The 72089-nt window shown below is 43.2% G+C and overlaps 1 long non-coding RNA gene across 1 annotated transcript; it reads left to right on the top strand.

Moving 5' to 3' along the window:
- The first annotated feature begins 12453 nt into the window (after window positions 1-12453).
- Window positions 12454-52873, top strand: LOC142664481 (uncharacterized). Its single transcript, XR_012851288.1, has 2 exons — window positions 12454-12815; window positions 52372-52873. It is a non-coding gene; the product is annotated as an uncharacterized LOC142664481 (long non-coding RNA).
- The last annotated feature ends 19216 nt before the right edge of the window (window positions 52874-72089 follow it).

Below are 72089 nucleotides of genomic sequence, written 5' to 3'. Positions count from 1 at the left end.
TTGAGTTGCATTTCTCTGGTAAAACCTTCTGTGGTACAAAAAAATGGATTAAAAATGAATTTCTGGAAAAAAATAATGAACTTTGTAAATTTCCCCTCTAGTTTGCCTTAATTCCTGCGCAATGTCTAAAGGGTTAAGAAACTTTTTAAATGCTGTTTTGAATACTTTGAGGGGTGCAGTTTTTAAAATCGGGTGACTTATTGGGGGTTCTAATATCTAAGGACCTCAAAGCCACTTCACAACTGAACTGGCCCCTGTAAAAATAGCATTTTGACATTTTCTTGAAAATGTGAGAAATTGCTGCTAAAGTTCTAAGCCATGTAACGTCCTAGAAAAATAAAAAGGATGTTCAAAAAACGATGCCAAACTAAAGTAGACATATGGGGGATGTTAATTAGCAACATTTTTGTGTGGTATAACTGGCTGTCTTACAAGCAGATACATTTAAATTGAGAAAAATGCTAATGTTTGCAATTTTTCGCAAAATTTTGGTGTTTTTCACAATTAAATACTGAATGTATTGGGCAAATTTTGCCAGTAACATAAAGTCCAATGTGTCACGAGAAAACAATCTCAGAATCGCTTGTATAGGTAAAAGCATTCTGGAGTTATTACCACATAAAGTGAAACATGTCAGATTTGAAAAATGAGGCTCTGTCAGGAAGGTCAAAAGTGGCCACAGCGGGAAGGGGTTAAAGAAAAATAAATAAATAAAAGTTTTAACTAATAAAAACAACAATCACCCTGTTTCCCTGATCAACTCCTTTATTATTAGAAAAAAAATGAAAACATAAAAAAAAACTATACATAATAGGTATCGCCGCGTTCGGAACGGCCTGATATATAAAAATGTCACATTATTTTTACCGCACAGTGAACACCGTACATTTTTTTAATAAAAAACAATGACAGCATTTTATTTTTTGGTCATCTTGTCTCAAAAAAAATGTAATAAGTGATCAAAAAGTTGCAAGTAAAGCAAAATGGTAACAATAGAAACTACAGTTCGTCACGCATAAAACAAGCCCTCCCGCAGCGATATAAACTAAAAAATAAAAAAGTTATGGCTGTCAGAATATGGCAACACTAAAACATGCTTATTTTTTTTAGAAAAGAGTATTTTTATTGTGGGAACGTAGTGAAACGTAAAAAAACAATATAAATTTGGTGTCGCTGTAATCGTATCGACCCACAGAATGAAGTTAACATGTTGTTTATACTGCACGGTGAACACTGTAAAAAATAAAACTGTGCTAGAATTGCTGTTTTTTGGTTTCCTGTAAAAAAAAAAAAAAATCGCATGTACCCCAAAATGGAACCAATAAAAATTACAGCTCGTTCCACAAAAAACAAGCCCTCACACAGCTCCGTCAATGGAAAAATAACACTTTATGACTCTCAAAACGCAATGATGCAAAATGAAGGACCAGACAAATTTTTTAGGTCCAGTAGAATTTCACTAAATACCCTACATCGTCATTTGCTGGACCCCACAGGTGGACCCCGTAGACGCAGCGAAGATGAGGAAACTTTAGGGCCTTGTGCGGCTTATAGGGCTAGTGAAGAAGTCAAAGATTAGGCAATACTGGAGCGCAGATATTTTGTATCATACCCAATAAACCCGGCCTGTGCATAAAGGAAAGGTTCCCAGCGTACCACACCAAACCATGGATTATTCATTCACCCCATTATTACATCATCCTATTATGACCTGTTGCACTCCGCCCAGCTTACATATACCCTGATGCACTCCACCCAGTTTACATATGCCCTGATGTACTCTGCCCAGCTTACATATGTCCCACATTGTAAGCTGAAATACAAGTAAAACACCAAGCAAAATCTGCGCTTCAAAAGCCAAATGGTGATACAACTGAGCCTGGCAGTGTGCCCAAACGGCAATTTATGATCACATATGGGGTATTACTGTATTCTGGAGAACCCGCTTAACAACTTATGGGATGTGTGTCTACGGTGGTACAAGCTGGGCACAACACATTGGGCACTGAAATGGCATATCTATGTAAAACAGCAATTTTCAATTTGCAACATCTATAGTTTATTCATTTTTGCAAAACACTTGTGCGGTCAAAATGCTCACTACACCCCTAGATAAATTCTTTGAGGGATCTAGTTTCCAAAATGGGGTTTGTTTTTGGGGTACCACTTTACTGGTACTATAGCTCAATGCAACATGGTGTCAAAAAACGAAACTTGTAAAATCTCCACTCCAAATACTAAATGGCACTCCTTCCCTTTAGAGCCTTGCTGTGTGTCCAAACAGCAGTTTATGACCACATGTGGGGTATTTCCTTACTCTGGAGAGAATGTTTTACAAATGTTACGGTGCTTTTTCTCTTTTATTTGTTGAGAAAATGAAAAATTTTGAACTAATGCTACATCTTATTGGAAAATAATGTAATTTTTCATTTTCATTGCCGATTTCTAATAAAATCTATGAGACACCTGTGGGTTTCCACTGTACTGGTACCTAAGGGGCTTTGCAAAAGCGACATGGTGCAGAAAAACCAATCCAGCAAAATCTGCTCTCCAAAAGCCAAATGGCGCTCCTTCCCTTCTGAGCCCTGATGTGTGTTCATACAGTGATTTATTAACACATATTGGGTATTTTCGTACTCTGGAGAAGTTGCTTTACAAATGTTATGGTGCTTTTTCTCCTTTATTTGATGAGAAAATTAAACATTTTGACCTAAAGCTACATCTTAGTGGAAAAGAAAATAAATTTTTCATTTTTACTGCCCAATTCTAATGAAATCTATGAAACACCTGGGGGGTAAAAATGGTCACTACACCCCTAGTTGAATTCCTCTAGGGGTGTAGTTTCCCAAATGGAGTCACTTTTGGGGGGTTTCCACTGTACTGGTACCTTAGGAGCTTTACAAATGCGGCATGGTGCCCAGAAATCAAACCAGCAAAATCTGTACTCCAAAAGCTAAATGGCGTGCCTTCCCTTCTGAGCCCTGATATGTATTCATACAGTGGTTTATTACCACATATGGGGTATTTCCGTACTCTGGAGATGTTGCTTTACAAATGTTGGGGTGCTTTTCCTCATTTATTTGTTGAAAAAATTAAAAATTCTGAGGTAAATGTACATCTTATTGGAAAATAATGGTGCCTGAAATATAATTTAAGAAAAGGAAGGCCGAAAAATCCACTAGGTGCTCCTTTTGATTCTGAGGCCTTTGTTTCAGGCCCGTAGCACACTAGGGCCACATGTGGGATATTTCTAAAAACTTCAGAATCAGGCCAATAAATATTCAGTTGTGTTTCTCTGGTAAAAAAAAAACAAACCTTCAGTATTACAGGAAAAATTTATTAAAATGGAATTTCTGCAAAAAAAATGAAATTTGCAAATTTCCCTTCCACTTTGCTTTAATTCCTGTGAAACGCATAAAGGGTTAAGAAACTTTCTAAATGCTGTTTTTAATACCTTAAAGGGATCCTGTCATCAATATCTTACCTGTTAAACTCGCCTGACCCCTCAATGGCCGCAGCTGTCCAGAGTTTGTTCCTGTTCTCTTCTTTCCTGAAGTCCTCCTCTGTCGGTAAATATAGTCGTTTAAACTCTTCCCGCCTTTTATGGTAATTATTTTTCCCTTGGACGCAGCTTCTTCACTGAGCCCACCGCCGCCACCTGTCCGGCCCTGACTGGCTAAGGAGCTGTCAATTGAAAAGAAGGAGGTGGAGTCCACTCTGAGACGCTGGAGGAATGAAAATCGGACTCTTTTCGGATGAAGATTTGACTCTTTTCTGCTCATTTACATACGGCTTGGGACCACTGAAAAACGGAATACTAAAGGTACAGAGCTTACTTAGAACATGTTTATAGCTTAGATGACAATGATTTTTCACCCACTTTCACCAGGTATTGCTGGCTTTATAGCTAAAATGCTGGTGACAGGTTCCCTTTAAGGGGTGAAGTTTTTAAAATGAGGTGATTTGTGGGGTTTCTAATATATAAGGCCCTCAAAGCTACTTCAGATCTGAACTGTTCCCTAAAAAAATAGCCTTTTGAAATTTTCTTGAAAATGTGAGAAATTGCTGCTAAACTTATAAGCCATGTAACGTCCTAGAAAAATAAAAGGATGTTCAAAAAATGATGCAAACATAAAGTAGACATATGGGAAATGTTAACTAGTCACTATTTCGTGTGGTATAACGATCTGTCTTACAAGCAGATACATTTGAATTGAGAAAAATGCTTAATTTTGCAAATTTTCTCTACATTTTGGTGTTTTTCACAAAAAATATTGAATTTATCGACCAAATTTTTTTCACTAACATAAAGTACAATATGTCACGAGAAAACAGTCTCAGAATCGCTTGGATAGGTAAAAGCATTCCGGAGTTATTACCACATAAAGTGACACGTCAGATTTAAAGGGAACCTGTCACCAGCATTTCACCTATTAAACCAGCAATACCTGGTGGTAGTGGGTGAAAAATCATTTTTATATAACCTATAATTGTCTTCTTAGTCGGCTCTGTAGCTTTAGTATTCAGTTTTTTAGTGTTCCCACACCGTATGCTAATGAGCATAAAAGAGTCAGATCTTCGTTTGAATAGAGTCAAATCTTAATTCTTCACGTCTTTCCGAGTTTACCCCGCCTCCTTACTTTTGATGGACAGCTCCTCGCCTTCCCCCAGCACACAAAATCCTGCGTTTGTACATTGATGTCCTCTTCTGGGGTGTGCACACAAAGGGACACCGGATTATTACGATAAAAAGCGTGAAATGTTTGCAGACCGTTATTTACAGTCGGAGGAGGAGTTTAGGAGAGGGGATAACGGTAATGAACTTTTGATAGCAGGGGCCAGTGAGGGATAAGTAAAGTTCAATAGGTGAAATGCTGGTGACAGGTTCCCTTTAAAAAATGAGGCTGTGTCATTTGGTCCAAAAGTGGCTGCGTCCTTAAGGGGTTAAAAACCACCAGTTGTATGCATTGTCAGACTGGCATAAGGTAGGAATCCGTACAGACTGATTTGTAGCATGCATTTGATAATTCGGCATATAGAATGTCGTAGTAGTATAACTACCTACATAAATTACAGTGAAGGACATTGGTATTGGTGCACACCCAGGGCCCCAAAAAATAAATCATCATCATCATCAACATATGTAGCAAACCCCTAGACTACAACTCACAGAGTGAATGTTTGAGTGGGGGGGGGGGGGGGATGAGATATATGTGATCAAATAAATTGATTGTTCAAAAATGTAGGCTGTGTGTATGTTAATAAATGACTATTTGTGAATAGACAGAGACAGAAAATGAATCCGGAATTCTACGTGTAAGGAATTGATGATGATGATGATGACAAATGTCGATTGTGAGGGGGGCTGTGTGATGTAACATGTGTGAAGTCTGATGTGGCCACAATACATCATTGCTTCTTAGATCTATATTGCATGCTGTTGCTTTTAATAGCAGTACTGTGTTACATTTTTAGTGTCTTGTGTATTGGTGTAATTAAGATAATTTTCCTCTTCACGCCCTGCTCTGCAACTGTACGCCCTACAGAGGGCTTGGTTCTTGCATCAGGACGTACAGTTGCGGAGTAGTTCCCGGCGCACACTGCCCTAACGGACAGTGTCCGGGAACCGGGAGGTCAGCTGTCCCCGACAGCTGACACTCCAGTCTTGCCGGTCAGTGGACCATCGCCGCTGATTTCAGCAATTAACCCCATAAATGCGGCGACACATTGCGTTCGCCACATTTAAGGCGTTTGAAGCACATCGGCAGCCCCCACAAAGTGATTGTGGGGGCTGCCGATGCTTGTTGTGGCAATCGGAGGCCAGACAATGACCTCCGGGTTGCCATGTACGGACGCCTCAGAGGAGCAGCCTCCGGCCGGTCCTCCGAGGCTTCCTGTCAGTGTGACTGTCACGTCACAATGAAAGAATACATTACACTACATAGGTAGTATAATGTACTCTAGCAGCGATCAAAGCTGCAAGTCTAAATGTCCCCTAGTGGGACAAGTGAAAAAAGTTATAAAAATGTTTTAAAAAAAGTGTCAAAATAAAAGTTATAAGTTACATAAACAAACACCGCTTTTTTTCCTATAATAAGTCTTTCATTATAGGGAAAAAATGAACACGTTAAAAAAAGTACACATATCTGGTATCACCGCGTTCATAACGACCCCAACTTTAAAATTATAATGTTATTTTTCCCGCACGATGAACACCCCAAAAAAAAAATCGATAAAAAACTACACCAGAATCGCTATTTTTTGGTCACCACCCCTCCCAAAATAGAGAATAAAAAGTGATCAAAAAGTCCCATGTACCCAAAAATAGTACCAATAAAAACTAGAACCCGTCCCGCAAAAAACACGCCCTTACACAGCTTTTTTGACTGAAAAAGAAAAAAGTTATGGCTCTCAGAATATGGTGACACAGAAAATGAATTATTTTATAAAAAAGTGATTTTATTGCGCAAACGCTGCAAAACATAAAAAAACCTATATACATTTGGTATCGCCGTAATCGTACCAACCAACAGAATAAAGCAAAATTGTCATTTATAGCACACGGTGAACGCTGCAAAAAATAAACTAAAAAAACATCGCCAGAATTGCTTTTTTATGGTCACCGGGTTTGCAAAAAAATTATGAAAAGTACAGATTGCCCTGCAACAAATAAGCCCTCACACAGCTCCGTTGGTGAAAAAATAAAAAAGTTCTGGCTTTCAGAATATGGCGATGCAAAAAGTGTTTAAAAATCGGATAAGATCGGGCGCCATTTATCAGTGCGACACCGGCCACACATCTATGAATTATTATTTATTTACCGCATTATTATACCCTCTTATTATGCCCTGATGTACCCCACACAGCTTACATATACCCTGATGTACTCCGCACAGCTTACATACGCCCCCACATTATAAACTGAAATACCAGCATAACCCCAAACAGAACAACTGCCAAGCAAAATCTGCACTCCAAAAGCAAAATGGCGCTCCTTCCCTTCTGAGCCCTGCAGCGTGCCCAAACAGCAGTTTGCGGCCACATATATGGCATCGCAATACCCGAGAGAACCCGCTTAACGCTTTATGAGGTATTTGTCTTCAGTGGCACAAACTGTGCACAACATATTATGCACTAAAATGGCATATCAGTGGAAAATTGCAATATTCACACCATCCGCTGTGCATTAACCCCTTTGCGCACTATGACTTAATAGCACGTCATGGTGCGGGGGTTGATGTATGGAGCGGGCTCACATGCTGAGCCCGCTCCATACGCTGCGGGTGTCGGCTGTGTATTACAGCTAACACCCAGGACTAACAAACCGTAACAACGATTGTGCGGTTATAGAAGCCTGTAAAAATAACAATATACTGCAATACATTAGTATTGCAGTATATTGTACCAGAATTGGTTGTTTTTTTTCTCCTTTATCCCTTGTGAAAATGAGAAAATTCAACATTTTAGTGGGAAAAAATTGTGATATTCATTTTCACGGCCTAATTCTAATAAATTCTGCAAAAGATCCGGGGGGGGGGGGGTCTAAATGCTCACTATACCCCTAGAAAATTCCTTGACGGGTGCTTCCAAAATGGCGCTCCTTCCCTTTTGAGCGCTGCCATGGGTCCAATCAGCAGTTTATTACCACATAAGGGGTATTGCCGTAATCAGGAGAAAATGCTTTACAAATGTTGTGGTTAATTTTTTCCTTTATTCCTTGGAAAAATGTAACATTTCTATGCATTTTCAGAAAAAAAATCTATTCTCATTTTCACTGCCTTATTCCACTAAATTCTGCAAAAAAACCTGTGTGGTCGAAATGCTAACTATACCCCTAGATAAATTCCTTGAGAGGTGTAGTTTCCAAAATGGGGTCACTTTTGAGGAGTTTCCCGTTTTGGTTCCTCCAGGGTGTTGCAAACGAGACATGGCACCGAAAACCAATCCATCAAAATCCGTGCTCCAAAATCCAAATAGCGCTCCTTCCCTTCTGAGCCCTGCTGTGGGTCCAATCAGCAGTTTATTACCACATATGGGATATTGCCGTAATCGTGAGACATTGCTTTACAAATGTTGGGGTACATTTTTTTTTACTATTCCTTGTAAATATGAAAAATGTCTATGTTTTTTCAGAAAAAAAAGTAGATTTTCATTTTTTCAAACTAAATTCTAATAAATTTTGCGAAAAACCTGTGTGATCAAAATGCTAACTATACCACTAGATAAATTCCTTGAGGGGTGTAGTTTCCAAAATGGAGTAACCTTTTGGGTGTTTCCACTGTTTTGAATGTAACTTCTGCATTTGTTAGATGATTCATATACAATAGTGTGAGATGTTTTGAATGGGGGGGGGGGGAATGCAAAGTAGTTGGCCCAGCATGTTGCCATTATATAGACCTTTCTGGTATTATGCAGGTCAAGTATGACATAGAGCAAGAGTGGCCAGAGTGGTTGTCATGCCTAGACCCTCTAACTGGTTTGAGGCTATTGGGGATGGATAATGGTTTGCTCCAGAGTGTCCTGCAGGTTGTTTTATTATGTATTGCATTATATTTGTTTCTGAGCCCCATATTTTGAGGCCTGCCAAAACTCTTGCAATGCTACGCAGCAAACACCCAAATAATTACTCACCAGCCTGGGTACTTTGATCAAGAATATTTTATGAGTGAAATAAGTATGGGTTAAGTAAGTCCACAAGGGGGGATAGGCCCTCCTTTAAGTACCTGGATACAAAATCTCCTCAAATAAACAAAAGGTGGGAAATGTGAAAGTGATTAAAATAATGTTTAAATTAATCCATTTTGTGCAGCCCCCATCTTGTTTCTTTTCTAGTAAATAAGAAAGTCATTGCTCTTTTAAGACAAGTTTGTAAGTTTATCTTTGACCTTGGTTCCCATACAAGGCCTGGAAAGAAGGAACAGGGAGGGAGTAAGACGGGAGAGGGACACACATTCACATATGTATGTGGGTATGTCTCCCCCATCTTAAAAGAATGATCTATTATATTCTTACCAAGAAAGATAAGGCCATCTGAAACCCTGATGTGTGAAGAATTATAATAATGCATTAGAAATGTATCTTATGTCTGTAATTGGCTGAATTTGAAATATTGTCCTATTGCCTCTGATTGGTTAACCTCAAGCCTACACCCCTTCTGAATGATATTATTGTAATTGAGTTTGGCAATAAACCTCAGAGGAGTATTTTGAGTATACCAGCAGCATCTCTGTGTTATTCCTCCTCTCCGATATATCGATAAAACATGATTTGAAACTGGATAAATCACTGGAGGGCGGGTATCGGTTGACATATCCATTTCAAATTTCCGTGTAATATATTTTGGCCCATGATTGCGTCAACACACACCATTAAGAAAGTGATTGGATATCCAATTCCTACCAATATGCTATCATTATCTGTGATGGGCATAAACCTTTATGGTGGACTCACACATTGCAGATTTTGTGCATAAATTTCTGTAACTGAAAATCATTCCATTTATCTGGAAAGGGTTGTTACTGCAGCATTCACATGGATTGCGATAAATTCCATTCCATTCCGATAAATAGAAATGATGTTCAGTTGTAGAAACTTCAGCAACAAAATTTGACACGTGTGAATGCACCCTTAAAGGGGACCTGTTACCAGCATTTCACCTATTAAACCAGCAATAACCTGGTGGAAATGGGTGAGAAGTAATATTTATGTAACCTATAATTATCTTCTAAGTAGGCTCTGTACCTTTAGGCCCTGTTCACACAGAGTTTTATGCAGCGGAAACTGCGTCGGAAACGGTGGCAAAAAACATCCGAAATCGCTTCCCATTGATTTCAATGAGGCAGAGACGTTTCTTTTCCCACGAGCAGAAAAAAAAACACTCGCGGGAAAAAGAAGCGACATGCCCTTTCTTTGGGTGTTTCCGTCTCTGACCTCCCATTGACATCAATGGGAGGCAGAGAAAGCGTTTTTCGCGGTGTTTTGCGGCCGCTGCCATTGAGCGCCGCGAGCAACAAATGCTGCAAAAAAGCTTTCTCTGTTGCACGTGGCGCTCAATGGCAGCGGCCGAAAAACGCAGCAAAAAACAAGGCAAACGGCGTGCAGGCAGGTCGAAATCTGCCTCAAAATTCCAGATGGAATTTTGAGGCAGATTTTTCTGCCTGCAAAAAAACTCAGTGTGAACAGTGCCTTAGTATTCCGGTTTTTAGTGTTCCTGCACTGTATGCTAAAGAGTATAAAATTGTCATATCTTCGTTTGAAAAGAGTCATATCTTCATTCCTTAAGCCTTTCCGAGTTTGCCCCGTCCCCTTACTTTTCATTGACAGCCCCTCGCAACCCCCAGCACACACGAAATCCCACGCTCGCGCATCGATGTCCTGTTGTGGTGTGTGGGCACTACGGGACACTATAGCGGCGCATGCGCAGTAACTAGATTTGAGGTTCGGAAAAAGCAGGGAAGGGTGACGGACCATACATGACGGGCGCATGCGCGCAATCTCAGACGAGATTTCGGCATTCAGGATGGGCCAGTTTTGGGCAGTGGGTGCCCAGGCATAAGTAGGATAAACAAGACTGCCGGATTATTACCGTAAAAGGTGCAAAATGTTTGCAGACCGTTATTTACGGAGGAGGAGCTTAGAAGAGGGGATAACGGCAATGAACTTTTGACAGCAGCGGCCAGCGAGGGATCAGGAGAGTTCAATAAGTGAAATGCTGGTGACAGGTTCCCTTTAACGAGAGGAAGAGATTCCTCCGATAACAAAGCAGAGAAGTCTGAGGGTATGTTCACACGCAGTGTTTTCTGGCGTATTTCGGGGCGTTTACGTCTCAAAAAACGGAAGCTGAAAACATCTGCCCATTGAAATCATTGGGGAAAAACAGCATTTTGGCTATGTTCACACGGGGTATTTTGCCGAGTTTTTTGACGCGGAAACCGCGTCGCAAAACTCGGCAGAAACGGCCCGAGAACGCCTCCCATTGATTTCAATGGGAGGCGTCGGCGTCTTTTTCCCGCAAGCAGTAAAACTGCCTCGCGGGAAAAAGAAGCGACATGCCCTATCTTCGGGCGCTTCCGCCTCCGACCTCCCATTGACTTCAATGGGAGGCAGGAGAAAGCGTATATCTCGCTGTTTTATGCCCGCGGCGCTCAATGGCCGCGGGCGAAAAACGGCGCGATAATTGCCGCGAAAATCGGCGTGCAGGGAGAGGAATATCTGCCTCAAAGTTCCAAACGGAATTTTGAGGCAGATATTCCTCCCCCAAAATACTCCGTGTGAACATAGCCTTAGTTCATACGGGGCGTCTTTTTATGCCGCTGTTTTAAAAAACGGAGTGTAAAAAGACGCTCCGTAAAAAGAAATAGCATGTCACTTCTTGAGACGTTTTTTGGAGATGATTTTCCATTGAACACTATGAAAAACGCCTCAAAAGAAGCCTCAAAAGAAGCTCCAAATTAAAAGAAGCTTCATTTTCAGCTTCAAAAACGCTTGAAAATCAGGAGCTGTTTTCCCTTGAAAACAACTCTGTATTTTCAGATGTTTTTAGTCTAGCGTGTGAACATTCCCTTTTTTTGCAGGCAATCGTCAAAAAACGCGTCACAAATCGCGGTGAAAAAAGCGTCCAAAAACGTTTATTTTATACGTCCGTTTATTTCCGTCTCCCATTTATTTCAATGGGGTTTTTGAGGCGGAAAACGCCTCAAGATAGGGAATGTTGCTTCTTTTTACCGCAAGCGGTTTCCGTGGCAAAAAACGCCGTGTGAACAGGACCTAAGGGTATGTTCACACGCTTAACCGAAAACGTCTGAAAATACGGAACTGTTTTCAAGGGAAAACAGCTCCTGATTTTCAGAAGTTTTTTAAGCCATTTGCGATTTTCGTGGCCGTTTTTGGAGCTGTTTTCAATAGTCAATGAAAAACGGCTCCAAAAACGTCCCAAGAAGTGTCTTACACTTCTTTTTCGCTGACGTTTTTTTACGCGGTCGTTTTTCAAAACGGCCGCATAAAAAAACGGCTCATCGGAACAGAACGCCATTTTTCCCATTGCAATCAATGCGCAGATGTTTGGAGGCCTTCTTGCTTCTTATTTTTCGACGTTTACGGCCCGAAAAACAGCCCGTGTGAACATACCCTCATTCTCCATCTTCCCAGCAGTATACAAGTGAACATTGGCTGTTTTACAACTTTTTCTCTGCTGAGCTACAGAATACTGGCTGCTGCAAACGACGTTGCGTTCTGCTTACAGATAGCACAGCAGAAATATATCCTTTCTAAAGCAATTCCCTTTATTTATTTTAAATAAGTACCAATAGTGTGAGTGTAAAGGATTTTAATAAGAGTCCTGTTGCACAACTTAGAATTGTACACACCTAGAAAATATGGAAAACCAACCACATTCTATTGATGCCGAACACTATGTGTCCTCAGAACATGTGCACAGCTTAGTGGCCATGAACAGCTTTCCTTCCTGCTGACAAACATATATGCTCCTTAGAAAGCACTAGGGAAACAATCAGTCAGTCATCTGATAAGAGTATCTGATTGTCAGTCTTTGGTTCAGCAGTGGGACGTGTTACACCCAGGGCTGGTCACACACACTGCTCTGGAACTCAGCCAAAGAAAGAAAGAAAGCAGCATCAAGTTCTGAGGGAGGGAATATATACAGCAAGGACGGAAGTGCAGAGAGAACTGTATACTGGACTAGAGCTTGAAGACTTGGTCTCAGTCTCCTCATAACCTGGGGCTGCTTTATATTTGTCCATTATCTTTACTTAACTTTTTGAGGAGATAAGTCGTTTGGAGAAAGAGAGAATAAACTAGTAAGTAATTTTCCATTGAGTCATCTTCTGGCATCTGGCTTCTCTCTTCTTTCATGGGGCTCTCTCCTTCTACTGTTGTGCAATACTTTTCATTTCTTTACTGTCCATCTCAGAAACGTCCTATGATAAGCGTTAACAATAGATATCGCCCATTCATCTACTCAAATCTACCACACATACCAAGGGGGAGCTCTGGATTAGATACACTCCACATAGCAGGGGAGAACTTTTAGATTAGATACACCCCACATAGCAGGGGAGAACTTTTAGATTAGATACACCCCACAGCTTCCAGATTATTTAATAATAACATGCACATTTGATTGAAACCTGTGCCCCATTGTTTCCAAGCTGTACGGTTTGTTCAGTGCGTCTGTGGTGCAAACAGTTAGTTTTGCTGGGTTACAGGCTGCGGTTATGGCATGCACATCTTTTACATAAATTTATTTTTTTCCCCTCGATTTGCATCTTTATGTACAAAGCAGTTCATGTAAAGAGGCTCGACTGCACCAAACTTTGTGAGTCTGAGTGACTTTTAACACCACACATGTATGGCATCTCACAACAGCTGTACATGAGCGGATGCACATCATTTAGAACTGCCACAAAGTTCTATAGATTAAGAACAGCTGCAGCAATTATCAACGCCATTCATAGGCGCCCATACATGTGTGCCAGTGGTTACCCACTTGTATTCATTTTTTGATGTTTGTTTTCTTGTATTCAACAACAGGAAAGTTGACATTCATTGTTACCCAATCACCACTGGATCCCTGAGACATGTAAATCAACCCAAATTTGTGCATCTATTATAATATCCAGCAAAAAAATAAAAGATGTAAAACTTTTGGGAGTTAGTTGCTAAACTGCATTAATTAGAAAATGGTGCTGGAATACTGTCTTTAATGACTGTGATTTCAGGGTTGATCGGGTCAAACCCTGATAGATCTGTTGTTCTTGTGGTAACTTCATGCACCTCATATATACACTCAGAGATGCGGATGACTTTGTTTTAGTCCTTTCATGCACATTCCTGGACTCCTCCACAGCTTGACACACCCTGAGAACTCCACAGTCCACGTTACTATTTAAACAGCGGACATACGGATCCTCTTAGTGTGGTTTATAGAAGTTAAACATTTTCTCTGGTTCACAACATAAACATAAAACAGTTGTGAAGGAGAGTTAAACCGGTCTTTCTTAACCCCTCCATATGTGGAGAGATGATCGTGGAATTTCTACTGTGCAGCCTATTATTATCAACAGAACCCAACAATACTACATTGTACTGTTACAATATAGGATAGGAAACGTGAATCTATAAAAAAAAAAACACACAAAAAATAAAAACAAGTACAACTTACTACGTTTAAAAGCCATAAAATACAAAAGGTCTGAATGCCAGGCTGGGTTTATATGAAATGATCACATTATTATGAGGACTGTGAATAATTGTATATTCAGACATCCTTAAATAGGATGCAAGCCATTTTTTTTTGTAAGGCTATGTTCACACAGTATGTGTTAAGACTGAAAAATAAGACTATGATTTCAAGCGAAAACAGCCTCTGAAACGAGGCGTTTTTGGAGCTGATTTTCAAAGCAGTTTTGATTTTTTGCAAGCATTTTTAACCCACTCCCGACATTTGTCGTAACTGTATGTCATGACCAGAAAGGTGTTGCCCAACATGTTGTACAGTTATGACAAGTTAGTGGCGCGGGCTCAGAAGCTGAGCCCATGCTATCAGCCACAGGTTTCACCTGTATATTACAGCTGACACACTGCTGTAATGCAAGGACTGGAGCAAGCTCCAAGCCTTGGAATAAACCACTTACATGTAGTGGTCAGCAGCGACCGCGGCATCTAAGGGGTTTGTAACCGCCGCGACTCGTGGGGGTGCCGAAGGCTGCCTCCTGGTCTGCCAAGTACGGAAGCCTATTAGGCCTCACCAGAGGCAGGGCCTAATAGGCTTCCTGTTAGGCTGGATTCACACGAGCGTGGCGTTTTTGCGCACGCAAAAACGCGGCGTTTTGCCTGCGCAAAAGCCACTTAACAGCTCCATGTGGAAGCAGCATATGATGCGCGGCTGCGTGCTTTTCGCGCAGCCGCCATCATTATGACACTCCATTTGGATGTTTGTAAACAGAAAAGCACGTGGTGCTTTTCTGTTTTCATTCATCCTTTTCACTGCTGTTGCGCGAATCACGCAGTTCGCACGGAAGTGCTTCCGTGCGGCATGCGTGGTTTTCACGCACCCATTGACTTCAATGGGTGCGTGATTCGCGCAAAACGGCCAAAGAACGGACATGTCGTGACTTTTTTTCAGCGGACTCACGCTGAGTAAAAATCACGCACATGTCCGCACGGCCCCATAGACTAATACAGGACGTAATTCCTGTTCGTCTGAATAAAGCCTTAGTGTAAAGCTGACCGCACTAATACATTGCACTACATAGGGATCATAAGATCAGGTTTTCAAGTCCCCTAGTGGGACTAAAACAATAAGTTAAAAATGTTGCACAAAAAGAAAAAAAAGAAAAAATTCAAGTAATAAAATAAAAAAAATGGCCTTTTTCCCTTAAGGCTGGGTTCAAACTAGGTTTTTTGCAGGCGGAAAATCTGCCTCAAAATTCCATTTGGAATTTTGAGGCAGATTTTGCTCTGCTTGCCCGCTGATTTTCGCTGCGTTTTTTGCATGCGGCCATTGAACGCCACGGGCATAAAACTCAGCGAAATACGCTTTCTCTGTCTGCCATTGATGTCAATGGGAGGCCAGAGGCGTAAACGCCCGAAGATAGGGCATGTCCCTTCTTGTTCCCGCGAGCTGTTTTTTAGCGTGTTTTGCGGCGCAAGTACAGAGTACGCACGCCTCAGGGTAAGTAATCGCAAACTCTGCATCCAGTTGCCGGATCTGCGAATTAGCCAGAGAAGGGATGTACATGCCCAGCAACACATAGGGAACATTATTAATATAAGTATAGACAAAAACATAACAACCTACTGGGTTAGACATCACCCTGGTGGCTTCTCATCTAACAGTTCTGTGGACCAAAATAGAGACTTCACAGGAATAGTACGTATGAAACGAGTGTCAAGATCACTGGACCCAGGGTTTAGTCAGTCTAGAGACAGAATCATGAGTTAAATGGGTCTCCTGTAAACCTAATATATGTGGATTAAATTTCCTAACATGCGAGAAGATCGCTATGCATTTACTAGGGTCCTCCAGACCACGGACATTCCACTGCATAATCCGCAAATCAGCCATGGTATATATTAAGACAACGAACTGGAAATATGGCAGCCCAATAAAATTGATGACAGGGACTCCCACCCAACTCTAGACACAACCACAGTGAGCCAGGCTCCATATTAAAGAGGCTCTGTCACCAGATTTTGCAACCCCTATCTGCTATTGCAGCAGATAGGCGCTGCAATGTAGATTACAGTAACGTTTTTATTTTAAAAAAACAAGCATTTTTGGCCAAGTTATGACCATTTTTGTAGTTATGCAAATGAGGTTTGCAAAAGTCCAAGTGGGTGTGTTTAAAAGTAAAAGTCCAAGTGGGTGTGTATTATGTGCGTACATCGGGGCGTTTTTAATACTTTTACTAGCTGGGCGCTCTGATGAGAAGTAACATCCTCTTCTCTTCAGAACGCCCAGCTTGTGACAGTGCAGATCTGTGACGTCACTCACAGGTCCTGCATCGTGACGGCCACATCGGCACCAGAGGCTACAGTTGATTCTGCAGCAGCATCAGCGTTTGCAGGTAAGTCGATCTTACCTGCAAACGCTGATGCTGCTGCAGAATCAACTGTAGCCTCTGCTGCCGATGTGGCCGTCACGATGCAGGACCTGTGAGTGACGTCACAGATCTGCACTGTCACAAGCTGGGCGTTCTGAAGAGAAGAGGATGTTACTTCTCATCAGAGCGCCCAGCTAGTAAAAGTATTAAAAACGCCCCGATGTACGCACATAATACACACCCACTTGGACTTTTACTTTTAAACACACCCACTTGGACTTTTGCAAACCTCATTTGCATAACTACAAAAATGGTCATAACTTGGCCAAAAATGCTCGTTTTTTTAAAATAAAAACGTTACTGTAATCTACATTGCAGCGCCTATCTGCTGCAATAGCAGATAGGGGTTGCAAAATCTGGTGACAGAGCCTCTTTAAACTGCTCTACAAGGCACTGCAACATATTTTGTGACCACGGTGCACGCTCGATCCAAAAGAAATAATATTCAGTATAGAAAGAAAGACTTAAAGAGGCTCTGTCACCAACATTATAAGTGCCCTATCTCCTACATAATGTAATTGGCGCTGTAATGTCGGTAACAGCAGTGTTTTTTATTTAAAAAAACTGTCTATTTTCACCAAGTTATTAGCGATTTTAGCTTTATGCTAATGTCTTTCTTAATGCCCAACTGGGTGTGTTTTTACTTTTGACCAAGTGGGCGTTGTGGAGAGAAGGGTATGACACTGACCAATCTGCGTCATACACTTCTCTCCATTCATTTACTCTGCACATAGTGATCCTGTGTTGTTCACTATGTGCAGTCAAATACACACACATTAACGTTGCTGAAGTGTCTTGACAGTAATTAGACATCACATCTAACCAGGACGTGATGTCTATTCACAATCCCTTCGTAACGTTTGCAGCAAATCGAGATCACGTTGTGCTGTCATTTACAGCGTGATCTCGCAGGATTACGCTTGCTGTGCTGTAAGTCACACACAAACGTTGCCGAAGTGTCGGGATTGTGAATTGACATTCCGTCCTGGCTGGAGGGGATGTCTATTCACTATCAAGACACATCAGTAACGTTAATGTGTGTGTATGTGACCGCACATAGTGAACAATGCAGGATCACTATGTGCTGAATACATGAATGGAGAGAAGTGTATGACGCTGATTGGTCAGCGGCATACACTCCTTTCCATAACGCCCACTTGCTCAAAAGTAAAAACACGCCCAAGTTGGGCATTAAGAAAGTAATTAGCATAAAGCTAAAATCGCTCATAACTTGGTGAAAATAGATTGTTTTTCTAAATAAAAAACACTGCTGTTACCTACATTACAGCGCCAATCTCATTATGTAGGAGATAGGGCACTTATATTGTGGTGACAGAGCCATTTTAAGTATGTAATAATGTAACACAACAATAGGAACAAATGTTTTACGAATGTTATAAAAATTTAGATGGCTCAATACTCGGGGTGCCTGTGCTGATGACCATTGGATAGAACAGGTATCATAATAAAAGGGGAGGAACAAATTCAACCCCATAGTGAACATATATGACAACTATCTATGAAAGGACCCCACTGCTTAGTCAAATAAAAAGTGTGACCGGGCTAAAGGAGGTAACCATAGAACTAAGGTTAACAGAATAGAAAGGAGTGCAAGGCACTGAGTGCTAAGTACGTTTTAGCAGGGTAAAATACCACTATAAAGTACCATATTAAAGAGATCTACAATATAATACAAAGATACTTAGCGGAAATGTCCAGAGTCTCTCTTGTATACTTCATAATAACGCAATTGTCCAGGATCCAGCAGAAGGAACTCCCACTACATCACCTCACTCCTTCAGACGAACCAAGGATATTTTCCCACCGGGCGATTCGGAGACCGGGACTTTTTAGAAATCTACTCGTCGGCCTCTCTCGGGCCAGTGAAGAACCTCGCTCTGTCCCCGTCCACGACACGCAGCCTAGCAGGATATACCATAGAATAGACTATTTTGAGATCCCATAGATGCTTCATCCTTCCGAATCAACTTACTTGCAAGCAGAGGTCTCAGGAAAGTCCCCGAAACAGGTGCCCACTCGACAGCATAGACAGTGGAGAAAGGTCTGGAAATTGGTCACTAAACCATTTCTCCAGGAACTCAACAGGAGTTCGAGCCCTCAGTGCACTCTGGCATACCTATTATGCGCATGTTGTTTCTACAGGCCCGGTTCTCAAGATCATCACACTTTTGCTGCCAGAGATACACTTTACACTCCAAAGCGGACATGAATTTTAGACTAGGAGTGACCAGATCCTCTAATGATGATATGCATTTCCGTCTCATGCACCCGATTCCTTAGATTGTGTAAATTCTGGCGCAGCAGACCCAAGTCCACTTTTCCTCATCTATTTTACCATTCAGAGAGGTAGTACTCATCGTGATGGATGTCAGAAGCTGATGAGAGACTTGTTGCAGCACGAGATCAGTGTCCGGGGCCGCTGCACAGAAGGCCACTGAGCTCTGGCCTCGAGCTTGCACCATAGTAGTTCCAGAGGCAGATCCCTGCTGTTGATCAGAGCAAGCAAAGCCTTTCAGCTTCTCTGCCGTGGCTGAGGATTTACTAGGGCTCATTTTGGGCTTCCTCTTTTTCCCAAACCTTATAACAACCCGGTAAGGAATGATGATGGTTGAGTGATATGCAGGATGGAGAAGTTAATAGGGTTCAAGCAGGAGTTTACATTATGGGCCTTCCACCATATCAAACACCAAACACATCCCCTTCATATCCCACAGTTTATATGGATAACCCCAGAGCAACAGAGAGGGTACCTGTATAAGTCTGTAGACAGTAATCCAAATAGACTTCAGATGCAGAGGCACAGTAGCAAGGTGAAAAGTCCAGCTCTGCACAAGGCCTTATTAACACGAACGTGTGCGTTTTGCGCGCGTTGCAGTTCTGTTTGTCATCAGTGTTTGTTGCGTGTCTGCGTTATTTTTGCGCGTATGGCATCCTTATGTCATGTAGTTTTGACGTATGCAAAATGAAATGAAGGAGGTGGTTTTCTTTTTCTCATCATTTCTTGAGCAACTGTTACGCGAATCACGCACAGCACACAGATGTGCGTCCGTGTGCTGTCCGTGATCTTCACGCAACCATTGACTTCAATGGGTGCGTGATGCGCAAAAAATGCTCACCTTGAGGATATGCAGTGAGTTTCACGCAGCGGACACACGCTGCGTGAAAAACACTGAATGGCTCCAATGACTTGCATAGGTCCGGGTGACGTGCGTTATTTTCACGCGCATAACAGGGACATGAAATACGCTCATGTGAATTAGACCCTTACAGTCAGATGTTGAAAACTACTACTAATCACAGATGAGTGTCTGTTACAATGTATCAGCGTATGCAATCCTCTGTCAGCAGGACAAATCCCTTGCCCTGGACTGTAGACTGATAGCATTAAAGAGGTTTTTCCGCTGCGTGAAAAACACGGACTGTCTGAATGGCCCCAGTGACTTTACATAGGTCCGTGCGACGTGCGTGATTTTCACGCGTGTATCACGGATGCCAAATACGCTCGTGTAAATAAGGCCTAAGATGAAGAATAATCCAAGCAGGTAATCCAAAAAGACAGGCACAGCAATTTGAGGATAATAGAAGAGTCTCTGATGGTCAGTAGCAAGGCCCACGTCAGGGAATATACTGGCAGTTTAGAAGGATGAGTCTCCAAGGGCCTGCAGCACCTTCCTAGGAAGGGAGAGTACCCCAGTCCGTGACCTCCAGCTGGAACTAGGTCTCACTTACACAAGAGTCCACTCTGGTGACAGGACACCCAGGGTGAGTTCAAGGGGCCACAGGTGGGTATTGGAGCCCCTGTAGAGACAAATCAGAGGCAAGAAGCTGAGGAACAGAGCCACAGCTGTTCGCAGCACCGGTCAGCTGTAAAACCGGCTGAGGAACACGGACTAGGCTGCAAATGCCAAATCGCTAAGATCGGGTCAATACGCCTCTTAGAATGTGCAGGAGGGTCACCTGGGGACTCATAGCAGGGTTTGGAAACTGAAGGGGCTGTATAGCAGGAGGATGGTGGCAGAAGTATGGCGGCCGGTAGTGTGATTTATGGGGGTTTCTAATATATAGGCCCCTCAGAGCCACTTCAGAACTGAACTGGTCCCTAAAAAATAGGCTTCTGAAATTTTCTTGAAAATGTGAGAAATTGCTGCTCAACTTCTAATGTCCTAAAAGAATAAACGGATGTTCAAAAAAATATGCAAACATAAAATAGACATACGGTAAATGTTAATGGGGTTGCGCCATAAAACGCATGTATCCCCTATCCACAGGATAGGGGATACATGTGTGATCTCTGGGGGTCTGACCGCTGGGACCCCAGCGATAAGGAGAACGGGGGACCGAAAGTCAGTCAGAGCGCTACATGAGAGGCTTGGACTTCCAAGTTCTGTGTCTGGCTTATCTGTTTGGCAGCTTCATAGAAGTTAATCGGATTCTTCTGCGCATGTGTGACTGGCTCTCCATTAATTTCTATAGAGCTCCTGAACTCATAAGCTGGACACAGAACTCGGAAGTCCTAGCCTCTGATATAGCGCTCTGGGTGACTTTTGGTCCCCCGTTCTCCTTATCACTGGGACCCCCAGTGATCAGACCACCAGTGATTATACATGTCCTGCGGATAGGCGATACATGTACTGTATTTTAAGTAACTATTTCATTTGGTATTACTATCTGTCTTACAAGAAGATATATTAACATTTAGACAAATATAAATTTTTTAACATTTTCTCTACATTTTGGTGTTTTTCACAAATAAACACTGAATGTTTAGACCAAATTTTACCTCTAACGTAAAATAAAATGTGTCACTAGAAAACAATCATAATCGCTTGGAAAGCATTCCAAAGTTATTACCACATAAAGTGAGACAAGTCAGATTTGAAAAATGAGGCTCTCTCAAAATTGCCTGCAGCGAGAAGGGATTCAGGTGTATTTTGATTTGTCAATGGGAAAATCAGCTTGCTAAACGCTTCAGGAAGTGTTATGTCACTTCCTTTTTACAAGGTGTTTTTTAATTCAGCAGCCTAAAAATACACCTCGTATGAACTACACACTGTATTTTCCATTGAAATAAATGGGAAGCTGTTTGCAGATGTATTTCAAGTGTATTTTGGAGAGTAAGGCTGGGTTCACACGAGCACATTAACGTCCGTAAAGGACGGACGTATTTTGGCCGGAAGTCCCGGACCGAACTCAGTGCAGGGAGCCGGGCTCCTAGCATCATAGTTATGTACGATGCTAGGAGTCCCTGCCTCTCTGCAGGACAACTGTCCCATACTGTAATCATGTTTTCAGTACGGGACAGTAGTTCCACGGAGAGGCAGGGACTCCTAGCATCGTACATAACTATGATGCTAGGAGCCCGGCTCCCTGCACTGAGTTCGGTCCGGGACTTCCGGCCGAAATACGTCCGTCCATTACGGACGTTAATGTGCTCGTGTGAACCCAGCCTAATACAAGCGTCTTATGCTTCAAAATAAACCTGAATATATGCCGTGTGAACACGGCCTAATATTGATTGCTGTCCTACATTAGAAGGCCAGTCATTACTTTGCTGAAGACAGGAAGAGACAGTCATCAGTCACCACCAATAGACTAACTACCAGAGTAGCAGACATAGCACCTGTTTTGGCGTTCAGCAGCTGAAGGTCCCACTCTCACTGGTACAGTATTCTAAGGCTGTGTGCACATTCTATCTAATTAGATGTCTAGAATGAATGATTCCGCTCTATGGCAAAATAATTTATGCCATTCAAAGGTGTTTTTAATCCCCCCAACTGGGGTTTAAAATGAAATGGTTGAACTTGATGGACTTACATCCTTGTAACCGAAGGTTAAATCATACATTTCTATGCATGAGCCATATATTTAGCAGTATATTTGGCACTAAATACATGCACAGATACGTATTATTGCCATGTGCATGAGTCCCTGGAGGTGAGGGGTAGTTAGGGACAGGGGCGTAACTAGGAAAGACTGGGCCCCATAGCAAACTCTTGACCATGCCCCCCCCCGGGTGCCACAAGCAGCCCCCCTTATAAATAATACCCCCTGTAGAATGTGCCATACAGCCCTGCCTATAGACTGTCACACCCTATTTGTAGATAGTGCCATACAGCCCCCTGTAGATATTGCCATAAAGCCCCCAGTGTATATAGCGCTATACAGCTCCCACTGTATATAGTGCCACACAGTAGTAGAAAGTGCAGCACAGCCACCCCCTTAGTAGAAAGTGACACACACAGACCCCTATAGATTGCGCCACACTCACCCCCTGTAGATAGAGCCACAGCCCTCCCCCTTGTAAATAGTGCCATACAATTCCCCCATGTGTATATTGCCACACAGCTCCCCTTTGTGTGTAGTGATACAGCTCCCGCTTGTGCATAGTGCCACACAGCTCCCCCTTGCGTATAGTGCCACACAGCTCCCCCTTGCGTATAGTGCCACACAGCTCCCCCTTGCGTATAGTGCCACACAGCCCCCCCCTTATGTATAGTGCCACAAGGCAATGGCGCATCCGAGAAAGTTGCATCAGTCAGGGAGATGTCACTCAAACATGGTAAGGTGGGTTTGGAGGCAGGACTATGTGACTCTTCAGGATAGCGGCACCGCCCCATGACCCTCTAATGAGTAATTAGCATATAGTGTGCGTCGTTTTAAGAGTGGATTTCAAGAATTTAGCTGCATCTGAAAAAAACATACAAGGGAATGTTTGGAAATATTGTCAGGTCATGTATTACAGCATGGTGGCCGTTCAAGGGGTTAAAACTACCTGACAGATTCCCATTAAATATTCAATGAATTTAGAACAATTCCATCTACCCTGCAATTTTGTTATTATAAATATATCCTATATAAACTACAGATCCAGAACCAAGCTCTGACATATATATAGTACCACAACCAAGCTCCGTATATAAATACAGTACCACAACCAAGATCAGAACTTAAATACAGCACTAGAACCAAGCTAAGTACATATAGGCAGCACCAGAGCAAAGCTCAGTACATAAATACAGCACTAGAACAAGCTCAGTACATAAACACAGCACTAGAACCAAGCTCAGTACATAAATACAGTACCAGAACCAACCTCCGTACATAAATACAGCACCAAAACCAACCTCAGTACATAAATACAGCACTAGAACCAAGCTCAGTACATATATACAGCACCAGAACAAACCTCAGTACATAAATACATCCCCAGAACCAAGCTCAGTAAATATATACACAGAACCAAAACCAGTCTCATACGTATATACAGCACCAGAACCAAGCTCAGTACTTACATACAGCATCAGAACCAAGATCAGTACATATATACACCACCAGGACAAATACAGCTCAATTTAGTGCAACCCCTGCCGTATAGGTTTGTACGGCGTAAAACTACAGCTCCCAGCATGGCCCGAACAATGGTGAGTATATGCTGAGAGATGCTGTTTCACAAAAAAAAAATCAGATCATAATCATCTCGCTGCAGATCAAACAGCAACTACAGTGCTGATTAGAGGCAGAATAAACATTTACATTAAGTGACTCACCGGTGACGTCTCCGATTCTATTTCTTTTCCTCTCCCTCCAGTCTAAACATCTATGATGGATTTCTACCGGCCATGACCCATTTCTGCTCAGATGTCTTCAGCTTCTCACTTTTAAAACATTTCTGCACAAAGTTACAATTCTCAACACCTCTTGCACCTCTAACTATAATCGCACCATACACTGTGTCCCTGATTATAATAGTACCATACACTGTCACACACTCACACACACATACACACACACACACCGTGCCCCCTGTAGATAGTGCCCCCATAGCCACCGTGCTGCCCTACATATAACTTCCCCTATAAGTAGTGCTCCATGTATAGCCCACCTCTGTAGACAGTGCCCTACATATAGCCACCCTGTTGCTAGTACCCCACAGGTAACCCACCCCTGTATATAGTGTCCCACATATAGCCTACCTCTATAGAAAGTGCCCTAAAAAATAACTCCCCTATAGATAGTGCTTTACATATAGCTCACCCCTGTATAGTGTCTCACATATAGCTCCCCCTGTATATAGTGCCCCACATATAGACCACCTTGTAGATAGTGCCTCACATATAGACCCCCCCCTGTAGATAGTGGCCCACATATAGACCCCCCCTGTATATAGTGGCCCAAATCCCCACATACAGACCACCCCTGTAGCTAGTGCCCCACATCCCCATGTATAGACCCCCCTGTATATAGTGGCCCACATATAGACGACCCCCCCTGTAGATAGAGCCCCCACTATAGATAATGCCATTAACAGTTTTGTGAGAGAAAAAAACAAAAAAACTTTACATACTCACATGATCCCGTTCCTGTTCGCTGGCGATGCAGATCTTCTCTCTTCTGAGCAGGTCTGCAGGAACTGAATGAGCGTCGTCCAATGACAGTGATTGGCGGGGCAGAATGACTTGCCCCATCAATCAGGGCCTTTCAAGCATGGAAGCGGCGCGATGACGTCATCGCGCCTCTAGCCAATCAGCATCATTGTAAGCAGCTGAATGATTGGGCATGCCCGGCCATTCAGCGCTAGTGCATGTATTTGGCTGTCGCTAGCACCGGGGCCCCCTCCGGTGCTAGCGACGCCTACAGGCATGGGAGGGCCTGTGTCACCCGGCCCATACTTGTTGGAGGCACGGCGGCGCGGGCCCCATGGTAGCGGCGCTACTGCTGTAGCAGCGATAACGGCTGCTAGCGGCGCCACCGGGCATATGGGGGGGCGTGTCGGCTGGATGAGATTTGACATCATATGTCCTTGGGGAGCTACACTGGGGGATTCACTTGTTGAGAAGGATCTGGGTGTACTTGTAAATCATAAACTAAATAACAGCATGCAGTGTCAATCAGCTGCTTCAAAGGCCATCAGGATATTGTCATGTATTAGAAGAGGCATGGACTCGCGGGACAGGGATGTAATATTGCCACTTTACAAAGCATTAGTGAGGCCTCATCTAGAATATGCAGTTCAGTTCTGGGCTCCAGTTCATAGAAAGGATGCCCTGGAGTTGGAAAAAATACAAAGAAGAGCAATGAAGCTAATAAGGGGCATGGAGAATCTAAGTTATGAGGAAAGATTAGAAGAATTAAACCTATTTAGCCTTGAAAAAAGACGACTAAGGGGGGACATGATTAATTTATATAAATATACACATACAAAAAATATGGTGAAATCCTGTTCCATGTAAAACCCCCTCAAAAAACAAGGGGGCACTCCCTCCGTCTGGAAAAAAAAAAGGTTCAATCTGCAGAGGCGACAAGCCTGCTTTACTGTGAGAACTGTGAATCTATGGAATAGTCTACCGCAGGAGCTGGTAACAACAGGGACAGTAGATGGCTTTAAAAAAGGCTTAGATAATTTCCTAGAACAAAAAAATATTCGCTCCTATGTGTAGAGAATTTTTACCTTCCCTTTTCCCGTCCCTTGGTTGAACTTGATGGACATGTGTCTTTTTTCAGCCGTACTAACTATGTAACTATGTAACTTTGCTGCTACTGTAAGCACTGTAGAATTTCTGTGCGGAAAATGTGGTAGGAATTTTAGGCAGTGTATACATAGTTGCCAACATTTACATTTTTTTTCCAGGGACACTTAGGGTGTGGCTTCTTCGGCGGGTGTGTCATATGGGACTTGTCTTATCTGGGGGGTTTGGCGAATGGTGTGTGGCTTTCTTCCCAGAATTTCTGCATACAAATAAACAAACAAAAATTTCTGTACTAGTTTGGCTGACAACTACTATGGTGGCCAGCACATTATCCGGTTGTATACAGGCAGGTGATGTTTCACTTTATCACTAGGACTAGGCGGTATGAGCTGACCACTACTGGTAGCGTAAAAACCAGAATAGATAGTGCCACACTCAGTGCCCTGGTGCCCCACTAGACAGTGGCACACACTGCTTCCTGTAGTTAATGCCACACGACCCCCCTGTAGTTAGTGCCACAGTGCCCTCTGTAGATGGTACCACAGTGTCCTCTGTAAATAGTGCCACACACCCCATCTGTAGATAATGCCACAGTACCCTCTGTAGATAATTCCACAGTGGCCCCTCTAGATAGTGGCACACACACACCCTCCAGATAGTGCCACACCTTTAGGAGCAGGGATTCTGCTCCTGAAGGTAGCCCTTGATGTCACTATCCATATATGGATAGATAATTATTTTTTTTTGATCCACAGCAGTAAATCTGCAAGCAAATCTACTACCCTCTACTCCTGTTGTAGAACATTTTCCCCTGTAGTTAGAACAATGCCCTCATTACATCACATTCTTTCCTTTTACACCAAATAGCTAATTTTAAGTCTCCACTCCTAAGAATTGGCATCAAGAAAAATGGGACAGTAAGACAATATAAGACAAGAGGGGTAAGTAGTACCCAAGCTCCGACTGATCCACGGGAGCTGGTGAATTCCCCTGATAGGTCCTTGAACCAGGAGTCCCACACAAACGACGCATGGCACAGTGCACTCGCTGCACTAGATACACAATATGGACAAAAATATTGGCACACTTACACATTATACTTACAAGAGCTTTTTTGACATTCCATTCATAAAACAGCTTCCACTCTTCTGCGAAGACTTTCTACAAGATTTTGGAGTGAGTCTGAATTTTTGCCTATTTCTGTTGGACAAGATGGCCTGGCTCACAATCTCCGTTCTAGTTCATCCCAAAGGTGTTCAATGGGGTTGAGGTCAGCGCTCTGTGTGGGCCAGTGAAGCTCTTTATGGACCTTGCTTTTTGCACAGTTATGCTAGAACAGATAAAGGTCTTCCTCAAACTGTTCCCAAAGAGTTGGAAGCATACAAAGTCCAAAATATCTTGGAATGCAGAAGCATTAATATTTTCTTTCACTGGAACTAAGGGACATAGACCAACCCATGAAAAACAACCCCATATCATTATCCCTCCTCCACCAAACTTTACTGTTAGCACAACTCAGTCAAGCATACGCCAAACCTAGACTCGTCCATCAGACTGCCAGATAGAGAAGGGTGTCTCGTCACTCCACAGTCCAGTGGCAGCGTGCTTAACACCACTCAATGTGACGCTTGGCATTGTGCTTGGTGATGTAAGCCTTGCATGCAGCTGCTCAGCCATGGAAACCCATGGCGCTCAGTTTTATGCGGCCGTTAATGCCAGTGATGGGTTGGAACTCTGCAGTTAATCTGTATGTTTATGTAGTGCGGAAGGAAACCGCAGTACCTACAGCAAACTCCCACCAGCAAGGAGAGTACATACTGTACCTAATCCAGGCAGATTCCAAGCAGAGTGTTGGTGACTTTTATGCACTACGTGCCTCAGCACTCGGCAACCCCACTCTAAGACCTCCTACACACGACTGTAGCCATGTGCACGGCCGTGATTTCCGGGTCGGCCGGCCACGGAGTGACAGCCGTGAGCCACCCGCAAATCGTGGGCCTTGCACATGGCCGCGGCCATTATTTTCAATGAGCCCGGACTGCAGAACACGGCCGTAATAAGGCTTGCCCGTTCTTTCTGCAGTCCGGGCCATGCACGGACCGTGAAAACCACGGTCGTGTGCATGGCCCCATAGGAATGAATGGGGCCACAATTCTCCCGTGGATTTTTTGGGGAATTGCGGCCGCAAAAGTACGTTCGTGTGCATGGGACCTTACTTTCCGTGGTCTGTCCCTTAGTGGCTGAGTTGCTGAGATTCCTAAACGCTTCCACTTTGCAATATTATCACTCACAGCTGATTGTGTAATATTTATGGAGGAAGAAATTTCACAAACTGACTTATTGCAATGGTGGCATCCTATTACAGTACTACGACACATTATTTTACAACTGTTTGTAAAGGCAGACTGCATGGCTAGGTGCCTGATTTTATACACCTGTGGAAATAGGACTGAATTAAACAGCTGAATTCAATGATTAAATGGTGTGTCCCAAAACTTTTGTCCATATAGTGCACATCTATGCAGCGCACCGCAATTTAGCCAGCATTTCCGTCCATGTAACAAACTGGGTCGTTTATTAAATGACCCAGTTTATTAAAATACAGATGCATTGTGCTGAGACAACATAGAGGCGTAGCGGCAAGCCGGCCAATATCCTCCCTCTCTAGGCCCGCCCCCCCAGCAATAATTTTGGAGCTTCTTGCTGCTGTGTTAGCACTTGTGGCCCAGTCACCAGTCTAATAAAAAGTCCTTCCACCTTTTGTTCCTCCTTCCCCTAACAGAGCCCTTTACACCTTTTGTCTTCTATGTCCCTTACCCCACCCCCTTTACAGAGCCCCTGGCACCTTCTGATGACCCCCTGTTCCTCCACAGAGCCTCTGCTGTCTGCTTTTGACCCCCCTTTCTCAAACAGGGCTCCTATCTAGTTCTGTATATCCTCTCTCTGCCCTCTCACAGAGACCCTGCGACTATTTTCTTCCTACCCCACACAAAGGCATGCTACATTGAGTCCAAACCCCTTTCACAGAACCCCTGCAAACTTGTGTCCACATAAACGCCTTGCCAAGCCCCCAGGGGAATGGGGCCGGGCTTAGATTATTTTCAAACTCCCAGCTGTAGATCTTGTTGGTCTTAATAATAAAATCATCAAAAAACAACAAAACTATGTTCAAAATAACTGTCCTGATCAAAACAAATATAGAGAAATTATCTGCATGGATTAGGTACAGTATGTTCTCTCCTTGCTGGTGAGAGTTTGCTGTAGTTACTGTGGTTTCCTTCCACACTACATAAACATATTAACTGACATCTATGATATTGGCCCCACACACACACACACACACACACACACACACACACACACACACACACACACACACACGTGTGTGTGTTTTGTAGAGAGTGCATCTGGACTTTTAAGTGTTGTATTTTACAAAGAAGCAAATTTTTGTTATGTCATTGAAGAAGTCCTTTTTTTTTTTCAACCTGCATTGAACTTCCTTCCCTGTTCCCTGGTAACCTTATCATGCGTTTGCTCCCCAAGGTCACAAAAACCTTAAAGGCCTAAAGCTACAAACGTAACCTATCCTGCCACTTTACTATCACTGATCACTAGGCTTTGAGACTGACAACTACATATGAATAAACGAGACCTATAATACCACCGAACAAAAATCCAGAACTGTGACCACACTTTGAATGCACTGCTAACCACCAGTGACTGAAAGCTTTTTATATCACTGACCACCAATGAATGAATGCTAATAAGTGGACGCTAAGCTAAACATCACTAACCAGAAACTGAATTTATATTAGACCGCTGAAAAATACATTTAAACTAACTATATGTTATAGGGGTTTTCCCTTGAGAGACATTTATGACATATCCACAGGATGTGTCAGAAGTCCACCGTCCAGCAGCACCAGCCTAGAAGTATGAGTGGGTGCACGCCTTGGGAACCCGATCACAGTTCCATAACCTCCAATAAATATCCAATGATCAACAGGATGTGTCATAAATGTCAGATAGATGTAGGTCCCACCGCTGGGACGCGCACCTATCTCTAGAACGGGGCCCCCTAAACCCTGTTCTACCTTTGTCTGCTCTCACTGCCTCCCGGCCGGTCAGGGGTTGCGAAAGCCGCGTAGCTCGCTGAGCTACGCTGTTTCTGTAACTCCCATATTAGTGAATGGCAGCTATGGAAGCAGCGTAGCATGCGAGCTACGCTGTATCCGTAACTACCATTCAATTCTATGGGACTTATGGAAACAGCGTAGTTCAGTGAGCTATGCTGTTTTCGTAACTCACGACTATATAACCTTCTTCATGGTCGGAATTCACCTGGTTCAGCCGCAACACAGAGCGGCAGAACAGGGTTTATGGGGCCCCGTTCTGGAGATAGGTGCGGGTCCCAGAGGTGGGACCCGCATCTATCTGACATTTATGACATCCTGTGGATGTGTCATAAATGTCTCTCATGGGAAAACCCCTTTAAGGGTACAAAAGACAACACTGCAGTAGACTCTTCATCTGAATTAGAATAATTCACATGGTATTATATGAGGGCATTCTTTGTAGCAATGCAAAATCGGTACTATTGCATGACGCTGTTATATACGCACTACTGTTATGTGGGCTCTTCTTTGACTATAGGCAACATCATCACTGAAGCGCAGTGTAACTGTAGCACCAAGCAATTTGTAGAGACTTAACCTTACAGTGTATGTTCACACTGGAGCCGATTTTCTGCAATTAAATTTCATTGGGGAAAATCCTCAGCATAATAAAGTAGAAGCTTAAATGGATGAGATTTGAACAAATCTCATCCACACGCTGCAGAAAAAATCCACTGATAAAACGTCCAAAACACCTGTGGTGTGTTTTTTTTAAATCCGCAGCATGTTAGTTGATCCTGCAGAATCATTTCAATATATGGGGAAATAAAAGGCATTTGAAAATATAAATTTGAGGGTACAGCTCTAGCCTTTGTAAATTACAAAGAGCTTAATAAAATCTGAAAGGCAGATGGGGAAGAATAGCAAGACAAATTCCAAAAAAACTCAAGTATATAAATGCAAAAAAGCCAAGGTCTGAACATGTAGGACACCTAGATAGTGGTAATGGGGAGTTGTTCACAGGGGATCAAGAGAAGGCAGAGTTACTAAATGGGTTCTTTATCTCTGTATAAACAACAGAAGAAAGAGGAGCTGATGTAGCCGGTGCCAATGCTGTTAATACATCAATTTATATACTGAATTGGCTGAATGTGCCACGTAGGGTTCGTGGACCCACTGGGCCGTACTTCCTTGGCGGTATGGCAGCTGGTCAACAGGGCGCAGGTCAGAGTCTATAGTTTTATATAGGGTACCTGTGGCAGCTCGGACAGTAGCAAGGGACCAGAACAAGAGAGAAACCTCTTAATGAGGGTAGGAGCGCTGAGATTCTCCTTTGGCTCCCAGGACCTCTCTTCTGGACCAAACCCCTTCCAATCTATTAAATAAAAGGTTCTTCCTCTTACTTTTTTTAATGTCCAAGATCTCCTTAACCTCGAAGGTGTCTGAAGGGCCACTGGAGGCAACCGCAGGGCTTGGAGTCTTGGTAAAGCGGTTCAGAACCACTGGCTTCAGGAGAGAAACATGGAAGGAGTTGGGGATCTTGAGGGTAGGAGGCAGTCGAAGCTTGTAGGTGACAGGGTTGATCTTCTGCAGAATCTCGAAGGGACCAAGGAACCTGGGAGCAAATTTGTACGACGGCACGCTCAGTGGAATATTCCTGGAGGACAGCCAGACCTTCGTGCCAGGAAGAAACTGAGGGGGTTCTCTTCTCCTTGTGTCCGCCTTCCACTTCATGCGGTCGACCGCCAGCAGGATGGAGGATCTGCTGCCAGATCTGCAGAAAGTCCCCAAAGACCGTGTCAGCCGCTAGCACCTCGGACGTAACAGGGACCGGGAGAGGAATTTGTGGGTGCTGGCCATAGACAATAATGAACGGTGTCTTCTATGTGGAGATTGTTGTAAGAGAACTCAGCCCACTGAAGCAAATGCACCCAGTCATCAGGCTGTTTGGAGATGAAGTGGCGTAGGTAGGTCTCCAAGATCTGATTGATCCTCTCGACCTGACCATTGGACTGAGGATGGTAGACCGAGGAAAAGTCCAACTTTATACCTAGGAGTCCGCAGATGGCACTCCAGAACTTTGAGGTGAACTGAACTCCCCGATCAGACACAATATGTTGCGGCAAGCCGTGCAGGCGGAAGATGTGTTGGATGAACAGCTCGGACAGCAGAGGAGCAGAAGGAAGACTGGTCAGAGGAACACAGTGGGCCATCTTAGAAAATCGATCAACCACCACCCAGACAGTACTGCAGCAAGCAGGTCTGTAATAAAGTCCATAGCTATATGCTGCCAGGGGGCATTGGGCACAGGCAATAGCTGGAGCAGGCCAGCAGGTCTGGAGTGAGGGACCTTGTTTGCTGCACATACTGAACAGGAAGAAACAATGTCCTTGGGCAGCGTGGTCCACCAGAAATGACGAGCAATCGGATCCCGAGTCTTACGGATCCCCGCGTGAACTGCCAGTCTAGAGGAGTGTCCCCAGCGGAGGATTCATCCACGGTCAGCCAGGCGCACAAAAGTCCGCCCTGGAGGAATGTCCCCAACTTGCAGGGGATTGACAGAGACAATGCAAGACGGATCAATGATGTTCTGTGGAATCTCCATGGTGTCTTCTGTCTCAAAAGACCTGGACAAAGCATCGACACATTCTTGTCGGCCGGGCGATAATGGAGCTCAGACTGGAACCTGGTAAAGAACAGTGACCACCTTGCCTGACGAGGTTTCAGCCGTTGGGCCGTCTGAAGATTGGTAAGGTTCTTATGGTCCGTAAAAATCAGGATGGGATGAGCTGCGCCCTCTAGTAGATGTCTCCACTCCTCCAGAGCCAATTTGATGGCCAGTAACTCCCGTAATCGAGTAGTTGTGTTCTGCGGAAGAGAAGAGCTTAGAAAAATATCCACATACCATTGACTTGCCCTTGGAGCCTCTCTGGAACAGGAGTGCACCAGCACCGACAGAGGATGCGTCCACCTCCAACGAGAACTGTAGAGAGACATCTGGATGATGGAGGATAGAGGCTGACGTGAAGGCACTCTTCAGGCTATTGAATGCGGACTCTGCCTCAGGAGTCCACACTTTGGCGCCCATACTCTTCTTAGTGAGGTTAGAGATAGGAGAAGTCAGTCTGTAAAAATTGGCGAATCCCAGAAAGCGCTGTATGGCCCTCAAGCCTAGAGGGCGTGGCCATTCCAGAACAGACTTTACCTTTTTAGGATCCATCTCGAGACCTCGATTCGAGACGATATAGCCCAGGAAGGGTAGAGCATCTTTTTCAAACACGCACTTTTCCAACTTGCTGTACAGACGATTCTCCCTTAACCGCAGCAAAACTTGACGGACATGTGTCTGATGAGTCACAGGATCTGGAGAAAAAAATCAAGATGATATCAAGGTAGACTACTTCAAAACATAGAGGAGGTCACGGAAAATGTCATTAACAAACTCCTGGAAGACCGTGGGAGCATTACACAGGCCGAAGGGCATTACTAGATACTCATAGTGTCCATCATGGATGTTAAATGCAGTTGCAGTCTTCCATTCATAACCCTGGCGAATCCGGACTAGGTTGTAAGCCCCACGCAGGTCTAGTTTGGAAAAAATCTTGGCACCGCGTATACGATCAAACAGTTCGGAGATCAGCGGCAACGGATATTTCTTTTTCACAGTGATCTGGTTGAGACCTCGGTAGTCAATACAAGGACGAAGAGAACCATCCTTCTTTTTGACGAAGAAGAACCCGGCTCCTGCCAGGGAGGAAGACTTCCGTATGAAGCCCCTCTCCAAGTTCTCTTTCACATAGGCGGACATGGACAGAGTCTCGGGCAAGGAGAGAGGATATACCCTACCACGGGTAAGGGATGCACCAGGAGTCAGCTCGATAGGGCAGTAATACGCCCGGTGTTGAGGCAATTTCTCCGCCTCCCTCTTGCTGAAGATGTCCAAAAATGCAGCTTAATGACCCGGCAATCCTGCCAATGACCGAGGCAGCAAAGGCTGAGCCGAACGAATCTGCACCAGGCATCGGTTTTGACACCCAGGACCCCACTGGAGAACCTCTCCAGAATTCCAGTCCAGGACTGAGGCATGTAGTCTGAGTCAAGGCAGGCCCAGCAACACAGGGTTAACGGCTTTGGATAGCACATAGAACGACAGGAGTTCGGAGTGAAGAGCTCCCACTTGGAGCCTCAGCGGCTTGGTCACAGCTATAACTGGGTCTGGTAGAGGTAGTCCATTCGCTGATGCAACTGTCAATTGCCTCTCCAGAGGGGTAGTGGGTAATTGAAGAGGATCCACCAGGTCTCTATGGATGAAATTAGCAGCGGATCCAGAGTCCAGATACGCAGAGACCTGATGCATTCTCTCGATGGATACTATGGTCACTAGTATAGACAATTTAGACAGAAGTCCTTTCCTACCCAAGGTTGCCTCTCCTAGCAACCCTAGGCTTTGGGATTTTTGGGGACACAGGCGCACAAGATGGCCACCGAGGCCGCAATATAGACAGAGTCCCGAAGTGCGTCTGCGTTGTCTCTCCTGGGTGGATAGCTTACACTGGTCCATCATCACAGACTCCTTAGGAGGATTGACATCTGAGGACAGCAGGGGTTGCTGCAAAGTAGGGACCAGACTAGGAAGGCCTCCCTCCCGACGAACCTCTTGGAGGCGTTCTCGGATCCGCATATCAATCCAGGCGGACAGAAGGATGAGGTCATCCAGGGTAGATGGCAGGTCTCGAGTGGCAAGTTCGTCCTTAATTTTAGGAGACAGTCCATGCCAGAATGCAGCCACCAGGGTTTCATTGTTCCACAACTGCTCTCTCGCCAGGGTGCGGAAGTGGATAGCGTACTCGCTCACGGAGGTGTCTCCTTGGAGTAGGTTAATCAAGGAAGCTTCTGCAGATGAGACCCGTCCAGACTCCTCAAACACCATGTGAAAAGTCCGGAGGAAGCCCTGGAAGTCACGGGTCTCTGGTCCTTGTCTCTCCCAGATAGGGTTCACCATTGCAAGAGCCTTGCCAGTGAGGAGAGAGATGATGAAAGCGACCCTTGCGCCGTCAGATGAAAATGTCCTAGTATACAGGCTGAAGTGGATCTGGCACTGGTTCAAAAATCCACGACCGGTACCTTCATCTCCATCATAGCAGTCCGGTAGTGGCAAATAAAAACGCGGGTCGACACTGCCAGAAGGTGTAGTCTGAGGATCAATGCTGCCAGGAGGTGTAGTAGGAGGAACGGCAGCTCGTGCCTCCTGCCAACGTGCGAGAATGTTCAAAGCCTGGAGGAGTTGGTCCTGTCGAGACCGAAAGTCTAGCATATCCGTCCGTGTCTTGGATCGACCAGCAGGGTCCATGGCCTGAGCTTACTGTCACATAGGGTTCGTGGACCCACTGGGCCGTACCGCGTTAGCGGTATGGCAGCTGGCCAAAAGGGCGCAGGTCAGAATCTATAGTTTATATAGGGTACCTGTGGCATCTCGGACAGTAGCAAGGCAGGCTTGGCAGGAACTAGGCAGCAGGTAGACGTTAGGCGTGTAGAAGCAGGACAGGCGTGGTATACAGCACAGCACGGCACTAGATCAGGATACAGGAAACACTGGGAGCAGGAAACACTAGGGGACCATTTGCAAGACAGACTAGGAATATAACAACAAAGCTCAGGCGTGGGAGAATGGGGCCAACACCCAAGAGTTCTTAAAGAGCTTAGTTCAGTTATTTCTGTCCACCTGTTCATAATATTCAAAGATTCTCTAGTGACTGGTATAGTGCCAAGGGACTGGCGCAGGGCAAACGTGGTGCCTATTTTCAAAAAAAGCTCTAGGTCTTCCCGAGTAATTATAGACCAGTAAGCTTAACATCTTTTGTAGGAAAAATGTTTGCGAGTGTATTGAGGGACTATATACAGAAGTATGTGACAAAAAATTGCATTATAAGTGACAGCCAGCACGGATTTACTAAAGACAGAAGTTGTCAAACCAACCTGATTTGTTTTTAAACCCTTCCCGCTCCTGGACGTACTATTAGGTCATGGCAGCTGTATCGTTCGCGCTCCATGACCTAATAGTACGTCTCGGGAGTAACGGCCATTTCGGCCGTCCTCCCGACACATACAGGAGCTGTGACAGCTGCTGTCTTGTTCAGCAGCTGTCACAGCTCCTACAGCGGGGACCGATCGCTGTGTCCCCGCTGATTAACCCCTTAAAAGCCGTGTTCTGTAGAGATCGCGGCTTTTTAGGGGTTAAGCTGCCATCGCCGGCCTGCTACGCGATAGCGGCCGGCGATGGTGACTATGGCAACCGGACACCAAACAATGGCGTCCGGCTATGCCATAGATGGAAGCATAGTGGGTCCTGACAACGTCAGGACCCACTATGCTTGCTGTCAGTGAGTAGCTGACAGTTCTAATACACTGCACTACGCATGTAGTGCAGTGTATTAGAATTGCGATCAGGGCCTCCTGCCCTCAAGTCCCCTAGTGGGACAAAGTAATACAGTAAAAAAAAAGTTAAAAAAAGATGTGTAAAAATAAGAAAATAAAAGTTTTAAAAGTATTAAAAGTAAAAATCCCCCTTATTCCCTTATCAGTCATGTACCGAAAAATGGTACTGATTGAAACTACAGTTCGTTACGCAAAAAATAAGTCCTCGCACGGCTTTATTGATTGAAAAATAAAAACGTTATGGCTCTTAGAATAAGGTAACACAAAAAGTGAATGATTGTTTACAAAACGTATTTTATTGTGCAAACGCCATAAGACATAAAAAAAAACTATAAACATCTGGTATCGACGTAATCGTATCGCCCCGCAGAATAAAGTGAATATGTCATTTATAGCGCACGGTGCACGCAGTAAAAAAAAAAGAATAAAAAAACAATAGTAGAATTGCTTTTTATTAGTCACCACGCCACCTAAAAATAGAATAAAAACTGATCAAAAAGCCGCATGCACCCCAAGAAAACTACAATGGATTCCTCAAGGGGTCTAGTTTCCAAATTGGGGTTACTTTTTGGGGGTTCCCAATGTTTTGGCACCACAAGACCTCTTCAAACCGGACATGGTGCCTAATAAAAAAGAGGCCTCAAAATCCACTAGGTGCTCCTTTGCTCCGGAGGCCGGGGCTTCAGTCCATTACCGCACTAGGGCCACATGTGGGATATTTCTCAAAACTGCAGAATCTGGGCAATACGTATTAAGTTGCGTTTCTCTGATAAATCCTTTTGTGTTATAAAAAAAATGATATAAAGAGGATTTTCTGACAAAAAAAAAAATTTAAATTTCACCTCTACTTTGCTCTAAATTTCTGTGAAACACCTAAAGGGTTCATAAACTTTCTAAATGCTGTTGTGAATACATTGAGGGGTCTAGTTTCTAAAATGGGGTATTTGATAGGGGTTTCTAATATATGGGCCCCTCAAAGCAATTTCAGAACTGAACTGGAACCTAAAAAAATAAATAAATGAGGCAATACTTAGCTTCTTACATTATACTGATAATGAGCCGTGCCCACCCCGAGATGACCCCAGTTTTGACCGTTTGTATAAACGGAGACCCCTATTAGACCGTTCCAGTGCCCGGTTTTCCCAAGCATTCACCCCCGAGAAGTGTATTTCTATTGATGAGTCCCTGGTACATTTTAAAGGGAGGGTTCAATTCCGCGAGTGCCTGCCGGGTAAGAGGGCAAGGTATGGCATGAAGATGTATAAGCTGTGCGAGAGTGCATCCGGGTATACCTACAGGTTTAGGCTATATGAAGGGAAGGCCACCCCCAAGCCAGACTGCATCCTGGACTACAATAGGTACATGGGAGGGATGGACTTGTAAGATCAAATCCTGAAGCCCTACAGCGCCATGCGGTGAGGTATAAGAAGCTTGCCAGGCACATCATACATATGGCATTGTACAATGCGTACGTGCTACCTCGATGTGCAGGCCAGACGGGAACTTTCCTGGAATTTCAAGAGGTGATTATCAAGAACCTAATCTTTAGGGACCAAGAAGGGGGGGCACCCAGTACTTCTGGAAGCGGGGCCACACGCATCGTACCAAGGCGGCAACACTTTCCAGGAGAAGTTCCCCAAACTGGCAAGAAGGGAAAAAGTCAAAAGAGGTGCAAAGTCTGCTATAAGAGGGCGATAAGGGATGACACAATATATCAATGTGACACGTGTCCCGAATAACCAGAGCTCTGTATGAAAGTGTTTTAAAATTTATCATACATCCCTTGGTTTATAATTTACCCCAATTTTACTTACCCTGATGCACTCCGCACAGCTTATCCCCCCTCGTCTTTCCCCTCTGAGCCCTGCTGTGTGTCCAGGAAGCTGATAACAGCCACATGTAGGGTATTGGCATACCCGGGAGAACCCACATTACAGTTTATGGGGTGTAGGTCTCTGGTCAAAATGCTCACTACACCTCTAGCTGAATGCCTTAAGGGTGTAGTTATTAAAACGGGGTCACTTCTTGCGGGTTTCAACTGTACTGGTACCTCAGGTGCTTCTGCATACATGACTTCGCACTAGAAAATCCCCAGTAGGCCAAATGGTGGTCCTTTCCTTCTGAGCCCTCCCATGGGCCCAAACGGCAGTTTATCACAACAAATGGGGTATTGCAGCACTCAGAACAATTTGCGCAACAGAATAGGGTATTTTGTTTCTTGTGAAAATAAGAAATTTTCAGCCAAAACTACATATTATTTGAAAAAAATAATTTTGTTTTCATTCCCAGCCCAATTCAAATAAGTTCTGTGAAAAAACTATGGGGTCAAAATGGTCACAACGCCCATAAATGAATTCCTTGAGGGGTGTAGTTTCCAAAATGGGATCATTTGTGGTTGGTTTCTATTGCTTTGATACCTCTGGGGCTCTGCAAATGCGACATGGCACCCGAAAACCAATCCAGCAAAATCTGGACTCCAAAGAACACACAGTGCTCCTTTCCTTCTGAGCCCTCCCATGGGCCCAAACTGCAGTTTATCACCACAAATGGGGTATTGCCGCACTCAGGACAAATTGGGCAACAAAATGTAGTATTTTATTTCTTGTGAAAATAAGAATTTTTTAGCTAAAATGACATATTATTGGAAAAAATATATATATTTTTTTAATTCCCAGCCCAGTACAAATAAGTTCTGTGAAGAAACTATGGGGTCTAAATGGTCACATTACCCATAAATGAATTCCTTGAGGGGTGTAGTTTCCAAAATGGGGTCACTTCTGGTGGGTTTCCATTTCTTTGATACCTCTGGGGCTCTGCAAATGCGACATGGCACCCGAAAACCAATGCAGCAAAATCTGCACTCTAAAGAACACACAGCGCTCCTTCCCTTCTGAGGCCTCCCATGGGCCCAAACGGCAGTTTATTGCCACAAATGGGGTATTGCTGCACTCAGGAGAAATTGGGCAACAAAATTGAGTATTTTGTTCCCTGTGAAAATAAGAAATTTTGATAAAAAATGACATCTTATTGGAAAAAATTTCATTTTTTTAATGTCACAGCCCAATTGAAATAGGTGCTGTGAAAAAACTGTGTGGTCAAAATGCTAACAACAACCATAAATGAATTCCTTGAGGGGTGTAGTTTCCAAAATGGGGTCACTTTTGGTGGGTTTCCATTGCTTTGATACCTCTGAGGCTCTGCAAATGCGACATGGCACCCGAAAACCAATCCAGCAAAATCTGGACTCCAACAAACATATAGCGCTCCTTTCCTTCTGAGCCCTCCCATGGGCCCAAACGGCAGTTTATCACGACAAATGGGGTATTGCCACACTAAGGACAAATTGGGCAACAAAATGGGGTATTTTGTTCCCTGTGAAAATAAGAAATTTTGATCACAAATGACATTTTATTGGAAAAAATGAAATTTTTTTTCATTTCACAGCCCAATTCAAATACGTGCTGTGAAAAAACTGTGCGGTCAAAATGGTAACAACAACCATAAATGAATTCCTTAAGGGGTGTAGTTTCCAAAATGGGGTCACTATTGGGGGATTCCTACTGTTTTGGCACCTCAACACCTCTTCAAACCTGGCATACTGCCTAAAATATATTCTAATAAAAAAGAGGCCTCAAAATGCACTAGGTGCTTCTTTGCTTCTAGGGCTTGTGTTTTAGTCCACGAGCGCAGTAGGGCCACATGTGGGACATTTCTAAAAACTGCAGAATCTGGACAATACATATTTAGTAGTGTTTCTCTGGTAAAACCTTCTGTGTTACAGAAAAAAAAATGAATAAAATTGAAATTCAGCAAGAAAAATGAAATTTGCAAATTTCACCTCCACATTGCTTTAATTCCTGTGAAATGCCTGAAGGGTTAAAAAACTTTCTAAATGCTGTTTTGAATACTTTGAGGGGTCTAGTTTTTAAAATGGGGTGTTTAATCAGGGTTTCTAATACATAGGCCCCACAAAGCCACTTCAGAACTCAAGAGGTACCTTAAAAAAAAGGCTTTTGAAATTTTCTTAAAAATATGAGAAATTGCTGTTTATGTTCTAAGCCTTGTAACGTCCAGGAAAAATAAAATAATGTTCAAAAAACGATGCCAATCTAAAGTAGACATATGGGAAATGTGAACTAGTAACTATTTTGGGTGGTATAACTGTCTGTTTTACAAGCAGATGCATTTCAATTCTGAAAAATGCAATTTTTTCAAAATTTTCTCTAAATTTTGCAATTTTTCACCAATAAACACTGAATATATCGACCAAATTTTACCACGAACATGAAGCCCAATGTGTCACGAGAAAATAATCTCAGAATCGCTTGGGTAGGTTTAAGCATTCCGACGTTATTATCACATAAAGTGAAATATGTCAGATTTGAAAAATGAGCTCTGAGCCTTAAGGCCAAAACTAGGCTGCGCCCTTAAGGGGTTAAGAAGAGGTGAGCAGAAGCCTAGACTGAGGTGCCGCTGTGGATATAGTGTTTTTGGACTTTGCAAAGGCTTTTGACACTGTTCCTCAGACGCTTAATGGGTAAATTAAGGACTATAGGTTCAGAAAGTATAGTCTGTAATTGGATTGAAAATTGGCTCAAGGACCGTATCCAGAGAGTTATGATCAATGATTCCTACTCTGAATGGTCCCCGGTTATAAGTAGTGTACCCCAGGGTTCAGTGCTGGGACCACTATTATTCAACTTATTTATTCTATAGAGTACAGTTATTAAGTCTATAGAGTTACAGTTAAGAGCACAGTTTCTAAGATGACACCAAGTTATGTAGAATTGTTTAGTCAATGGAAGATGTTCATAAATTACAAGCCGATTTGGACACACTGAGTGTTTGGGCATCCACTTGGCAAATGAGACTTAAAGGGAACCTGTCACCAGAATTTCACCTATTGAGCTTTACATATCTCTCACTGGCCGCTGCTATCAAAAGTTCATTGCCATTATCCCCTCTCCTAAACTCCTCCTCAGACTGTAAATAACGGCCTGCAAACATTTTGCGCCTTTTATCGTAATAATCCGGTGTCCCGTTGTGCGCACACACCAGAAGAGGACATCAATGCACAGGCGCAGTATTTTGTGTGCTGGGTAAAGGCGAGGAGCTGTCCATCAAAAGTAAGGAGGCGGGAAAAACTCGGAAAGACTTGAGGAATGAAGATCTGACTCTTTTCAAACGAAGATCTGACTCTTTTCAAATGAAGATCTGACTCTTTTCTGCTCATTTGCATACAGTGTGGAACACTAAAAAGCTGAATACTAAAGCTATAGAGCTGACTAAGAAGACAATTATAGGTTATATAGAAATGATTTTTCACCCACTACCACTCGGTAGTGCTGGTTTAATAGGTCAAATGCTGGTGACAGGTTCCCTTTAAAGAGGCTCTGTCACCACATTATAAGTGTCCTGTCTCCTACATAAGGAGATCGGCGCTGTAATGTAGGTGACAGTAATGCTTTTTATTTAAAAAAACGATCTTTTTTCACAACGTTAGGAGCGATTTTGGTTTATGCTAATGAGCTTTCTTAATGCCCAAGTGGGCGTACTTTTACTTTCGACCAAGTGGGCGTTGTACAGAGGAGTACATGACGCTGACCAATCGGCATCATGCACTCCTCTCCATTCATTTACACTGCACTAGCGATATAGTTATATCGCTATGTGCAGCCTCATACACAAGCCCTAACATTACTACAGTGTCCTGATAATGAATACACATGACCATCCAGCCTGGACGTCATGTGTACTCAGAATCCTGACACTTCTGACTCTTTTCTGTGAGATTTACAGCAACGGATACGAAATCTCGTTTACCTCGTAATCTCGCGAGATTTCGTATCCGTTCCTGGAATCTCACAAAAAAGAGTCAGAAGTGTCAGGATTCTGAGTACACATGACGCCCAGGCTGGATGGTCATGTATATTCATTATCAGGACACTGTAGTAATGTTAGGGCTTGTGCATGAGGCTGCACATAGGGATATAACTATATCGCTAGTGCAGTGTAAATGAATGGAGAGGAGTGCATTATGCCGATTGGTCAGCGTCATGCACTCCTCTGTACAACGCCCACTTGGTCGAAAGTAAAAATACACCCACTTGGGCATTAAGAAAGCTCATTAGCATAAACTAAAATTGCTCCTAACGTTGTGAAAAAAGATCGGTTTTTTAAATAAAAAGCATTACTGTCACCTACATTACAGCGCCGATCTCCTTATGTAGGACATAGGGCACTTATAATGTGGTGACAGAGCCTCTTTAATCTAGATAAATGTAAAGTTATGCATCTGGGTACCAACAATCTGCATGCATCATATGTCCTAGAGGGAGCTATACTGGGAGAGTCACTTGTTGAGAAGGATTTGGGTGTACTTGTAGATCATAGACTAAATAACAGCATGCAATGTCAATCAGCTGCTTCTAAGGCCAGCAAGATATTGTCGTGTATTAAAAGAGGCATGGACTCGTGGAACAGGGATATAATATTACCACGACTAAGGGAGGACATGAATAACTTGTATACATATATGAATGGCCCGTACAAGAGATATAGTAAAAACCTGTTCCATGTACAATCCCCTCAAAAGACAAGGGAGCACTCCCTCCATCTGGAGAAAAAAAGGTTCAATCTCTAGAGGTGACAAGCCTTCTTTACTGTGAATCTCAGGAGCTGGTCACAGCAGGAACAGTAGATGGCTTTAAAAAAGAATGAAAAAATATCAGCTCCTATGTCAATGTTTAGAATTCTAAACCTTCCGCTGGATCAATAGGGGTAAAACAAAGTTCTATAATTTATCCCATCCCTTTAGGCGTTATCCGGTCAATCTCCCGTCGCTTGTGTTAAGGAACTACGGGAGTAAGTGACAGCACAGCGTGATCTCGCGAGATCATGCTGTGCTGTGGATTAAGCTGGACATGAATGAAGAGAAGTGTATGACGCTGATTGGTCAGCATCATGCACTTCTCTTTACTACGCCCTCTTGGTCAAGAGTAAAAAAATGCCCACTTAGGCATTAACCCCTTAATGACCGGGCCATTTTGCACATTAATGACCAAGGATTATTTTTGTTTTTTCATGGTCGCATTCCAAGAGTCGTAACTTTTTTTTTTATTCCGTCGACATAGCCGTATAAGGGCTTGTTTTTTGCGGGACGAGCTGTATTTTGTAATTGTACCATTTTTAGATGCTTACAATATATTGATTAACTTTTATTAACTTTATTTTAGGAGAGAATTGAAAATAAGCAGCTATTTCAGCATTAATTTTCACGTTATAAATTTACGCCGTTTACTATGCAGCGTAAATAACATGTTAACTTTATTCTATGGGTCGGCACGATTACGGGGATACCAAATATGTAAAGGTTTTCTATGTTTTGCTACCTTTGCACAATAAAAACCCTTTTAGAAAAAAATTACTATATTATATTATATAAATAATGTGGCCGTATGTGGGCTTTATTTTTGCGGGCCAATGTGTAGTTTTCATTAGTACTATTTTGGGGTACATAGGACTTATAGATTAACTTTTATTTTATTTTTTATGGGGGGAATGGGAGAAAAGAGAGAATTTTGCCGTGTTTTTTTTGGACGCTGTTCATCCGGCGGTTTAATTAATGTGTTTATTTTATTGGTCAAGTTGTTACGATCGCGGGGATACCATATATGTGCATAACACTTAAAATGCTCATAACTTTGTCAAAAATAAACTTTTAAAAAAAAAAACACAAAACAACACATTACTTATCTACATTAAAGCGCTTATTAGATTAGGTAGAAGATAGGCCAGTTATAAACTGGTGACAGAGCCTCTTTAAAGAGGCTCTGTCACCAGATTTTGCAACCCCTATCTGCTATTGCAGCAGATAGGCGCTGCAATGTAGATTACAGTAACGTTTTTATTTTTAAAAAACGAGCATTTTTGGCCAAGTTATGACCATTTTCGTATTTATGCAAATGAGGCTTGCAAAAGTCCAAGTGGGTGTGTTTAAAAGTAAAAGTCCAAGTGGGCGTGTATTATGTGCGTACATCGGGGTGTGTTTACTACTTTTACTAGCTGGGCGTTCTGATGAGAAGTATCATCCACTTCTCTTCAGAACGCCCAGCTTCTGGCAGTGCAGATCTGTGACGTCACTCACAGGTCCTGCATCGTGTCGGCACCAGAGGCTACAGTTGATTCTGCAGCAGCATCAGCAGGTAAGTAGCTACATCGACTTACCTGCAAACGCCGATGCTGCTGCAGAATCATCTGTAGCCTCTGGTGTCGATGTGTCCTCGCTCGTCTGACACGATGCAGGACCTGTGAGTGACGTCACAGCGTGATCTCTGGAGAACACGGCTGTGTCTGCACTGCCAGAAGCTGGGCGTTGTGAAGAGAAGTGGATGATACTTCTATACACAACGCCCAGCTAGTAAAAGTAGTAAACACGCCCCGATGTACGCACATAATACACGCCCAGTTGTACTTTTACTTTTCAACACGCCCAGTTGTACTTTTGCAAGCCTCATTTGCATAAATACGAAAATGGTCATAACTTGGCCAAAAATGCTCATTTTTTAAAAATAAAAACGTTACTGTAATCTACATTGCAGCGCCGATCTGCTGCAATAGCAGATAGGGGTTGCAAAATCTGGTGACAGAGCCTCTTTAAGATAATGTAAACTTACAAGGACTCCGGTTTACCTGTAGTCTTTTGCAATACCCCAGATAAGACATTATCATTTAATGGCATATAGTGCCACATGACAAACTCAGCTGTTGTATTCATACTGCAGGCTACATTATGTGATTTGTCATTTGCAAACATCTCAATATCACCCCTAGTTGTGGCCCAAAGCAATGTGTCTGCACAAATTAGGGGCTATGCTAGGACTGAGCACAGGCCCTACCTGAGCTACAATGTTTTTATTTACACTGTGCTATTCAACAACTTGCAAAGTACATATATGCTTAGACTCTGCTGTGACTGCAAACCCAAAGAGCAACAAGACCCCCCATTCCCCTCACTAAGTGTGTCAAGAGAAGTGGCACTTTCTGCTGACTGGATGTACCAACATGGCAACTGTTCACACTGAATATTTTGCTGGCGGAAAAATCTGCCTCAAAATTCCTTCAGGAATTTTGAGGCAGATTTTGACCTACCTGCACTCTGTTTGGCGTGTATTTTGCCGCGTTTTTTGGCCATGGCCATTAAGCGGCCAAAACCGCTTTCTCTGCCTCCCATTGATGTCAATGGGAGGTTAGAGATGAAAACGCCCAAAGAAAGGGCATGCCGCTTCACCTTCCCGGGAGTGTTTTTTACCGCTCGCTCGAAAAAACTCCTCCGCCTCCCATTAAAATCAATGGGAGGCGATTTCGGGCATTTTTGGCACTGTTTCTAACGCGGTTTCCACATCGAAAACAGCACCAAAAGACTCTGTGTGAACTAGCCCTTATGAGGCAAAGCAATTCTAAAGTCAACCCTAAATTCCCAACCCCAATAGCGCAGTGAATCCATTACACCCAGGTGACCTTATTGTAACTTATACAGATGTTTCCTTAAGTTTTCTCTTGGCTCGACATATTCCGAGAGGAGTGGCGTGAGTTGACATAGGCTCCCATGTAAAAAATAAAACGTATACCTCCTACGAATGCCTCCAACGGCTGCTATTTGTCATATTAAAAAAAAAAAAACCTGTTTAATGTGCTGTATACTTTCTACGAAATTCAAGCAAAGGTAGAGGGGGGCACATTCGTACAATACTGTGTGATAGACCAGAAAAATGTAGCACAAAAGACACATTTTTTTATTGTCTACAAAATTCTGATGGTAACGGACATCATCCGGCCGTTTGCATAGTCACAGCCTTCACTGTGCACAATCATTATAAGCTGTGGTGTAACAACTTTATGTTACAGGAGTTATAAATGTCAGTTACGAGGGACTTCTGCTTTGTAGTCATTCCTGATGTGTTCAGCTGAATGATTGCGGTGATACCTAACAGGAAGTACAAGATTTCGACAATGCTCACTCTTATTAACACTATCTTCCCCCTTTCACTGGAGTTTTCTCTGGTTATCTTGAGGTGACTGCAGTCCATCTGCAAATTCTTATCCATCAATACACACACACTATATATATATATATATATATATATATATATATATATACTACCGTTCAAAAGTTTAGGGTCACTTAGAAATTTCCTTATTTTTGAAAGAAAAGCACAGTTTTTTTCAATGAAGATAAAATTAAATAAATCAGAAATACACTCTATACATTGTTAATGTGCTAAATGACTATTCTAGCTGCAAGCGTCTGGTTTTTAATGCAATATCTACATAGGTGTATAGAGGCCCATTTCCAGCAACCATCACTCCAGTGTTCTAATGGTACATTGTGTTTGCTAACTGTGTTAGAAGGCTAATGGATGATTAGAAAACACTTGAAAACCCTTGTGCAATTATGTTAGCACCGCTGTAAACAGTTTTGCTGTTTAGAGGAGCTATAAAACTGACCTTCCTTTGAGCTAGTTGAGAATCTGGAGCATTACATTTGTGGGTTCGATTAAACTCTCAAAATGGCTAGAAAAAGAGAGCTTTCATGTGAAACTCGACAGTCTATTCTTGTTCTTAGAAAGGAAGGCTATTCCATGCGAGAAATTGCCAAGAAACTGAAGATTTCCTACAACGGTGTGTACTACTCCCTTCAGAGGACAGCACAAACAGGCTCTAACCAGAGTAGAAAGATAAGTGGGAGGTCCCGCTGCACAACTGAGCAACAAGACAAGTACATTAGAGTCTCTAGTTTGAGAAATAGATGCCTGACAGGTCCTCAACTGGCAGCTTCATTAAATAGTACCCGCAAAACGCCAGTGTCAACATCTACAGTGAAGAGGTGACTCCGGGATGCTGGCCTTCAGGGCAGAGTGGCAAAGAAAAAGCCATATCTGAGACTGGATAATAAAAGGAAAAGATTAATATGGGCAAACGCACACAGACATTGGATAGAGGAAGATTGGAAAAAAGTGTTATGGACAGACGAATCGAAGTTTGAGGTGTTTGGATCACACAGAAGAACATTTGTGAGACGCAGAACAACTGAAAAGATGCTGGAAGAGTGCCTGACGCCATCTGTCAAGCATGGTGGAGGTAATGTGATGGTCTGGGGTTGCTTTGGTGCTGGTAAAGTGGGAGATTTGTACAAGGTAAAAGGGATTTTGAATAAGGAAGGCTATCACTCCATTTTGCAATGCCATGCCATACCCTGTGGACAGCGCTTGATTGGAGCCAATTTCATCCTACAACAGGACAATGACCCAAAGCACACCTCCAAAAATAGGAAAATAACTATTTAAGGAAGAAGCAGGCAGCTGGTATTCTATCTGTAATGGAATGGCCAGTGCAGTCACCAGATCTCAACCCCATAGAGCTGTTGTGGGAGCAGCTTGACCGTATGGTACGCAAGAAGTGCCCATCAAGCCAATCCAACTTGTGGGAGGGCTTTCTGGAAGCATGGGGTGAAATTTCTCCCGATTACCTCAGCAAATTAACAGCTAGAATGCCAAAGGTCTGCAATGCTGTAATTGCTGCAAATGGAGCATTCTTTGACGAAAGCAAAGTTTGAAGGAGAAAATTATTATTTCAAATTAAAATCATTATTTCTAACCTTGTCAATGTCTTAACTATATTTTCTAGTCATTTTGCAACTCATTTGATAAATTTAAGTGTGAGTTTTCATGGAAAACACAAAATTGCCTGGGTGACCCCAAACTTTTGAACGGTAGTGTATATATACATAAATACAAACAATCCAAGGTCTAGCAGCACTGGTCACATCGTTTAGGTACAGATCCCAGGGATTTGTCTATCATCCCCAAATTGACAAGAAAAACAGAACAATTGTAAGTGTGGAAAAGTAGAGCTTTATTAGCCCCAATGCAATGTTTCGGCTCAATATCCTAGAGCCTTTCTAGAGGCTTGCTTGAGAAAGGCTCTAGGATATTGAGCCGAAACGTTGCATTTGGCCTAACAAAGCTCTACTTATATATTACTGTACAACATTTTTAGGCAGTTGTGGAAAAATAATGCAAAATAATAATGCTTTTACAAAATAGAAGTGCTAATTCTTCTAGGTACAGTCATGGATTTTGTAGGATTATAGTCAGATGTATGATTAACCAATTATACCAAATAGGTGATAATGATCATCATTTTCATATGTAGGTTGAAACACAGTAATTAACTGTAATGGAAACCGCTGTGTAGAAAGCTTAAGGCCTTATTCACACGAACGTGTTTAACGTCCGTGATACGCGCGTGAAAATTACGCGCATCACACGGACCTATGTTAGTCAATGGGGCCGTTCAGACATTCCATAATTTTCACGCAGCGTGTGTCCGCTGCGTAAAACTCATGACATGTCCTATACTTGGGCGTTTTTCGCGCATCACGCACCCATTCAAGTTAATTATTTGCTACGGAAGTACTTCCGTGTGTCGCGAGTGAGTCGCGCAACAGTAGATAAAGAAATGAAGGAAAAAATAAAAGTACTTCCTTCATTTATTTTACTAAACATCAAAACCGCGTGTCATAAGGATGGCATATGCGTGAAAATCACGCAGCCACGCAGCAAACACTGATGACACACGGAACTGCATTGCGCAAAAAATGCACACGTTCATGTGAATAAGGCCTAAAACTGGGTGAGGAACAGCCAAACTCTCATACAAAGGTGAGGTTGTGGAAGACTGTTTCAGGTAACAGGTCCACCATTGCAAGACTGAGCACAGCAATGACACAAGGTTGTTATACTGCATCCTCAAGGTCTCTCCCATGCAAAGATTTCAAAGCAGACTGGGGGATTTAAGATGTGCTGTTCATGCTCTTTTGAAGAAGCACAAAGAAACGTTGAGGACCATAGATGCAGTGGTCGGCCAAGGAAATTTAGTGCAGAAGATCAAAAACACGTCATGCTTACTTCGCTTCAAAATTGGAAGATGTCCAGCAGTGCCATTAGCTCAGAACTGGCAGAAACCAGTGGGATCCAGGTACACCCATCTACTGCTTGGAGAAGTCTGGCCAGAAGTGGTCTTCATGGAAGAATTGTGGCCAAAAAGTCATACCTTCAATGTGAAAAAAAGCCCAAGTGACTCAACTATGCATGAAAACATAGGAACTGGAGTGCAGAAAAATGGCAGCAGCTGATCTTGATTAAGGAGTCAAAATTTTTAATATTTGGCCCTAACAGCAGAAGGCAGTTTTTTCGGCGAAGGCCTGTAGGGCAGTACAATAATGAGTGTCTGCAGGCAACAGTATGGCATGGTGGAGGTTCCTTGCAATTTTTGGGCTGCATTTCACCAAATGGAGTTGGGGATATGGACAGTATTATTGGTGTCCTCAATGCTGGTAAATACAGGCAGATACTTATCCACCATGCAATACCATCAGGGAGACATCTGATTGGCTCCAAATTTATTCTACAGCAGGTCAACGATCCTAAACATACAGTCAATGTCATTAAGAACTCTCTTCAGCGTAAAGAAGAACAAGGAGCCCTGGAAGTGATCATATGACCCCCACAGAGCCCTGATTTCAACATCATCGAGTCTGTCTGGGATTACATGAAGAGACAGAAGAATTTTAGGAAGCCTACATCCACAGAAGATCTGTGGTTCGTTCTCTAAGATGTTTGGAACAACCTCCCTATCGAGTTCCTCCAAAAACTGTGTGCAAGTGTTCCTAGAAGAATTGATGATGTTTTGAAGGCAAAGGGTGGTCACACCAAATATTGATTAGGTTTAGATTTCTCTTCTGTTCATTCACTTTGCATTTTGTTATTTGATAAAAAAAACTATTAACATGGCTATTTTTGAAAACATTTTCACTTTGCAGCATTTTTTCCACAACTGCCTAACACTTTTGCACAGTACTGTATATTAAAGTGTCCTTCTGTTATAGACTAAACAGCTGCCATGAAGAGTTGAACTTGGTCGGCCACAAAATAGGTAAGCCCTACTGTTCAACTGTCCATCCGCAGGTATCAGAGGATATGGTGTGCCAAAAAAAAACCTCCCAACACCACCAGCGTGAATTTGTTGTGCCAAATTCTGACTCTCCCATCAGCAGCGTGCAACATACAGTAAATCTTTATTCATCTGATCAGACAATGTTTTTCCACTGCTCAGTGATCCAATTGTTGCGCTCTTTTTCCCCACTGGAGTCTTGCCTTCCTGTTTCCCTTAGAACTGGACATCTGCTGTTATAGCCCATCCGTGCTAAGGAACGATGAGTTTGGACACGTTAGTTGGAACACCAGCATTGTCTTCGGCTGCAATTTGCTTGATTGTGTATAGCCTGTTTTTCAGAACGATTCTTGACATCCTTCTCTGACTCACACATTTTCTTGCTAGTTTACTTCTTTAATTTTATTATTAAGATATTATTAGGTATATTGAGGTTGTTCCACAACTAAAATATGCATAAAGAGCTATTGGAATCCCCACCCCCTTTACCAGCAGGAAGGGTTATGGAGCTGTGGGCCCCATGTGCCCAAGGCTTTAAAACATGACTCTAATCCCTGAATGGTCAGTCTGTCCCTGACATATACTCATGGATTGCGGTTTCTACAATTCCTTAATATTTCAGAGGTTAATCTACATTTCCATTACACTTAAACACACACAAGGAATGAAAAAAAAAAAAAGCATTGCATAAAGGTTTTAGGGCAACAATTTTAACCTCAACAATACTATTATTCTCACCATTACTATTAAACTCAGGTACTTTTTGTTGGCTATCATTGAGGAATATCTATCTATCTATCTATCTATCTATCTATCTATCTATCTATCTATCTATCTATCTATCTATCTATCTATCTGTGTGTATATATATATATATATATATATATATATATATATATATATACATATATACACACAAATATAAAGAGCACAGAAGCAGCACTCCAAAAAAATTGACCTCTGGGACCCGCACCTATCACTAGAACGGGCCCCCCATTCCCCATGCTAGCTTACTCGCTCCACTGTCTCCCGGCCACTTCCTGGTTAGGTGGTCGGCAGTTTCGGAAACAGCCAAGTGCTCGCTGAGCTACGCTGTTTCTGGAAGTCGGTAGCTTCGAAAACGGTGTACATGGTCGAGTTACGGAAACAGCGTAACACGCTGAGCTACGCTATTTCCGTAACTCCCATAGAACTGAATAGTAGTTACGGAAACAGCGTAGCATGCTACGCTGCTTCTGTAACTGCCATTCACTACTATGGGAGTTACGCTGTTTCCATAACTAATCCATGTATTGCAGTATATTGTACCAGCGATCTAATGATCGCTGGTTCAAGTCCCCTAGGGGAAATAATAAAATGTGTAAAGAAAATAAATTTTAGATACATTTTCAGGAGTGTAAAAAAATATTAACAAAAAGTAAAAGAAAAAAACTTTTCCCATTTTTCTCCATGCACAATGTAAAAAACAAAAAAAAAGGAATGAAATAAAAAGTGAAAAAAAAAAATCATATGTACCAAAAAATGATTTTTCCCTATTTTCTGTTGTCTAAAACCTGGATGCGTCTTATGGTCAGGTGCGTCTTATAGTCCAAAAAACGAATGTGTGTATATATATATATATATATATATATATATATATATTATTTGTTCAGTTTACTGATTGTTGTGTTTCTAATATGCATATGCTTTCTTCTGCAGGTACACAATGGCCAATTGCTCTTGCATTCTGTGGTGCATATTTTGGATTATAGTCCTGATTTTCGTGGGTTGGCCACTGAGTATCTTCTTTGGAGCTCTGTATGGGTTTTTGGCACCTCTCACAACCTGTGTGGGACTGGACCAGGTGACGGACTTGTTGCTCCAGGGGGTTAACTTGGGCAGAACCTGTGCAGAGTATGCACGTGCAGGCAAGTCCCTTTGTTGAACTGAAGATGTGGACCCTGAACAACTTGATCAAAGCTTCATCTCACGTCAATAAAACGTATTAGACGCAGAAAACCCTTTACTTGTCTGTACAGTGATATTACCAACTTTTCTGATGAACACCACCGGTCGTATCTGAGGAGTGCATTGTTTGAAGGGACTTCTCCAGATGGGGTTTATATGTACCTTTGTATTACTTGCCATGCTTTTTTCTTCAAATATATTAACAACTGTCATTTGTATAACTTCATTCTAAATAATAAGATTATTGGCATCAGTCTTCTTGATTTTTTTTTCACTTTTCATTTTAAATTGAGCCTTATAAGCATAGAAAAAGAAGGGCACTCTACAACTTTAATAGCAACCAGGGAAGAAAAAAATGCACACAAGTCCAAATCCATTTTTTTACTGCAAAAGCATGACCATTTAGCCGCATAATGGACCTGGAGAAGTTTAGTATAACCGGTTCCATTGGTAGGTCATGATTAAATAGGACATTAAGCAGTAAACTGGGGCCCTACCTCTGTCTTCTACCTGCCTAAAAATCTAAATTTTGTAAGTAATAATTGTGGATAGGTGATAAATATCAGATTGGTGGGAGTCCAACCGCAGGAGTCAGAGCCCCATCAATCAGATATTTATTACGCATCCCGTGGATATTTATCACCTATCCTTTAAATGGAGCATCTTAGAGTAATATAAAAAAGGTCAGACTGTTTCTTTTCTGTTGTCAAATTCACTGCGGGTAATTTAAGAATGGCTGGACGCCAGTATTATGGTGTTAAAGTGTCACAAGTTACCACGCAGGCCAATTTGGCTAATTAATTGGAGACTTTTTGCCATTTTCCACAGCTCCAGCAACCCGATAGATTTACCATTATTTACACCACAAACTGGTGTAAATTATAGTGCAGACGTACACCATCTAATAGCTTGCATAGATTGCACTCTGCGGTACACGGACAGTCCAAGTTGCGGCAAATTTATTAAGAGGCGTGCACCTTTTGATGAATTTGTCACATCTTACTCTACCTTCCTTCATAACACCTACGAAGACAAATGGGCCAATAATTGCATATAGCAAAATAACTTTGAACTGTGCGACTAGAACTATCAACACCTATAGAATAAATCACACAGAAATTAATATCCACAAAATACATATCTTTATTAGAAAAACCATATAGTTAAAACAATACATAGCGGTCACATTATCCATAAAAATGTTGATCCCCACATAAGTCGGGTCACAACCTCAATATAATAAAGTGCAAAAAAGAGGACTGGTAACTGTATCGCAAGATGAATATGGATGAAAGATCATCCAAAAATATAAGGAATTAATAGAAATACAGTCCAATATTAAGGAGGTATACAGACCAGAGCTATGAGGGAATCCAACCCCAATACGCGTTTCGCACGTAGCTTCTTCCCTGGAAGACCACTATGTATTGTTTTAACTATATGGTTTTTCTACTTTCCATCAGTCTAAGGTCTTATTCAGACGAACGTTGAATAAGTTTGTGTGATGGACGTTAAAACAACGGCCGTCATACGGACGCATGTATTTCAATGGGGCCGTTCACATGGCCGTTGTTTCAATGGACCGTGTGAAGGGTCTGTTGAAAAATAGAACATGTCCTATTTTGTTCCAATTTCACGGATACCTCCATAGACTCATGTCTATGGGGATCTGTGAAAACGGAACCCGCACGGGGAAACTCGGACGTGAAAAATAAAGTTTTACACGTCCGAGTTTCCCCACGTTCGTGTGATTCTGGCCTTAGAATGGCTTATGAAACGCCAGTCTTAACATAAGCCAAGATTTACTTCTAGAGGTTTACTAAATATTCCACGCAGCATACATAATTGTTGTTGAGACTGGTCATAATAGATTGATAAGTGATTGTCAATGCGGTTGCGTGGCAACATAATACGACCGCAACACAACAGTCCCAGAAACCGCAAACCTGCTTGATTTTTTTGTCACAGGTCGCACAAAACTTTGCCATCATAAATCTCAATGTAAGTTGTATGCAACATGTCTCCAATTTGTTTCTTTTTTTTTAAAACCCAAATCGCACCTCTAACATAGTCACGCAACAGCAAGTCGCAGAAGACTTGTATGACCCTTGATGTTGAGAGACCAAAGTTGTCGTGTCGCCCTAGTCTGAAGGGTATTTCCAGTTTTAAATAATGACTTTTTGAAAATTTCCAATATGCTATATGCATTGATTCCGTAGCATTTACAAGATCTCTGCTTGCTGTCAATGAATAGGTACATTCTTCTGTTTACATCCAGAAGCTGAAAACTGATATAATACTTTGAACAGTTCAGAGTTTGCAACAATTATATCCAATAAGCTACACAGCCTGAACTCTAAAATTAACCATTTTTCCTATTCTGATGCATTATAGCAAATTATCAGGATAGTAGAGACATTTGTGCTGCTGATAGACAGAGCTCACAGAAGATTGATTAACTTCCTGTTTTAATTCAAATGAATAACAAGATGATTTAAGGAAACATATTTACAAAGAAAACCAATATCTTTCCTTAACTAAAGCAAACAAATAACGAAAGGATCCTTTAAATATTCAATGGCTGACATTCTGATGCCTGTCGTCCACAGTCAATGTCCAGCTGAACAAACTGACCACAGGTGCAGACATGTGCAGAGAACAGGTGCTCGAACAACTGCGTGTTCTATATCCACACACAGATGGATTCTGAAAATTAACCCTTTGTGACCAAGTAATTAAATGACAAACACATGGCTTTGAAACTATTTCTTACACTTTTTAAACAGTTACTGTAAGGTTGAAAAACAGCACAGGTCCATTGAAGGGGTTTTCCAGACAGTAAAAATGTATGGCCTATCCTCGGGATAGGCCATCAATAGTTGATGCGTCAAGGTCCGACACCTGGGACCCCTGCCGATCAGCTGTTTTGAAGAGGGTGCCGCTCAGACCCCGACCCATCAGCTATTGATGGCCTATCCGGAGGATAGGCCATACATTTTTACTGGCTGGAAAACCCCTTTAAGTCCAAAATATAATCCTACTGTGTTAATCTAGAAGAAGGCAAAGCCCCCATGAGGCTAATGGCAATTGCCCCAATAGGGGAAAAACTCCTCTCCGATTCCAAATATGGCAATCAGAATAAATCCCTTCATCAACGTCCCAACTCCAGAATCTAGTACTCATAACCTGCAATATTATATTTTTCAAGAAAGGCATCAAGGTCCTTCTTGAACTTGTTCAAAGAATCAACCATCACGACATCCTGTGGAAGAGAGCACCATAGTATCACTGCTCTAAGGCTGGGTTCACACGACCTATTTTAAGGCGTAAACGAGGCGTTTTATGCCTCGAATTGCACCTGAAAACACGGCTCAAATACGTCGGCAAACATCTGCCCATTCATTTCAATGGGTTTGCCGACGTACTGTGCCGAGGACCTGTAATTTTATGCGTCTCTGTCAAAAGACGGCGAGTAAAATAACAGCGTCGTCAAAGAAGTGCAGGACACTTCTCGGGACGTAATTTGAGCCATTTTTCATTGACTTTACGGCCGTAATTGACGCCTCGCAAAACCCGAGTACGAGCCATTACGTCTGAAATGCAGGAGCTGTTTTCTCCTGAAAATAGCTGCGTAATTTCAGCCATAATTGTCGTTATAGTGTGCACATACCCTAACAGTAAAGAATCCCCATCTATGATGGTGGTGAATTTTTTTTTCCTCTAGACGTATAGAATGCCACACTTTTTCTTGTTACAATCCTAGATCCTATGTTACAGTCATTAGAAAGATCTCTGTACTGCCCAATTATATATTTGTAATAAGATCGTCCCTTAGCCATCTTTTTTCTAAACTGAATAGCCCCAAGTTTGATAGCCTTTCTTGGTACTGCAATCCGCCCATTCCCTTAATTGCCTTGGTCGCACTTTTTGCACCCAATCTTTGACCTGAATTACAATGTTAAAGAAGCACTTCCAGCAAAAAATTATTTGGGCCCTCCTATTTATAATTGAGGTGACATAAATGATACTGTGGTTAGAAAACTCACCAATGACTTCATCTTGTAGTTTCAGCCTCCGTTCTGAGCTGCCAATCAGACATATGACCCCCACTTGGTCTTACTGAATCTTAAAGCCTCTGCTGTGTGGACAGAAAGTCAGTCTCTCTATTCATTCCTATAGGAGCCTCAATGTGAGTCTTAGGGCTTATTCAGACGAACGTGATATACGTCCATGCAACGCGCGTGATTTTCACGCGCCCCGCACGGACCTATATTAGTCTGTGGGGCCGTGCAGACAGTCCGTGATTTTTAAGCAGCGTGAGTCCGCTGCGTAAAACTCACAACATGTCCTATATTTGTGCGTTTTTCGCGCATCATGCACCCATTGAAGTCAATGGGTGCGTGAAAATCACGCTCACCACACGGAAGCACTTCCGTGGGATGCGCGTGATTCGCGCAACAGCAGTCAAAAGTATGAATGAAAACAGAAAAGCACCACGTGATTTTCTGTTTACAAACATACAAACAGAGTGTCATAATGATGGCGGCTGCGCGAAAAGAATGCACCATATGATCATGACACACGGAGCTGTTAAGTGCCTTTTGCACACGCAAAACGCCGCATTTTTTGCGTGCGCAAAACGCCTACGCTTGTGTGAATCCGGCCTTATAGAAATGAATAGAGAGACTGACTTCTGGACCACTCCGTAAACGCTGTAAGATTCAGTTAGTCAGAGCGGGGGTCATGTGTCTAAGCGGTAGCCCGTAATGGAGGCTGAAAAAACAAGATAAAGTCATAGGTGAGTTTGCAAACCACATTATGGTTTATGTCACCTCAATTACACACAGGATGCCCAAAGCATTTTTGCAGAGAATGTTTCTTTAAACCCTTCGCACACCACAACATGCTATTACGTCCTGCTGCGGGGGGGGGGGGGGGTGTGATGCACTCATACACAGCAGGTGTCAGCTGTGTTTTACAGATGACACCTGGGACTAATGAACAAGAACAGCGATTGCACTGTTCCTGGCTGTTTAACCCCTCAAATGCTATGGTCAATCACGATCGCATCATCTGAGGTGTTAAAAAGAGGGTACGGATACGAAATCTCGCGAGATTACGAGGTAAACGAGATTTCGTATCCGTTGCTGTAAATCTCACAGAAAAGATTCAGAAGTATCAGGATTCTGAGTACACATGACGTCCAGGCTGGATGGTCATGTGTATCCATTATCAGGACACTGTAGTAATGTTAGGGCTTGTCTATGAGGCTGCACATAGCGATATAACTATATCGCTAGTGCAGTGTAAATTAATGGAGAGGAGTGCATGATGCCGATTGGTCAGCGTCATGCACTCCTCTGTACAACGCCCACTTGGTCGAAAGTAAAAGAACGCCCACTTGGGCATTAAGAATGCTCATTAGCATAAACTAAAATCGCTCCTAACGTTGTGAAAAAAGATCGGTTTTTTAAATAAAAAGCATTACTGTCACCTACATTACAGCGCCCATCTCCTTATGTAGGAGACAGGGCACTTATAATGTGGTGACAGAGCCTCTTTAAATGTTACTAAACTATTACAATATACCATTATTTAACTCGCACGGTGAACACTGTAAAAAATTAAAAATTCCTGTTTTTTTGGTAAAATTAGTGGTGATCAAAAAGTTGTATGTACTAAAAAAATGGTACCAATTAAAACTACAGCTTGTCCTATAAAAAATAAGCCCTCACACCGCTCGATCGGCGGAAAAATAAAAATGCTACGACTCTCAGAACGTGGTGAAACAAAACATTTTTTTTTAACAAATAGATTTGTTTTTTTTTAAAGTAGTCAAATATAAAAAAAAAACCTAGATAAATTTGGTATCACCGTAATCGTATTGAGCCGCAAAATAAAGTTAAGTTGACATTTTTACCGCACAGTGAACACTGTAAAGACAAAACCCAAAAAACAAAGGAGGAATCACAGTCTTTTCCAAGTTGAGACTGCAAAGAATGTTTTTTTTCAGTTTCCCAGTACATTATATGGTACTTTAAATGGTGCCAATAGAAACTACAACTCCTCCCGCAAAACATAAGCCCCCACAAGACTCTATTGACGGAAAAATAAAAAAGTTATCGCTCTTGGAAGGCGGAGAGTGAAAAACAAAAATGAAAAAGCAAAACATGTCTCAGTCCTGAATGCCACACAAAAAAAATAAAAAAATGCAAATATTGCCATTTATGCCCTAACTTGCCATAATGATATAATAAGCTCTCTAACTAATGTATAATAACTACACTAGTAATGGATTTATTATTTTATTTCCACTCCTGGCATTAGCTAAAAAAAATCTTCTTCAAAAGCTGCGTGTGTGAATCCAGCCTAAAGACAAAGTTACAGAGGCGAGAAGCACAATCAAACAATTGAAATTATCTTTCCTTGGAACTTAACTCCATTGTTGGTCTTATGATCCTGTTTTTGGGCACAGAAAGTAATGAAATACTTCACATTTCAGCACAATCACAAGCCTAAAAAAAATAAAAACTCCTTTAATTAATATGAATGACAGTACAGTAGCTTCAGTGTTCGGCACTGTCTAACGTGTTTGGGGTTATCTCAAGTGTATGGCCACCTTTAGAGCATGCAGCCGGGATCATAAAATGTGACGCTACCATACCTTTGTGATAATGCTAAATCTGCTAAAAAATGTTTTTTTTAAAGACTTTACTTTTTAAAGAGGCTCTGTCACCAGATTTTGCAACCCCTATCTGCTATTGCAGCAGATAGGCGCTGCAATGTAGATTACAGTAACGTTTTTATTTTAAAAAAACGAGCATTTTTGGCCAAGTTATGACCATTTTTGTAATTATGCAAATGAGGCTTGCAAAAGTCCAAGTGGGTGTGTTTAAAAGTAAAAGTCCAAGTGGGTGTGTATTATGTGCGTACATCGGGGCGTTTTTAATACTTTCACTAGCTGGGCGCTCTGATGAGAAGTAACATCCTCTTCTCTTCAGAACGCCCAGCTTGTGACAGTGCAGATCTGTGACGTCACTCACAGGTCCTGCATCATGACGGCCACATCGGCACCAGAGGCTACAGTTGATTCTGCAGCAGCATCAGCGTTTGCAGGTAAGTCGATCTTACCTGCAAACGCTGATGCTGCTGCAGAATCAACTGTAGCCTCTGGTGCCGATGTGGCCGTCATGATGCAGGACCTGTGAGTGACGTCACAGATCTGCACTGTCACAAGCTGGGCGTTCTGAAGAGAAGAGGATGTTACTTCTCTTCACAGCGCCCAGCTAGTAAAAGTAGTAAACACGCCCCGATGTACGCACATAATACACACCCACTTGGACTTTTACTTTTAAACACACCCACTTGGACTTTTGCAAGCCTCATTTGCATAATTACAAAAATGGTCATAACTTGGCCAAAAATGCTCGTTTTTTTAAAATAAAAACGTTACTGTAATCTACATTGCAGCGCCTATCTGCTGCAATAGCAGATAGGGGTTGCAAAATCTGGTGACAGAGCCTCTTTAAGATTCGTTCAAGAAAAGTAAAAAAAAAAACAACACAAACCTATGGTACACTTACAGTACCAGCAGCACAAGAATTTACAAGTTCAGAGACAACAGGGAGAATCTGAACAAGAAAATGGAAGGAAATTTTCTAGAAATTAAAAATAAAAGTCAAGAAACACACACACCTACACACACTCCAGCCACACTTATATCAACTATTAGTGCACACAGGGCGGCCATCGGGGCAGTATGGCTGGTACTGCCATCAGGAACCTGGCTGCAAATAGTAAGGAAAGGGGCCCGTCGCTGTCGTCCGTTATTTATTAATTTGCAGCAAACAAATACAGCCCTACGGGGCCACTCCGGGCACCACAATTCCCCCATTTTCCACCCTTGCCCTAATAAAATATAACAAAATGGCCACTGAGCAAGAACCTTCTTGGACTTTGACTTTACAGTCTCAGTGCCAACTTTCCTCTTTTCCTTTCCCCTTTCTTCTTTTTTTTTTATACCAATGGCACTTATTTTTAAGTTGATATACTTGTTTTGCTCTAAGAAGACACATGCATTAGGTTCTGATTACTTTAGTTACACGTGTATTTGTATTTATTTAGAGGGGGGGGGGGCAATTTAGACTTTTGCTATAAGGCCCTATAATTTATTCGTACATATTTGGTGGGAGGGAGACTCAGGGAGCTTCTGAACCTGCTGTTCCATGTAAATTCTTCTGTACAGGCAGCAGGTTCAGTTGTACCCTATTTTATATATATATATATATATATATATATATATATATATATATATATAAAAGGATTTGTCACCAGTTGTCTCAGTTATCTTCCCCCCCAAAGGCAATGCCACCTACTCAGCCCCCCCCCTGCAGACCCGAGACCCCCTACCAGGTTGTTTTTGCCTTAAACTCCACAGAGCCCTTTCATCTTGTTTTACTTTTCTTGTCCCCTTTTCCGCACAGCGCCCTGTCATCTTGTGTCTGACCCTCCCCTCAACAGAGTCCTTGCCACCTTGTTTCTCCTCATGCTTCCCCTCCTCTCACAGAGCCCCTGCTACTTTGTGTCTCATTGTGTCCCCCTACAGAGCCACCGCTACCATGTCTCCCCCTGCCCCCCAAAGAGCTCCTGCCAAAGATTGGGCACCCTCCCATCCATAGAGCATGTAAGGAGGAGGTAGAGACTTCATCCTGGCATGCCGCAGTGGTGGGAGACCTTAGGGCCAGCAGGAACCAGAAACAGCACCCAGCACTGAAACATTGCTGAGTGACTGGGCTATGTACAAGCGGATGTACAAACGGTTGGCAAGTCTACTTATGTAGACAGAATCACTGCTCAGCAAAATCACTCTTAGGCCTTATTCACATGAGCGTTGAATACGTCAGTGTGAGGGCCGTTGAAACAATGTCTGTCACACGGACCTATGTAATTCAGTGGGGCTAGAGACACGGGTGGTGTTTCAACAGAGCGTGCGAAAGGTCCGTGAAAAGATAGGACATGTCCTATTTTTTTTGCGCTTCACACAGCGTGATAACGCCTCCCACAGGGATGCAGCACGGATGCATCTCGGACGTTAAAAACTGCAGTTTTTCACGTGAGAGGTTTGCAACGTTTTTGTGAAGGACCATATTCTCTCAAACACTTCCTTGACATGTATAATATTTTGTTAAACAGAATATGAGTTAACCAGTTGTAGCCAGTGAGACAATGAGGGGACATCAGTGAAATTCCACATCATTTTTGCCACTTTCCTTGCACGGAAGAGTGAAATACAGAAAAATATTCTTTATTGATATCTTTAATATGGCCTGTACAAAAAATATGCTGAAAAGCTGTTCCATGTAAAATCCCCTCAAAAGACAAGGGGGCACTCCCTCCGTCTGGAAAAAAAAGGTTCAATCTCCAGAGGCGACAAGTCTTCTTTAGGGGGGATTCACACGAACGTGTATTCGGTCCGTGCGGGCCGCGTGGTTTTCACGCGCCACGCAAAGACTAATACAAGTCTATGGGGCAGTACAGACAGTCCGTGCTTTTTGCGCAGCGTTTGTCTGCTGCGCAAAAAACGCGACAGGTTCAATATCTCCGCGTATTTCGCGCATCACGCACCCATTGAAGTCAATGGGTGCGTGAAAACCACGCAGGTCGCATGGAAGCACTTCCGTGCGAACCGACTGAAACAGAGCACCAGCTGTCAAAAGGATGAATGTAAACAGAAAAGCACCACGTGCTTTTCTGTTTCCAAACAGCCAAATGGAGTGTCTTTGAGATGAGCGAACCCGGACAATCGAACCGAACTTCACCGGGTTCGGCCGAACTCGGCAAAAAAATTTCCAGTACGCGACGTCAGGAGATAGTCACTGTCCAGGGTGCTGAAAGAGTTAAACTGTTTCAGCACCATGGACAGTGACTACCGATCCCAATAAACATGAACCTGTAAAAAAAAAACGAAGTTCTCACTTACCGACAACTCCCGGCTTCTTCCTCCAGTCTGACCTCCCGGGATGACAATTCAGTCCAAGTGACAGCTCCATCCAATCACAGGCCAAGCACAGGCTGCAGCGGTCACATGGACTGCCGCATCATCCAGGGAGGTGGGGCCCGATGTCAAGAGAGGCGCGTCACCAAGGACGCGTCACCAAGGCAACGGCCGGGAAGTTCTCGGTAAGTACGAACTTTTTCTTTTTTTTTAACAGGTTGCTGTATATTGTGTTCGGCATTCACTGTCGAGGGTGCTGAAAGAGTTACTGCCGATCAGTTAGCTCTTTCAGCACCTTGGACAGTGACGGGCGTCGACTAGCCTCATCTCTATGATGGCGGCTGCGCGAAAATCACGCAGCCGCGCATCATACACGGATGACACACGCAGCTGTCAAATGTTTTTTGCGCGTGCAAAACGCTGCGTTGTTTGTGCGCGCAAAAACGCAACGTCCGTCTGTATCTGCCCTTACTGTGAGAACTTTGAATCTGTGGAATAGCTGACCACAGTAAGTGGTCACAGCAGCAACAGTAGATTGCTTTAAAAAAAGGCTTAGATCATTTTTTAGAATTAACCTATGTGAATATGTAGAAATCTTGTTTAATGTTGATCTAGTCTGAACACCACATGATAAGGAGGGACATTTTTCCTTTTAGGGCAGATTGGTTGATGCCTTATAGGTATTTTTCTTTTCAACATTGCTCTGGATCAATAGGAGTAAGGTCTTATTCAGACGAACGTGGGGAAACTCAAATCTGAAAAACGGCAGTTTTTCATGTCCGCGTTGCCCCCGTGTGGGGGATCCCAATAGACTTGAGTCTATGGAGGGATCCGTGAAAACGGAAGAAAATTGGACATGTTCTATTTTTCAACGGACCCTTCACACGGTCCATTGAAACGTGTGAACGGCCCCATTGAAATACATGCGTCCGTGTGACGGCCGTTGTTTTAACAGCCGTCACACAGACGTATTTTACATTCGTCTGAATAAGGACTAAAACAAAGTTCCTGTTGTGCCCACAGTTGCTGACCGCTGGCACGTCACACCTGCCAGTAGCCGTGACCACAGGACTGTGTCTTTATGACGACGTCTCCCTCCCTGGGAGACGTCGGCACACGCGGCTGCAGCTTTCTCCTCTGTCCTGTAGGGTGCGCGCGCTCGCTCCTAGTCTTAAAGGGCTATCGCGCACCTGTCTAATGTTCCCCAGCCAACCCCGTTACACCATGGACTTTAGAGAGGGCTCTGCCCTTCCACTCCTTTCCGTAGCATTGGTTGTATTCCTGTGTTTATCTATGCAAATGGTCCCTTAGTTGTATCCTGCTCCCAGTGTTCCCGTATCCTGCTTCCCATATCCTGTATGCTGTTGCTGTGTTTGTTCCTGACCCTAAACCTATTGTTGGAGTCGTGTGTGCCTCATCTGCCATGTCTGGCGTCATCTGCCAAGTCAAGCATCATCTGTACTTGCCACGTGCCTGCCTGTGCCACCACGTGTCTTCTACTCCGAGTATCCTGATGCCTGATATTCTACGCAGGTACCAATATTCAAGAGACTGTTATTGACTGTTTGGCCAGCTGCTTCTCCGCTATGGCAGAGTGGCCTAGGAGTTCCACATACCCTACAGCCATGACAGTACGTTCAGGCTATGGACCCCACTGGTGAACCCAAGACCACGACGCCATTCCAAGCGATGCAAATGGACATGCGAGACCATTGGTCAGGGCAGGATCAGCTCCTACAGGCAGTGAAATCCATCACGCATGATTGGATGCTCCTGCTGCAACGGTACCTCCTCATGCTGCTCCTCCTGTCAGTGAAGACCCCAGAATCCTGACGCTACCACCTCGCTACGATGGGATGCGAAGACTTGAAGAGGTTTTATTAACCAATGCCGGATCCACTTCAGGCTGCACGCAATGTTGTTCCCCTCCGACGAGACCAAGATCGCTTTCATCATCTCCCTCTTTACTGGCAAGGCACAGGCATGCGCTAATCCTATCTGTGAACATGAGGGTTCAGAGATTTCCAACTCCCTACAGACATTCCGCATAGATTTTTTTTCGAGTAACCTGGTCGGTCATCTTCTGCAGCTGCATCTCTTCTGACCCTCTTTCAAGACGAAACAATGGTTGGAGAATATTCTATCTAGTTCCGCACGCTGGCAGCGGAACTTACCTGAACAATGAGGCTTTAGTTTCCACCCTCTGGCAGGGACTGTCTCTGCAAATTAGAGATGAGCTTGCACTCGTGACATCGCATCCTCCCTGGATGCCCTCATTCTGTTGTTGACCTGGATCGACATGAGAATCCAGGAGCGGGCTCAGGAGGGTTGCGGTGATGGAGAGTACCCTAAACTGGCACCCAAGTTCCAGCGACCCCTGCTGTCCTCTTCTGTTGTCCCACCAGAGGAACCCATGCAAGTGGACCGACTCAAATTGTCCGTCCAGGAAAAACACCATAGACGCACTTCTGAACAGTGTTTGCATTGCGGCCTCTGAGGCCATTTTGTGCGTCAATGTACACAAAAGTCGGGAAACTCCAGTGCCTGGTTGGAGAGACAACCCTAGATGGATCTACGCCAACTGCCAAATCCCCTCCCAAACTGTCCATTCCAGTGACCATTGTTTCCAGTGAAAAATCACATAACGTCTTGGCTTATCTGGATTCCGGAGCCGCTGCAAACTTTATTCAGCATGATCTAGTAGATCGTCTCCATTTGCCCACGGTTCCTATAGAGAGACCCCTGGCAGTCATCTCTGTGACTGGCCAACCTCTGCCCAATCCTATATTGTTCATGACAAAACCGGTGAGACTTCAAGTCGGCATCCTCCATGCAGATTGTTTTCTTCATCCTGCCTAAAGAAGTCAACCCTATATTGCTGGGCCTGCCTTGGCTTCATTTACATGCTCCGGTTCTCAACTAGAACTCCGGAGAGGTCCTCCAATGGGGCCCTAATTGTCTCCACTGCTGCCTACCTCAGGTTCATCCAATCCAGTCTCCTCTGCCTCAGTCACTCTCTGGACTACCCACACACTATGCTGGCTTTGCGGATGTCTTCAGTAAAAAAAAAAAAGCAGAAGTACTTCCTCCTCATAGTTCCTACGATTGCCCTACCGAACTGCTTCCAGACGCCTTACCTCCTCGTGGACGAGTATATCTTCTTTCCTTGCAAGAGACCCAGGCTATGTTGGCCTATGTCAAGGAGAACATTGAGAGGGGGTTCATTCGGAAGTTTCTTCTGTGGCCGGAGCCGAGTTCTTTTTCATGAAAAAAAAAAGATGGATCTCTTCGTCCCTGTATAGATTACCGTGGTATTAACCAAATCACGGTTAAGAATAAGTGTTCTTTGCCAATAATCTCGGAGCTCTTTCATCGCATTCATGGAGCCAATATTTTTACCAAGCTGGACTTACATGGGGCTTACAACTTGATACGGATCTGTCAGGGTGACAAGCGGAAGACCACATTCAACACTCGAAACGTACATTACGAATATCTTGTGATGCCCTTTGGCCTGTGTAATGCTCCAGCATTGCTTCAGGAATTCACGAACTACATCTTCCGGGAGCTCCACCACGTCTGCGTGGTGGTGTATTTGGTTGACATCCTGATTTACTCACCAGATCTGGCAACGCATCGAAAGCAGGTCCGCCAAGTCCTGTCGCGGCTAAGGGAGAAGCGCCTGTATGCTAAACTAGAAAAGTGCATTTTTTAGAAGAATTCTCTGGGCTACATCGTCTCTGATCGTGGACTCAAGATGGATCCTGAGAAGGTGAAGTCCGTCTATTTACCATTAGGTAAAGTCAAAGTAAATTGCAGAAATCACCAACAGTGGTTGCAAAAGTATATTTTATTTACCAGCTGGACCATTTCAACTATCCATTCACTGCCCATTTGCTTCTTAGGCTGCCCATGAAATAAAAATAGGTCAAACCATCTGATTTTGGTGGAACTGTCCAACTATCTAATGTGTATGGGGACCGCCCAATTATCCAGTTGGGCCACTTGTTGGGGTAAAGAAGGATAGGGCTTGGATATCAACATGCCCTATCATTTATTCCAGCAGGAGCTAAGCTTTTGAGAGAGGAGTCTGGCAGCGATTTATTTCCCTCTCCCCTTTTGAAAACACATGCACACTGGGCTGAGAATGCATCTGAATGGGGAAGTTGGGAGGAATAGCTGTTGGCAGAACTAGCATTCAGCCAAAACCTATTGTAAGTGAATGGGCAGCTTTAGACTGTGGTACCTGCCATATACTCAGGTCACGTTACTGATTTGAGGCTCAGGTAGTGAGGGGACCAAGTGACAAAACACACAACCCCTAGGAGGAGAATGGGAAATGGTTTGGGCTTTATTTTACGGCAAACGTATAGAGTTACATAGTTGATATATAGTCTGTAGATTCAGTTCAGCTGCTCTGGGGCCTTAAAGGCAAAATGTTCCACTGTTGCTGCTTGTATGTTGTAGGAAAATTGTAAAAGGCAACACTATGAATATGTTTACTGATTACAATGCTAAAAGAATAGAGGTATAAAACATTCACGCGTCAAAAACGCTTTTTAAAGTACAGGTGTTTTTTATGCATTTTTGCCGTGATTTTTTACGCATTTTCGGCACGTGTTTTGGGCTCTTAATTAAGACTCCCATTGACTATGAGAATTAGGCATGTTTTCGGCACATTTTACATGCCAGGAATTGACCTGATGCTTCTTTTTTACACGAGTTGTTTTTTAAACACGCGCATGTAAATAAAACGCGCTGTATGCACAACAATGCGCTTTTCCATTGATGTCAATGGGAAGCTTAAAGCATGCGTTTTCAAAAACACGACAAATACACGCCGTGTGAACAAGGTCTAATTCCCAAAACCACTTTGCAGAGCAGAAAATGGATTGTTTCTCCACAGTGCGGAGACTGGAGATTATATTGTCTTTCATTACACAGTCACAGTGTTGAGGGAATATGCAATCTGCATATTAACTATCACGACCTCACATTTCATCAATTCTTTTCTGAACACTGTAAAGGAATAATCCAATCTAAATCTGACATAACAGCTTGTCCTTACACTGCCTTTTCTTAAATGCCCATGATGAGGAGTTTTTCAGAAAAAGGACAACATCACCCAAGCTGTTGGGCCCTGGTGCAAAAACTGCCTTCTAAAATATGCACCCTGTATAAGATAACATAAAACATATGTATTTTCTAGAGAGTAATATAGTGAGATAGAGATGCCATTATGCCTGAACACTGTGGCATATGCTGTTTTATGTAGCAGTGGGAGTAGAGGCCTATTTGTGACAATCTCTGCATCCACTAAAGCTACACAAGTAGTCCCAAGAGGAAAAGTCTAGATCTGCTGATTTTTCATTTATAATAATTTAAAACGTAACCACCACTAGGACAGGTCTAGTGAGCTTTGGACTGGAGATATACCCTTCCCAAACTTTGATGAAGATATAAGAAAAAAAACCTTAAAAAAACAGTTTTATTAATAGTCAATTGTATTTTATATTACCTATTTGATTTTGCCTTATTACAACTGTGAGGATGATTTTATCTACTTTGTTTCTTTTTATGTCTTGCAGGAAATGTATGACTAAAAATAATAATGCTACTTTATATAGCGCTTACATATTCGGCGGCACTTTATAATCAGGAGGCTCAATGTCAAATTATTCATTTACTTCATAGAATAGTGTCTGGAAAGCATGTGGCGAAAAATATTATATAGAATGCAATACCCTCTCCCTCTCTCGCTGTCTCCTTTTAAATCCCTGCACTCTTATCTTTCTCCCCTCCCAGGGAATGCAGTTTGTGACTGGGATGTTTCTAAGTAGGGGGAAAGAATTCTGGTGGCTTGTATAAGAATCCACTCACACCCCCACTGCTGGGACAGCTGCGATAACACAATGAGTCTTGTACTGTGAAATTCCCTTGAATATTAACACCACAAGCGCCACATAGACCTATTAAAAACTGTCCTGGTGTTTTGAGGGTTAACAAACCGTGTGATCTTTGCATTACTGAATTTACGGTCTCCTATTTAATTGCCATATATATTCACATACATTTCTCTTATTAAATTCAGTATAGACAGAATTAGAAATACATTATTTTGGGAGACGCACAACCCTCAAATAAATGTAAAAATAAGAGCCAAAATGCTAGTTATTATACGAATGCATCAGCATATTAAAGGGGTTCTAAACAAAGAAGTGTAGTCAACTTGTAATATAAACCTTAAACCTTCTTTCTTTTATGCGTGATTATTTTAGTGCTGTCAGCAGTGTAAACTATGGATGTTTTCTTTCTGGTTGCCATGGCTACGTCCAGAAACATGTAACCATCTTCTTTTTCGGTTGTTCCTCCAAAAAACTGCAAATTAGAAAGTTGGTTTATATTACAAGGCAGTGGCGTATCCACTATTTTGCAGCAATGGGGGTGTACCAGACGCTAAGTTTAACTCCAGTGGGTAATCCTATTACTGTCTAACCCTGCCTGGTAGCTGGCATTACCGCACACAACCATCTACCTTGATGCTAAACATGGATCTCCTCCTTGTGCCTTTCTTTTTATCGTCTCTTCCTGCCAATCGTTATCCAGTAGGGTCAGTTCACCATTCAGCTGCCTTGACTGGCAAATCTTAGAGTCTAATTCATCCTCATTCACATATGGCGCTACATGAGAGGCCCTGACCAACACTTCTAGCGGCTTGGATAACTGGAAGGCTACCATTTTACATGTGCAAAATTACACTATGAAAAAACAACCGAATACAAAATATAATTTTATATATATATATATATATATATATATATATATATACACACAAAACAAAATAAATAAAACTGCTCTAAACACACTATTAGTTCTCAAAAAAGTACACCGAAGCAGGCGAAAAAGTGAGTCCAAAGAAACCTTTTCGATACCAAAATGCATATACAGTTCACTTCACCGTCGACAATGTCCAGATATCTCAAACCCTAAAATTCCTTATGTGATGTTCCACTCCTGTCACTTTGAACAGATGCCAAATATTGGCATTTGTAAGCAGTATTTCGGTCAGTATTTTGCATTAGTATTTTGCTTCCAAATACTGATGCAAAATACAGACCAAAATACTGCCGTGTCCAAGTGGCCTTACACAGTGGGTAAGATTTTTTTTTAGCTTGGTATTTCATATGCCAGTCCTCGTATGGAGCCTGCAGGAGTAATGCTTATTACATTTGTTGCATCTTCTGCTGTCCGTGCGCCATACAGAGAAATATACGCAAGCTGCTGACACCAATTTCTGCTATAAATTTTATTAAATGTGTCAGCGTGTGGGTGGCCATGCCCCGTCCTCTACTAACTTTTCATACACAGTCGAGACACATTATTATGACCACCTCCTACTTTAGACCATGAAGGAAGTGATGTGTCGTGGGCTGGCTTGGTCGGTATATAAGGTGTGCGATAGGCTGTCTGAACACATATCACTCGTTGTTGCCATGGGTAAAAGGGGCGATTTATCAGAGTTGCAAAAAGGGATGATTATTGGCTTTCGGGCTTAGGGTGGCAGTATTTCCCAAACAGCGCAGTTTGCGAACTGTTCGCTTGCTGCTATAGTGAAAGTGTATCGTTAATGAACAAATGGCACCATTGGGAATAACCAATGTGAAAACTGAGGTGCACCACATGCCATTGATGTTAGAATAGAGCGTCGGCTACGAAGGTGCGCGAGGGCCAAACGACCCACTACAGTGGAGCAGCTCACTGTGAACATCAACCAGGGGACTACCAGACGTGTGTCTAAAACAACAGTTCAGCAAACCCTACTGCGTATGGGGCTCCGAAGCAGACGGATGGTCACTGCTCCTATGCTAACAAAAGTGAATCTGAAAAAAAGGCTTCAATATACATGGCACTATCGGATTTGGACCACCGATAATTGGCAAAGGGTTGCCTTCTTCGATGAGCCATGCTTTCTGCTTCATCAAACAGATGGACATTGGCGTGTCAGAGAACAAACACCCTGCAACCATTGCTGGAAGAACATAAGCTTGTGGCGGCAGCGTTATGGTCTGGGCAGAGGTGTAGCTAGGGGTTTAGGGGAGGGGGGTCGAAAAACATCTGATCTGTCACCTGACCTCTTGTCAGTGATAGGAGGTCAGGTGACTCAGGTCAGGTGACTGGTCTGGTCCACTGCCGGGCCTGCACCGACCGTCAGAACGCCGCTGCAAGACTTCCTGCCTCCTCCTAACGGTGAGTCACATCAGGCAGAGCGGAGAGTTGTCGCGATAGGCAACCGCTACCGCTCTCCACTCCGGCAGCAGTGGGGCACTAAGTACAAGTGGAGGGCGATTCAGTGGCACTAAGTACAAGGGGGAGGGGGTTCAGTGGCACTAAGCACAAAGGGAAGGTGGTTCAGTGGAACTAAGTACAAGGGGGGGGGGACGGTGGTTGTGTGGCACTAAGTACAAGGGGGAGGGGTTGTGTAGCACTAAGTACAAGGGGGAGTGGGGTTGTGTGGCACTAAGTACAAGGGGTGTTGCGAGGCATTAAGTACAAGGGGGGCAGTGTGGCACTAAGTACAAGGGGGGGGTGTGGCACTAAGTACAAGGGAGGACTGTGTGCAATATCTACAAGAGGGGGGTGTGTGTGGCGCTATCTACAAGAAGGGGCTGAGTGTGGCGCTATCTACAAGAGGGGGCTGTGGGTGGCGCTATCTACAGGAGGGGCTGTGTGTGGCGCTATCTACAGGGGGGCAGTGTGTGGAGCCATCTACAGGGCAGTGTGTGTCGCACTATCTATGGGGGGCTGGGTGTGGAGCTATCTACAAGGGGTGTGTGTGGCACTATATACAAGGGGTACTCTGTATGTGGCACTATCTACAGAGGGCTGTATGTGGGGCTATCTACAAGAGGGCTGCGTGTGGCGCTATCTACGAGAGGGCTGCGTGGGGCACTATCTACAAAGGGGTGTGTAGAGCTATCTACGAGACGGCTGTGTGTGGCACTATATACAAGGAGGGAGTGCTCTGTGGTGCTGTCTACAAGATAGCTGTGTGTGTGGCAATATCTACAAGGGGGCTGTGCATGGCGCTATCTACAAGGGGGCTGTGCATGGCGCTATCTACAAGGGGGCTGTGTGTGGCGCTATCTACAAGGGGGCTGTGTATGGTGCTATCTACAAGGGGGCTGTGTGTGGTGCTATCTACAGGGACTGTGTGTGGCGCTATCTACAGTGGGCTCTATGTGGCGCTATCTACAGGGGCTTCGTAGAGCGCTATCTACGCTATGTGTGGCGCTATCTACAGGCGGCTGTGTGTGGCACTATCTACAGGGCGCTGTGTGTGGCACTATCTACAGGTTTGCCCCGGGTGCTGGAGAACCTAGCTACGCCTCTGCTACCAGCACCTTATTGACTCACTCACAGCCTGTCTAGCTGCTGTTCGTGCTGCACACGGCAGTTACTCTGGATATTAGCTGGT

The sequence above is a fragment of the Rhinoderma darwinii genome, chromosome 12 (assembly GCF_050947455.1).
Source record: "Rhinoderma darwinii isolate aRhiDar2 chromosome 12, aRhiDar2.hap1, whole genome shotgun sequence".
NCBI lineage: Eukaryota > Metazoa > Chordata > Amphibia > Anura > Rhinodermatidae > Rhinoderma > Rhinoderma darwinii.
This window is presented reverse-complemented; position numbering and strand designations above follow the sequence as displayed.